Consider the following 72,089-nt stretch of genomic DNA (forward strand, 5'->3'; position numbering starts at 1 on the left):
CAGAAAGAATGAGAGAGCATCTTCCACTTGGTATATGCAATGTTTAGATATTATTCTCATTGTAGTCAGAAGCACAAGACTATAGCAGATCATTTCTAATACCTCAGGTGGATATCTTCTCTGGGGACATGGACATGTTCTTTGGGGAGAGTTTCAGAAATACTCCAGCCAGTTGTTGCAGTCAAATACCACCCAAAAGCAAAATAATTGTTCTTGTGAAGTAGTTGCACAGGAGGGAATTAGCACCACCCAGAGAGTTCATTCAGCCCTACTAGCAATTTATTTATACATAGTGGAGTCACCTCCTGTCCTCAAGCTGGACAGATACTCTACTTGTACAAGATAGATGATGACAACACTGTAAAATTTTAATGTTAGGATAAAGTGTTTTATTTACTCTGGTCAATATTTAGGCTAGTTGCTTTATTTCACCTTCTTGAATGAAAAAATTATGATCTCTTAATATTAAGCCTAAATCCTCTGCATGTGAGGATATTGTAGACAAGGTAGGATGTTCTGGCTATAGGAAGGAGTTAAGACCAGTAATGTACTATCAGTGATTTACCAAAAAGTAAGTTAAAACCTGTTGAGATTTCAAGGAGAATTTGGAAGATTTCTTGCATGCTGCACATAGCCAGTATCCAGTCATTACTGAAGCATTTGAAATAGTGTTAAAAACCATGCATGACAACACAAATATTCTTAAAATTAGATGTTGAGCAGTAGAAGAATTCATTAACTAGAGCAGAAGCATATTAACCAAAGATGTCAGATTAAAAAAATGGCACCAAGATGGCATTTTCAGCACTTCAGAGCTCTAAATCGTGTGAAAATCAAATCTGTAAACTACCAGAAAAAAATGCACATTTTCAACTTGACTGTAAGCTGACTGCTAATACACGACTGCAAGTTGAGTGTTACAAAACATTCAAAAAAGAACTAAATGCCTTGAAAAACAAATGCTTACAAAAGATTGTATGCCATGAATGGAAATATTTTTTTCACTAACACAGGGACCTTGAGAAATCTCCAGTCAGTAGCTTGTCTTCACCAGAACCAGCAGTGCTGGACATATTTTGGTCATATCCTCCAAATAATAACAGAATGTCTCCTGTGTGAGTTATTGGATGGAATAATGATCACAAGCAGCAGCCAGTGAAAGACAGGTGGAAGAAAGTAACTCCAGGCAACTCTACCAATGTAGGATTTGGAAATACGTCATGTAGCATTTAAAACTGCTAGAAGCATATAAACATTTGTTTGCAGGATAGTCCCTGGAAATAATCCAGTGACCTACAATATATCACAAGCCACAACAAGAGGAGAACCTACTTCTATCCCGTATAGAGTCCTCCTGGAAAATGTTTTGTGGCTCAACTCGGCTTATCAACCTCCTTGGCATCTGAGTTCAAGCATGTACTTGTCAGACGCGCCTTAGTCAAAGGGTTAAAATGCTTTCCCCAGTTAAATTTTACTGAGTCTATGGGCTCCATCAGTGGTAATCTACATGTGCTGGCTGGTCTCTCCAGTTTTGCAAATAACCAAAAATTACTTCTGATGAGCCCTGCCGTTCCCGAGAGCTCAGCCCAGGCCACTCCATACAGATCTGGCCCCCTGAGTCACTTCTGACGTGGCTTGTACCTTGCCTGTTATGTTTTCTTTGCTTCTGACACACTGTCCTTGCTCAGCTGCCTTGGCTTTCTCCATCCCTGTTTGGTAAACTCTGATACTGGAGCTGCAGTTCTGTTCCCTGACCTGAGGCTGCTTTGCCCCCAGCTGCAGTTTCTGTCATTTATCCCATGAAATGGGGCTGGGGACCTCGCTAATACCCTGATACCATTCTCACTGCTGTGGGTCCTGGCCCAGTCTCAGAGCTTTATACTGCACTTCCCACCTCTCCTGGAAAATCATTTCCCTCCTCAGTGCAGGGACAGGAGACAGAAAAACAGCAAAGGCAACAGGGTAAGTCCAGAGCAATTCTGTCTTCAACTCTGGAGATGAAAAATTCAGTTTGCCTGCCTTCCAGGGAAGCTCTGAAGCTCTTAGGACCTCTCCGACCCTCTTGAACAGCCAAATACCCCACCCCTTACTCTGACACTCTTGAGCTAATTTCCCCAGCAGTTCTCTTCAAGCAGTTCATTCACCACTGCGTGGGTTAATTGTGGGTTTGATTTTCTACCCCTGTACACAGGTACAACTCATGAAATGTCTCACTATATGTCATTAAGGTCCCTTCCAACCCAAAACATTCTATGATTTTACGATTTTCCTCGGCTAGGCTTTACTTTATTTTTTTTTTAATTTGTTTACACCAAGCCAAAGAAACCACCTCCACTATTGTTTCCTTTCGCAGCTTGTTTTTTTCACAATTGTGGTCATGTTTGCACAGCAGTATTGCTACAGAAAGCTGATCTCAAATGCCAGTTTGCTCATCTTGAACCTTCATACATTGTCTCTCTGGGAGTATTGTCCTTTTCTACTAAACCTGCACCTTTTATCAAAAATGAAAATGTGATAAAAAGTGATTGACTATGGGCACTTTAGTTCCTAGATTGGTATCTAATTTGTTAGATCATCTTCGCCGGCTCTACATCTGCCTCCAAGCTGGGCTTGTCCAGGGACAAAGACAGAAATGGTCTAAATGCTGCGGGGGACGTTCAGACTTGGTCTGCTTGGTCTTGCTGCTGTCCCTGCGCTCAGCAAAGGGGCAGCGCTGCCTTGCCCGGGCAGGGATGTGCGTGGCTGTAGCTTCACGCCGGGGCCTGCCGCAGCAGGAGGGGACACTGTGGTGACAACATGGCAGCGGGCTGCCCCTGTCGGCCCCTCCTGCAGTGGGTCAGCGCAGCCCCAGCTCTTCAGGCACCGTGCAGGCTCTGGTGGGAGGGCCTCCCTGTTTCATCCTGTGAGGAAAGCTGTTCCTCCCCAAACAGCAGCCCTGGGATGGCCCTGACAGTCCTTTGGGAGCGGCTTTGGGGCATGCAGGAGAGGGTGCTGAGGTGCGCCTCTCTTAATAAGGGGCTGCAAAGCCTTCATCGTCCCTCAGGGTCTGCTCTGGTCCAGTCCCTTCTGAGTCAGGGCCTTCCACCTGACCCCAACACAGACAGCATTGTCCTCCCCCCACCAGGGATCTCCTGGGGGGAAGCCCTGCACAGCGAAGGCAGCAGAGGGGCCGGCAGTGCTCCCAGGGCACCCAGCCTGTGGCCTGCCCACGCCATGGGTGCCACAGGGCCTCCTGTTACCACGGCAACGGGGCCTGCCGCAAGTGGCGAGGGGATGTAGGCCATGCTCGCCCAGGGTGTGGAGAGAGGGGATGTGGGACCCCGGTGAGGGGACATGGGACCCTGCTGGGGCTGTGTTCGTGGAGATGTTAAACAGGGTCAACTGTGGTGAGGCACCATCTCCTGCTCCAGATTTAGCAAACCCCATGGCCCTCAGTCGTCCTGACTGGGTGCAAGGTGCCGTTCAAAGGATGGGCCAAGCTTCCACAGTGCCATCTGTTTCTTACCCGTCTCCATTTGACATTTTTAGCTCTTCAGGAATTTTATCTTAGCCGCTATGAAAGGATTGCATGACTATACATCGTCTGAAGTGTTCTTTGGTATTTTCTTCAGTGATTAGTTTTAAAAAGAAAAACACCCCACATGTAGATTATGTACATAAAGTGGAAAATAGTTATTATGTTGTCTACTGAGGTGCTGTTAGGAGCAAGTTATACTGCATTTTGCAAGAAGCCTTTGAATCACTCTGTTAAAAAAAAAAAAACACTAAAAGAAACAGTCCATTCAATAACTAGCATTTATTTGCAAGATATATGAAATAGTCTTTAATACATGTATAAAGATATCGAGCAACTGTACAAAGTCCCAGTCACAAACATAATTTTATTCAGGTACAACTATGTGAAGATTGCGCGTCCGCAATCAACAGACACGTCTTTGCTCGCAACGTAAACCCATCCCTCCACCAGCCACCCAAGTGAGCCGATTTTTCCCTCGGGTCTTGTGCACAGCATTTCACGAGTGACATTTGGAGGGAAATGGGCTCTCCCGAGTGGCAGGCTTGGCTCTGCAAGCTGAGATCTCAGCAGAGCTCACCTCCAGAGAGGGAGGATCCCCCGTGCCTGGCTCTCCTCCAGCTACGTGCTCTCATCAACAGCAAACAGGCCCTAATCCCTCAAAAAACTAAACAAATACATCAGTAAAGAACAATTCTAGTCTCAGCCTGTCCCCCAAAAACACAAGATAACCCTGTCAATCCTGCTTCGTAACAGGGCAATTTGATATTCCTCTGGGCATGCAAGATTGTTGACTTTCCACAGCGGACCTGGCTCTGCAAAACCAAAACACCCCTGGAGGAAGCTGTAGCCCTTCCTTAGCTAGAGGAGAGCTAAGCTCATCGTCGCAACCTGTTCTAATCCATTACTAAACCAAATTTAGTTTCTATTTGACTGATGTGAGGTTTTGATAAATTCCCTTGTTAAGAGTGATTTTGGATCAGACTCACCCGTGCCCAGACTGGAACGCAGGCATTGCCTTTATCCCACATTAGTTCACCTTGTACTGTACAGTGTAAAGTCAATGACCTGGAGAAATGCATTCTACTGTGTAGTCCAAAGACATCTGGAGTTTGAGACAACACCAGCACATCACAAACATTTCTGCTGTCCCAAAAAGTCATCGTGGCTCAAGTCTAGTTATTTTGTATGTCAAGCACGTCAAGACCCACACCAATCATGCCAGTATCTCTGACAAAGGCAGTAATTTAAAATCTAGACTTGATTGCATTTTTGTGGGACCGTTATCATCTTTGAATAGGTAAGCCCACACATATCCAGCACTTCACTTGTAATGCACTCTGCCACAACGTTTCTGAAGTCTCTTCAGAATAGGTTTCTTTGCTGTAACTCTTGAGTAGTTTTAGCTACCTGAGCTCTTGGGCAGCCCCATGAGGATTCATAAGAGAACTGTAATCCATGCATTTGTGGATCCATTGCATATTATTAAATAGGCCTGTTACAGTCTTCCTGAGCACTTACCAAAGCTCAAAACCAGACCTCTCCATCTATCCCACCTTCCCTGAAAGGGCTATTTATCAAGCAAAAAAATGAGCCCATATGTTGCATCTAGTCAAATGTGTATTCCAAAAATACTGCTTTCATACTAAACTGCAAACACATGTGCAGGGTACCTGCATTTCTCTACATAAAAAAAAAAAAAATAAAATTTTACAAGTGATCAAAAAAGCAGAAACAGCTTTGGAAATGAGGCAGGTTTTTCTTTCCACTGAAGAAAGCAGGTGATAGCATTTTCAGTTCAGCTGCTGCATCAGGTTGCTAAGGCAGCTCTCAGAGACACCTGTAAAGAAATGGTTGATCAATGCACGGTGCCAGCTGGCAGAAGCTTAATTGCCAATGGAGTAAGTGTTGGTTCTGATCAAGGTGTTATGTCTAGAACTGAAAGACATATCTTCATATACTGCGTTTGGTTTTCTTTTCTGGAAATATTTCTTCATCTGCAAAACAAAGCAAAGAGTCATTCAGAACAGAGCTTGAAAAGACCCCGACCAAGGAATCAATTTACATCTTAGGAGTCCATCTGTTTGAAGTGGAAGTGTACTTTTAAAATTCCTCTCATAACCCAATGAGGTCTTGGAGGATTAGGTGGAAATTGTCAACCTATTTATTTAACTTTCTATTGTCAGTCTGATGTAATTTCACTAAAAGTTCCTTCAAGAGTTGGATATAACTGTGGCCCCAACATAAATAAGGCTTATCCTTAGTTTGTTACTGATAACACGAGAGACCACTTCCTACAGGGCCGCTTGGCTTTGCCAGAACGATCTTATACTACCGTTCTTTGGCAGTACTGAAGCCATATGTGGAGGGACGAGATAGGAGCCTGGCCTGTGAATCATATTCTGTTAATTTTGAGTAATATTTATGGAGCAGAAGCATCTATCAGAGACAAATAATTTCTGGGCACTTTCTGCAGAATATGAATGTAAACAATCCCAGTTAAAGGAAAAATTTCTTGGTTGCCTTTTTTTCTAGGACAGGGCAAAATTGTTCTCCCACAGCTACTTTCAGACATTAGGCTATTTTATGACTTTTTGTTGTCCTTCTGTCCCCCTCCAAACATTGTCTTACATCTATTACAAGATTGATATATACAGCTCCATTCCCAACTGACAAAAAAAAAAAAGAAAGAAAAGAAGCAAAACAGAATAGTGAGGTGCTCTGTTCAGGGAAATACATACAACACATGGCTCTGTTGTTGACTGTGAGGCTTACTTGAGGTTTGTTATCAAAAGGCAAACAATATCTCATTTACTAAGAGTTACAGAAACATAAGGAAGACACAGTCTTTACTGCCAAGAGTTTACAGCTGGGAGACATTAAACAAGGGCAAAGAGGAGACAATAGAAAGCCATGATTCCTTAGGTTTATCAAATGTTTGCTTGACTCAGTCACTGTTTACAAATAATATCAAAGGCACCTATTCACTCAACCCAGATTCAGTTTTGCTTTGGCATGGTAACAGCATACTTACATTGACACGGTACAAGGTGCAGCATATCAGCGCAGAAAACAGTAGCACTACCACAATGGTAAGACCATAGATGCCCCAGGAACTATTACTGCAGTCTGTCTGCTCCACTTCTGCATTTAAAATTATATTATTATTATTATAACTATGAAGAGGTATGTCATGGTTTAACCTCAGCCAGCAACTAAGCACCACGCAGCTGCTTCCCCCTCCCCCCTCCCAGGGGGGTGGGGAGAAGGAAAACAAAGTAAAACTTATGGGTTGAGATAAGAACAGTTTAAAAACTAAAGTAAAATAAAATACACTACTAACTAATAATAATAATAACATTATAATAATAATAATTGTAATGAAAAGGAATATAACAAAAAAAAAAACACCCAAGAAAAGACAAGTGATGCACAATGCAATTGCTCACCACCCACTGACTGATGCCAGAGCAGCGATCCACCCTCCCGGCCAACTCCCCCCGTTTCTATACTGGGCATGACGTTCCATGGTATGGAATACCCCTTTGGCTAGTTCAGGTCAGCTGCCCCGGCCATGCTCCCTCCCAGCTTCTTGCACACCTGCTTGCTGGCAGAGCATGGAAACTGAAAAATCCTTGACTTAGGATAAGCGCTACTTAGCAACAACTCAAACATCAGCATGTTATTCAACAGTATTCTCACACTAAATCCAAAACACATCACTATACCAGCTACTAAGAAGAAAATTAACTCTATCCCAGCCGAAACCAGGACAAGGTAGAATCCTATTTTTATTATGAAAAAAATTATTTACTGGTCAGCAAGAAATGACCTAGCAACAGCATGCTACGCAGCCACATTGTCATCCTATTAGTATTCTCACTGGCATTCCCTGTGCTCTTCTAGAGGCTGGTGATGACTGCAGGTGGCATGTGAAGGGTCAGTGAGGCGCACTCTACGAAGGCAATAGCTTCCAAACCACTGATCAGAAGTAGGACCACACGCTCATAATGGAAACAGAAAATGTTTTACTGCAGTATTACAGCAACACTGAGGGCTCGGCAAGGAGTATATAGGAATTATATAACAGCTAAGTTTGCAAGCAGCACAGACAGGCGTATGAGGCTACTGTGATCTGAAGTATATACACTGAGCAGAATAGTGCTATTGGAAAGGGTTACATTTCTCTAAACCCTCAATTAATCCATATCTGAATAACATAATATCTGGTAATCACCCCGCTTCTTTGATGTGCAGCTGTCATTTTCCCCAACTCACATTACTGAGTTGTTGCACCAGTTATGATTAGTGGCATAGAATGAGACCACAGTCTTTTTTGCAGACTGCAGATAGATCCTTTGCAACTCTTAGGGCCTATGTAAACCTTTTAATTACCCAAAGATCTCATCAAAGCCCAATGCACAGAGTTAAATTACACCAGTAAGATCAGAATCAAGCACTATATTGCTGGTTTTGTCATCATCTGAGCAAGTGGTTACAACATCATCCTGCAGAAAAAGAAAAAACCTTGTCTTTGGAGCATATGCTCACGGTGTGCTCCGTGTATAATAAGGGTGTGTGAGATCATCTCTGCTATGATGCCTGAGGACTTGTTCTGTACTGCCTAGTGTGACCTATTTTTAAACACAAGAACTTGCCATAAGGAATGGTTTCTAAAAGACTTTTATGTCACATTAAGGTCAAAGAACTGATACTAAAAATACTGATTCATTTCCTAAAACTGACAGATTATGCACAGACACACTGAAGTGTTTGTTGTCTGATTTTGACCTTTTTGGTTTTTAAGATGCGGGATTATAGCAAGTTTTCTCTTTTGTAATTCCCCTCTGGTTGTACAAGGCAGGTGGAAACATAGTGCCTGTTTCTGTCGTAGCACAACAGGGCGTGGAGGAGTCCGAGCACACTCTCCAAACTTTTCCAGGTACTGGAAGAAGTCTAGCTATGGATTAGTGCTTTACCTGTCCTGACTAAAGTTCTGCAAGCTTTTAGTTCACCTTTTATATTACAACATGCCTATAGTTATTTATGATTAAACAAGCAAAAGGATAGTACCTTTAATTAGCATGATGGTGCCACTTCTGTTCACTGAGAAGAAAGAGGAATTTTTCAACACCCCAGCACATACATATATATCACTGTCGCTTTTCCGTAGGTTGTGTAGAGTTATCACTATTTTCTTTTCTCCCTTTGAATACTCCAAGCGATTAGCAAAAGCAGGAAAAATGGTTGAAGCATTCTCACTTGAAACATACAGCACTCTTTCAGGTTGCACGTGAGTCCTGAGCAAGTAGATCCCTTCATCTTCAAGTGAGCTTTCCAATGCACAGGTAATGTTGATAGACTGGCCTTGCTGAGCATTGACATAGAGTGGTGACTGTTCAACAACTCCACTGCTTTTAGCTAAAAACAAGAGAGATTAATGGCTACCACATACTTAACACAGTGCATTTTAACTAGGGAGCAAATACAGAGGTCAAAGACAGAAAGAACAGACCACAAACATTTAGATAAAATTATTTTTTTAAAAGGCTACCTTTACACGTGCCTTGAGAAGAAAGATATATTTCAGCACACCCTGGCATGTTTTCCTGCCCCAGGATCTGAAAGTATCTGAAAGGACTGACTGAACAGGTTTACCTGGTTGTAAGGGGTCTCCACCTACCTAAAAAATACATATACTGAATTCTTTTAAGGAAACACAGCTTCATCAGCTTGCCCTTGAGACATGGATCATTGCCTGCTTTCTCAAGTGAGATTAAGCCATAGAAAGATCTGGGGACTATTGGTCTGGATGAAATCATACAATGTGAGTGCCATCAATGTTGAAAATGGACTTCAAAAAGCAGTTATTAATGGCTTGCTGTCCAGTTGGGAAGACATTTCACCAAGTTCCTCTGAGGACAGGCCCTGTTCCTTTTGACATTATCATTAAAGAGGATGAGGGAATGAAGACAGAATTTATCACATTTGTACAAAAGATAATTCTGGGAAGGTTGCCAGCATTTTAGAGAAGAGGATCAGAATAAAAAAGACATATAAGTTAATTTAATAAAGTAATTTGGAGAAACAGTACATAATCAACAAGACGGAATTCACTTGAGAAAGCACAGTCAAGAAGTTTGAAAAGAGAAGCCTAAGGAAGGACATGATAAGTCTTCATAGATATAAAATGACTATTACTGACCCAGCAATCAATTAGGTTTTGCATGCCTTGGGGACAGGAAAGGAAGAAAATTTTTGGTAAAGATGTTTCAGGTTAGATGGTCTCATCTGAAGGGTAGGTATGTAGAGGAATAAGCTGCCACAGAATATTGTGGACTCAATCGTCTTCTAATGAAAGAAGAAAAAAAAAAAAAAGAAAGAAAAAAAAAAGACAGAAAAATGCTTCCCCTAACCAGAAATGACTGCCAAAAGGAGCACTTGTGGCCATTCATCAACTGTTTGTTAAGAAGAGGAAAAACCCACATCTCTTTATCCACTGATGCCCAACTTGCAAACCCTGCCTAGCACCAGCTTCCCAATTATTATCAATTTGTCATTTAAGATGAAATAGTAAAAACAAAAGAGATTTGCAAAAACCACTACAAAAAAAGGCTCATTGCTTTGCTAGCTATTCATAAAGATTTGCCCGATTGTTTTGGAAAGAGCTATGGGTCCTCACTGTTTCCAAACTGCTGCAGCAACCTATGACTCATGTGAAAACCTATAGCTAGGACTAAATTAGTCATGAATTGATGTTCTAGGGGTTTTCTTGGTACTGTTCTATCTAATGTGTTTTCTTCATCTTTTCAGGGAACAGACCCACACTTTCCTTCAAATCAGTACATTACCTGAGCAGACATGGGTAAAGTTCTGTCAGACTCTCCCTCCCATTATGCTTTCTTCCAATCTTTGATTTAAAATATATATCTGTATTTATTAAGACATGACATAAAAGGTGGAATTGCAATACCTTTCACCACTAGTATGGTTGTCTTCCCATCCAGCTTTTTGTGATGGCCTTTGTTTTTAATAAACCTAGTGCATTGGTAGATATTAGAATCAGATTCCTGTACATTGTGCAGAGTTATCCTGAGATTCCTTCCTTCCTTTGAATACTTGATGCGATTAGCCAAAGCAGGAAGGATATATGAAGTATTCTGCTTGGAAACATATATCACATTGACCGGCAGTATGCTAGTTTTCAAGTATGTTCCCACTTCATTTTCTGAACCTTTCATTGAGCAAGTTATGCTGATGGAGTCTCCTTCCCAAACACTGATAATGTCTGTTGACTGTTCATTTTCTTCACCTAAAAATAAGAAATGCAATTGAAATTATAGTATCAGAGTTCTTCTTGATCTATTAATATCGAAGTTGTTTTCAAAAACAATTACTCCGTCAACAGAACCACTCTGTAAGACTGGACCTTAGTCTTGCTCTCCTGTATATATCATCTCTTGGCTGTCCTGAAACCTATAGTGCCTTTCATGCCCATTGACCTGTGCAACTCAACATCTCCCCAAAGCTTAAAAGATCTTGGCAAAAAAGTAGCTTCTGTCACTCATGCAAAAAATTTAGTCTGCTCTGTAGATTCCCAGTATGATCCTATTAGTTCTCAAAATACAAGCTTCATTGAACGCAGCCCAGTAATTGGAGCTGGTTGAGAATCTAAATCTGGAATTCAAAGGTACCAAAACATGGCAGAGAATGGAAGAAAATTACACCTTTTTGGGGGGTTGTTTGGTTTTTTTTAGAAAGAAGGCTTTAGCAACATCAGGAAACTGGATAATGTAGCCTCTTAGGAAGAGAACTGCAAAAGGTATAACTCCAGCCTATACTAAGAAACAAAGGTATAAAAATATATAATGAGACCCTTTGAGTTCTCTAATGACCTCAATATCAAAAGAAACTGAACAGTAAGTACTTATGCAATGAATAACGAGGAACAGAGGGATCAAATGGGAAACACCTAAAAGAAATTACATTAAAAGTAAGGGAAGAAAAATTAGAGTATTGCATATTTAGGACAAACATAGTATAGAAAGGGTAAAATTATTCAGTGTTGACAAGCAAATTAAGGATCCCTACATACTTAAAATGATTTATTTTAATAAGGGAACAAACACAGAAATCAAACACAGAAAGACCAGATCATGGGAATTTAGATACAATAGGTCAATCCAACCTGATCAGACACAAGGACATTCCTCTTACAACACTTAGAGATGGAATTAAGGCAACCCAGGAGTTGTTAGCAATTACCTTCCAAAGCAGTAGAGAAATGGGGTGATGGAGAAAGCTGGAGAAGCGCAGAGCACTCAGCCTTTACAAGCGGGGAAGGAAAGCCCAGGAAATTCATCTCCATCAGCCTAAAATCAGTCCTTCTAAGCTGACCCACGCTTACATGATCTAAGAACCCACGCAGCTAATGACAAGCAGCCGCAGCCCATCAATCGTTTTCTCCGAAAGATCAGGGTAGAAGTTCAAGAGTTAAATTACATTTGCAGAAATCAGTATTGACTCCTCAACAACCACTAACTAAAGAAGGGCAAGGACATTAAAAATAAATATTCACCAGTTTCACTGCATCTTCCTTTCAGACACGCTGATTTATGGATAATCTTTTTTTCTCAAGTCACCATCCTTTCCAGTTATTGTCAATGGTCATGGGGGAAAAAAGGGCTGACTGTTTGGAGACATCTTTTTTCTCTGCCTGTTCTCCTCAGAGATTCACACTGTTTTTCCCAAGTGTGCCTCGAGCCTGTACTCTCAATAGCTACAACAATATTCAGCAATGGGTATTGCTAGTAAGGTTTTATTACACCTTCAATAATTATGTCCCTAGTAAATACCAATATTCATTTCTATCCCCAGTAGCACGCTGCCCCTGTCAACCTTAACAATACAGATACAGTTCATGCTGAATTACTGGGAAAACAACTTCCACTCTTTCTACAGAGAGTAATTTCTGCGTAGAAAAGTTCTGATCACAATAATTTTTCATTTTCTTCTAAAAAACTCATTCTATAATTTCAGAGAATGTTTTTCAAAGTTCCACCTGGTTTTGCTGATGGTGAATTTGCCAGGAACCTTAAGGGGGGTGGGGGGGGTGGGGGGGGTGGTTGGAAAAGGAAAGAAAATATTGAAACTTGTGAAATGTAAGAGTGTCTATGTTGTACGTACCGTTCTGGCCAGGGAAGCACGGGAGAAGCAGAAGAAAGAGAGACGCAGTTGGGAGACATGATATCCACAGCATTTTCAAAGGTCTTTTAGTTGTTCTCTGTTATCTGACTGATGAGTTAAAGACCTGAAGAAAGGGTTGTATGCCACAAGTTGGCCTGTTTTCTTCCAGCTGCATCAGCTGTCTACTAAAAGAAGTTAGCAACGTGCTTGTTTTGCTTTAGTATCACAATGAACGTGACAGAGAGGGGGAAGAGAGATTGCTCTGGAGAGGTGCACCTTGGTTAGTCAAAACCTTTAAGTCACACTTAAAACGCCCACGGTTTCCTACTATTGAACACCCCCCAACCCTGAGGGCAGGATTAGAAAGAGTCTTTATGGTGAGCATCTACCTTCCCTTTACAGTCAACTGAGAGAAGGTAGGCTCAAAGTTGCTCTTCACAGTGCCAAAGTCAGGCAATTATCTCCCTGTTGTGGCCTTACTGGAAATGTAGGCATCTGGTACAATCAATTCAGTCTGTCAGTGTTCCCATGGGCTTAGCAGGCTGCCTCGTTGGTGGCTGCAGATGCAAAAGTCTTGGCTTTGTAAGGAGCAAGTAGATGAGAGATGCTCCATTACTTCAGGTAAACCTTAAATTATTACACAAACCCTGCTCACAAAGCTACAGGTTTGATCTGCATCTTGGCAATGACAATGTGCATAATTTCCAAGCAACAGCATGGTACGTACCTCCCGCATGCCTCCTGGCTTCACATTTAATAACACATTCTGTAGTGTCTGCAGTACAAAAAGGCTGCTAATCACCAGCAAAAGGGAATCTCAGCTACAGTCCACTTGTAGCTCCTGCTCCCTCCCTGATAGGATGAAAAGCTCTTCTTGCAGGCACTGTTCTCTGTGTGAATACATAGGGGAAGGGGGTGTTCCCAAAGAGTTTCTTGAATGCTTGAAAGCTTAGAAATTTCCTCAATTACTGTAAAGAAAACAGAGTTCAGGCAGGTTATGAAATGAGCTTTCAATTAGCCCTACAAAGGCTCACTACTGGATACAAAACCAGATGCCAGGAGACATCTCTTACTCCCTGTCTTTGCTTTTGCAATATTTAAGTAGTGAATCATGACAATAATACTGGATTATGAGTTTGGGAATCATGTGATGGTGATGCTTTGTAAAGGAGATTAACATACCAAATAACAATACGGTCCACACAGGGTTACCAACGAATAGTCAGTTTTTAAGCTGACGTTTTATTGTCGTGAGTATAACAACACAAAACAACAACAACAAAAAAATCATTAAAATGAAATTACAACTATTAAATGATGGCATTTGGTGAGTTAGACCGCTTAGTATCTTTAGTCATTTTTTTATTTCATAAACAAATATTTGCCTATATTTGTATATTGCAAAACAACACAATGCAGTTGCTTAGAACAAACACTGTGGATCTTTAAAGTTATTTATAACAGTTTTTCCTCAGATGTGGGATGACTGGCGTCTACCAGCACAACACAACTCAGGAGGGGCAAAGTGAAATAGTTGGTAGTGATGCCTCTGAATATCACAATCTGCATAATCATCAGTAGGAAGATGTAAAGGAAAGTGTGCTTGAGTGAGCCATAAAGATCAGTGTGTGACTTGCGTCTTGTCACTAATTTAGCTAAGCAACTGTCACTGGGCAGAGGTGTCCATACAACCTTTCTTCTCAAAACATGTCCAGCTCTCTGGCCCCAGCTGGTGTTAAAGAGTAGAAATTAAACCTGCACGTCATTAAACCTGAATCCCTCAAGTTAATACAATGTGAGTTCTCAAATATCACTTTGTCCCTTTTCCAAAGAACTCAAAATCTGAGTTTATACCAAAACCACCCAGTGTCAGCCATCGATTTGAACACCATATACACACACACACAGATTTTTCCACACTTATACATAGACACATTTGTTTTTCTCATTAAAAGACCATACAAAAGAACTGCCATGGCTTTCGATTTTAAGACAGCATTTTTCTAGGCATAGGAAAATAACGTGTACATCACTGCAAATCTCCAGAAGCACAGTATACAGCTTGATTGCATAAGCTGGAGCACTTGGCACTTCCTCAAAGGCACCCACAGCAATGACTTACAGCAGAGAGAAACAGAACCAAAAGCAACACTCATGATAGCTGCAGTGGGGTCAAAAAGTGAAAGGCCTTATACCCGATTTCAGGGCTCCTTTCCCAGGCTATAGCAGCAGATATGTTATTTCCTCAGAAAAAGATGGCTTTTATCCCAAACAAACCTCTTCCTCACTCCTTTTAGACACAGCTCTACTCTGTTGAAAGCTTACAGCAGTCCTGTTCTGGAAATAAACAGGAACTGCAATTGTGCTAAGGCGTTGTATAAAGAGGAGAAGTCTTTTTCCTTCTATCTCTAAATCCTTGCACAGTCTGGACTCTTTACAGGTACCCTTAGCTTTGGCTTATTGAATAAACATATTATAACATTCATCATGATATAACAGAATTCACAACTGGATCGGTCAAAATAACATACTCAGTAAATACCTAAAAGCCTTTGAACAGCTGGGGATGGCCATCTCTTCATGAAGTTTTGACTGCATTCCACCACATTAAAATTGAAAAGACAAAATCCAACAAATAAGCTGAGAATTGAGTTGAAAGGGTATCTTAGATCAGCATGAGCGTAAAGCCCCCACTGGGGAGGGGAAAAAAACCCAACCCATAGCAGGACTAGCCTCCTGTGCCAAACAAGAGCCAAATTTAAGCACAGAGGCTTTTCTGTATTTCTAAAATTAATTAGTAACATATTTTTTGATGTCTTTCATTATGAACTTTTCTCTTTGGATTTGATTGTAGCAAATTTCAAGATTCACATGATATCCTACATCCTTTGAGATTTCCTGCTGGAAGTTTCAGCTACAAGTTTATGGATAATTAAACCATGTAAAAATGATTCAGCAAGTATTCATACTGTTTCATGGATCTGCTTTTCCAATTGTGCTGCTGATGATTTTTGCTCAAAAGCCTGATACTAGATTAGGTCTAATGCAAACTTTCGAGGATTTATTCAAATCAAGTGTGAATGATAAATCACTTGAAGATGACGTACTGCCTGTGAACTACCAAATGGGGATCCCTGAAGTGCAGCATTCATCACATACTGTCTGCATGCAGGATACCCAAATCTGTCTTCAGATGCAGAAATATTGTAGTCTTTTCTGATAAGGAAACAGAGCGGGTATGTCAATATGCTTTCCTATCCACTGGAGTTACTGTTGAAAGTGTCCTACACTAAAATTGCCAGTATTATGACCTAATTTGTCAGGGCGATTGGTATCATACTTCTGTTCAGCCTGGGAGGCTGCTACGGCCTCCATGACCCAATGCCGTTTCTGAGGGAGCTGGATATAGCCCTCCGTCCACCCTTGCACAGGAACAAGCACGCAGAGGAGATGTCCTCAACCTGCAGGTGGTTGCAAAATCAAACATCTGTTCAAAAGGCCAAACCCCTCTAACTCAACAAACCAGTCACCTGTACAAAATGCTTTTTTGGATCTAGACACCACCTGGGAATTAAAAAAATAAAGACCTATGGGCATGCTATTGTGTTATGAAATGGAAGATGTGCAGAGAGCATCTGCCTCAGGGTTCAACACATCCTTCCTGAGCACAGATACAATTCTCTGAAGAACTCCAGATGAACGGATAGTTTCAATCATGAAAACCATTGAGAGAATTCAGCTGGTTTAAACCCGTGCTGCTGAGCCAGCCACATATCTTGTGATGACTGCTATCCTCAGCAAAGCACCAGGAGAGGATGGGAGATCCAGGGAGCTTCTCATGTTGCTCGTGAAGGCCTGGAGCTGGATGACTGTGGCAATCACAGTCCTCAGTGAACACATGGATTTGACGACGGTACATTTGTGAAAACTACCATGAGGTCTCATATAAAATGAGCTCTCGTTCTTCAGCTGAACGCTGTACATCATTACTGAGGAGCAGGCTGCTGGCATAGAGGCCTGGTTTTCTCATTTGTAGATGTTTTTCAAACAGGTGTGAGGTTTTCCGCGTCAGGAGCCCATTTGGTTTTTCTAACAGCTGCAGAATTGAAGGAGAAATACCTGTGAGGCCACCAAAGGCACAGGCTGATGTCAGTGAGAATTATAATCCAATTGCCTGTATTTAGGCTTGGAAATCTGGAGTGTGAAGTCCTCAGGGCAGCTATCCTGTCACATCTGCTACTGGACCACCTCTTGCTCTGAAAGGTGAAAGGATTGCAGCTTCATTGCCCAGCGAGTTCATGGCGTCTCTGCTGAAACCCTGCCCTGGCTGCTGTGGCCCACCAGCCTTTGCCTTAGAGGGGCTCTAGGACAGGCCTGAAACATCACTGAGTGTTACACCACAGGCCAGGACCTCAGGGGAGCCACCAGCAGTAAATTTTTTACCTATCACACCAATATATCTATTAAGAGGTCTTAATATAACAGCTGCAGTGAGACTATCATTGTGTTATCTTTACTGGGTTTTGCAAGCACTTGTGCAACTCATATTTTTCACAGACAGCCTTGTGTTTTATCTAACTGTAGATGTTCAAACATCTCAGCTTGTTCCCATTGGCTTCCTTTGGAGTTACCAGAGAGAAATAGACACCTTCACAAGGTAATTCATCTGTTTCATCTTAAAACCATTTTAAGGTGAGATGAATCATCGTCTCACGACAGCTATTTCTCTCCATTCACTAGAAAGGGAGCACAAGATAAAAATCTTAGGCTTTAACTAACTTCTAACCAACAAGTTAACCTTAAACAAATTCAGACTTAGAAATTTAATTCTTAGACTCTTCGAAAGAAACAACCAACGTTTGTTTCTAAAGGATGGAGTAGTTCAGTAACTGAGAGGAGATGTGTCAGCTTCTGGCATTACACAAGGTCCCATAAACCCTGGAGCCAAGTTGGCTACAGGATATAGGGGGGAAGTTGTATGTCAGGGTCAAGGGGTGTCTGTAGAAGTGTGTAAATGATCAACACACGGGTACTGGAACCACTGCAAAGTCACGTAGGGGCTAAAATCTGTTGCTTCAGACTTGATGCTGGGAGGAAATGGGCATCCACTGAACATGGTCCTAGTAAACACATCTAGTCCTTCACTGAACACCCTCCTGCCATTGTAGTAATGTAATTTCATCATTTACCATAATTAAACCCCCAAAAACCAAATCTTACCGTTAAAAATCTGATGGAGCACTATGACAGGTCCCAGGAAAACAATAGCAAAAAAGTACCAGCATTAGCAAGGATTTACTTAGAAGAATTAAAACTAACAGACTTGCAGTTGTTTTTTCCCAATTTATATTTATCTGAAATTCCTGAGCAACTCACTGGTATCCATCTCAAACAGATCCACAGGCCTTCTGTTTTCTCCACAAATCCCCACCACGTATGGCAGGTGCGATACTTTGCCATATGACAGCACAGTTGCATCCCAAGTTCTATACCGTGTTATAGCACAACTATTTCTGAAGTAAGAGGTGGTTTAATATTATCTCACTTTAAGAATACTGCAGTCTCTGTGTTGTGAGGGAGGAGGGAAGAGCAGAGGGCGATATAGAGGAAGGCAGCTATTTCCAGAAGATTTTATTCACATGCCTCCCGATTTACTCCATGGACCCTATCCCAGCCCTTTCCATGCATATTAGTTTGCAAAACAACCTCCCCCCTTGGACGTATTTAGGAAAATATTCTTTCTTAAATTAAAATTGGCTCTTTAGTGGGCAGAGCTGTGAGTGGGAACCATTCACCCAAAGGACCTGTCAGCCCACATCTGGATGTTCAGCAGTCTCCTGGGCTGGGATATGTCTCTGCAGGGGAAGCTGCACGGCAATGTTGCAGTCTGAGACTGCTCCAGGGAACCGGATCCTGCTGAGTAAGGCTGAGCAGTGCAATCGCTTGGCTGTATTACTGTAGCAGTGAGGAAATTTATTCTGTGCTTATTTTTCATAATAAAACCAGCTGACTGGGGACTATGCCATAGCACCAAATGCAGAGGTGGAGTTCATACCAGCTGTTAGCCCAGCCTCCCCTTCACAGTGAATATCATTTAGCAACCTCATAAACAATGTTATGGAAATGAGATCCAGAAAGAAAACCCTGTATGCTTTTTCCACTACCAGCGCAGCCTGTAAGGCATGTTACCCATAGGAAACATAACGTTTTGTCAGACTGTACCTTGACCATTTCGGTTCTGTCGAAAACAATACACTGCCAGTGCTGCTGCACAAACGCCAAGAATCAGTACTGGGGTGACGATGCCAATGGTGCTCTTTTCGCTGATTGAAAATTGAGGATTACCTGCAGAGTAGAAGAAAATAAAGAGTCCAAGTGAATCAAACAGATGTGCCAAGAAATGAGCCTGCCTCATAAGCACCAGGCAGGAAGAATTGGGCCTGGTGCTTCTGCAATGTACCCCACAGAAGCTGAGAGAAGGACCTGATGAACGAGAGAACAAATAGCCTCTGGCTTAGGGTATCTTAATGAAGATACCTGTAACCAAAAAATGACTCTATCAACATTTGAAGCTAATCCTTGACTCCCCACCACAACAGATACCTTTGAATATCTGTCTCATCTGAAATAACCAAAAACAAGAGGTGCGAGACCTTGTATCCTGAAAATGGAAGGTCAATAGCTCTGTGAAGTCTTTTAGTGATCTTACGATTTTTAGCCAGTTTTTCTGCTAAAACAAGACATGCAATAAGTAGAAAATAAAAGTTTGAAGAACGTTTTTCAGGGCAGCATCATTCTGGATGGTGCCTGGATAGCGTGCATTTCAGAAACAAGGATCTGGTAAGGACAAGACGTTCAGCTAGGTAATACATCCTTAATGATGGGTTCAAAGGCCACTGAGGAAATCCATTTTGACCATTTTTTGAAGACCTCAATGCACAGGAATTTAAACACAGTTATCTAGAAAGGTTATTTTAATACTCGTCTAATTTGGAAGAGAAATAATAGAATCATCCAGCACACATTCAAAAATTACCAAAGAAAAACCCCAAAACAAAAAACCCCCAAACAACACAGCAAAAAGCGAAGAGCCATACCCCTACCAAGGACTCTCCCCAGAAAAGGACAAATAGTCTTTACTTGTCTCAAGCAAAGACGCCCTGTTTGTCCATAACCTAAGGAGGATGACAGGGATTTCTACAGTGAAAAAAATTTGGATATAAAAATAACTGTGTGTGACAAACGTCCTCTTAGTCTGGAGGTAAAGTCTCCTTTATCATTTACTGGTAAGTGGAATTCTTGGAAACTTGTGGCATGCCCATCACATACCGCCTTCCCTCGGCGTCCCTGTATCTATAGCTATATAGCTACGGTTACAGAAACCTATACCTACGGATATATATTTCCAGGACTGGGCACCTACACAGGCTAGGGGAAAGTCTCTGAGCTTGGATGGCTACAGCATGTGTGGGTCCGAGGTATGAATGTACAGTACATCCACCCCCCTCCACGTAAAACTCTGTTCGCATCAAGCTGTCTGGGCAAAACTCTCTCAAAGCAAAGGGCAAACAAACACGTGAAGAGATTAACCTAGATTTCCCTTACCAGTGAGTTCAGCTGTTGATTCTCTGATTTTCTCATCTAACGTTTCAGTGTAGCACTTCAAGGGAGGGTTCGTCGCTGAGGGGTCTGTCTCTACTTCACAGCAAATTTTAATGATGTTACCTCTCACATCTTCTGAGGAAGCTGAAAGATAAAAGAAGTTTCAATTATAAATATGGATCATTTATAAGATCTTCAACCAAGGGTTAGAAAGGTTAAAGAGGTTAATAGGTTAAAAAAGTGGATCCTTCATGTATCACAAAAAATTGGAGATTGCTACAATCATATTTAATTCACCAGCTGTTCAAATCAACCAGTCGTCATTTAGATTTTCTTCTCACTAAAGCTGATGAACTGTTCTGTGAACCAATAATGGAAATCTTCAAATTTGAAGAAGGCAAAAAAGTTTTCACATGTAATTAAGAACACCAAAACATTTGTAAAAAGCTTAGCATTACCTTTTTGCATTTAAATTCTATTCAAATAATAATTATGACAAAATTATGCACCTTCCATTTACCCACAGGAACTGAAGAAGAGGAACAAGCAAGACCAGCAGTTGTATAAATCTCAGATACCCCAGCGTGCATCTCCCACCTAGCCTGCATGCCACTGTGCCATTATATAACTTATTCCTCTTCTAAGAGGTGGGAAATGTAAAGGCCATCCTCTCGAAAACTCCTTTCTACCCCACATATCCCGCCATATCAGCACATCCACCTGTTACCCTCTCAAGGGATATAGGCATTTAGGTCTACAGCAATTTCCAGTTTTCAGTATGGATGTTTTAGTGTCATCCGAGCTTTACACAGTGGTAACAGCATGTAGGTATTTTGCAGTGGTAAGCATAAATCCAGGAGATAAATGGTTTACAGTGGTCAGAAATTAAATACATGAGGAATTGTTAGGCTGAACAAAAGCATATGTAGGTTGAGAATTTTTTCTTGTTTTCTTCTCTCAGTAATAAGATTAGAAAGGATGCTCTAAGTCTAACGAGAGGTGATGAAAGCCACTTTCAGAGAATCACCTACAGCCAGGAGAGCAGAGCCAAAAATATATTCTAGCTGGTGTTAACAGGTGAAACGTCATTGACTTGGACGGAGTTCAACTAAATTACACCTGTGCAACCTGATCCACTATGAAGTTTTGCCCTCTTGGAGTCACTTGCTACATGTATTGACAGGCATTTTTATCTCTGAATTTGACAGTTTTATGAGAAAGCTAGAAGGATACTTCCTGGTTATTTACTGAATTGTACAGAAGAGCAACACAGACGGCTCTTTAGGCTAGACCTGGATTTCAGTGTGTACTGACTGAAGTATATGAGATTCATACATTGCAAACTGGCACAGATTTTGACCATGAGGATTGCTGTTGCCAAAAAAAAAAAAAAGTATCTTTATAAATCAGGGTAACATGAATTTGTCTGAATCTCTACTAGTGTAGTTTTAAGCAGTGTTTGACCCAAGAAAATTTAATTTATTTTTGTGAATGACTTAGTGACTTTTTTCACAAAAGAAACTCATTTTGACAAGTTAGTTTACTCATTAACCTCACCGTCTGCCCAAATATATAACAGTTCAGTTTCATAACCAGAAATACGTTTTCCATATGTTGATAGCCAGGCTCCCAGTAGAGCGTACCTCCAGAATTCAGGTTGCCACATGAGTCTCCTACTCCCATGGCTTTCTCCCAGACGATGGCATAAATTCCTTCAGGAAAAGTATTTTCTTGCTGAAAGCACATAATGATGTGTGTTTCACTGGTCACCAGCTGAATTATTTCATTTGAAAATGTCTCACTTTGTGTTTCACCAATTTTCACAAAGTCTTCGTAATTGGATGATTTGCATACATTGCTCTCACAGTCTTTACAATGGTAGACTGTCACACTTGTTTTGCCAAAGGAAGAGTCTTGTGTCCCCTCAGCAGCAGCATCACTGGGCACGGCAATATCTAAATGAGAAAACAAAGAAAAATTATTTTCTACCAGTTTTCTCCCCAGACTTTTAGTGTTAGAGAATGGGACGAGTTTTGGTAGACAAACCCAGTCATGGCTTAGGAGACATTGCCTGCCAATGGGCAATTTTTATACGGTACTGGGCCCAGTCCCCAAAATAATTTTTGGGGTACAAATATGACGTAATTCCCCCACTGCTGCCACTGGGGTTTTAACTAGGAAGCTGGCAGCTTGAGAAGTGGGTTGAAAGACATTTCTCTTGCTGAGCTAAGAGGTCCTCTGCCCAGACAGGCTCAGATGAATCATCCATTCTTATTTTCTTTCCTTCCAAAACTCCTTGGCACAATCCTATCGGGCATATCTCCAGCAGACACCCAGATCCCAGGACAAATGAAGTTCACAGACTACATACAGATGGATGCAGTGTCCCAGGTCACTGCCACTGATTCAGTTCAGTATTCCTGCAGGCAACAGTTTTACAGCCAAGTCAAAATGCACCAGCAGCCTGGCTGAAGCGCTGGAGCATGCTGGGGCTGGGTGCTGAGAGCTGACGAAGGGGTTTTACTCATTCAGACTGCCCTGGTAAAGAGCCAGTCCTTTGAGAGAGGACTCACCTCATCTGACTTCAGACAGATCCAACAGGTTACCCTTCCCAAGTTAGGTGATTGCGACAGGTCAAATGAATCAACCTTCACCTTCTTAATTTCTTTTCTCACCTTAGTGGTTTTGTGGTCTTAGTTTTAACTGGACACAACTGAGCTTACAGTTTAAAAGTTTTTAGCTACTCACGTGCAGTGAAAAGCAATGAGATCAAACAAGGAGACTCACTTGGACAGGGAGCTGCAATGGTCAGAAGCAGGAACAATAACCACGTGAAGTGGGGAGAGTCCATCAGGCTGCCCTGGGTGCTCGGCTCCAGAAGTGCTGGATGCTCTCCTAGATCCTCCACGATCCCAGGGCAGGCTCACCAGGCTCCTCCCTCAGTCATCTCCCTGTTTGGGTATTAAATATAGTGTTTAGCATCCATTATCTTTCTTATTATCTTTCTCCAGTCAAAAAGAAAACAAATTCCATTCCAAGTGTGTAAAGCTTCTTCTAGCTGAGAGAGCTGGAATACAGGCAAAGAAACGCTCATGCTGCTCAGCTGCTACTGCACTCTGAGATGGCTTTTGCAAATGCCAGACTTGCACCCCTTTCCGTCTCTGGGTCAATCATGGCAGAAGACAACTGTCCTGGTTTCGGCTGGGATAGAGTTAATTTTCTTCTTAGTAGCTGGTATAGTGATGTGTTTTGGATTTAGTGTGAGGGTAACGTTGATAACACGCTGATGTTTGTGTTGCTGCTAAGCAGTGCTTATCCTAAGCCAAGGATTTTTCAGTTTCCCATGCTCTGCCAGCAAGCAGCTGACCCAAACTAGCCAAAGGGATATTCCATACCATAGAACGTCATGCTCAGTATAGCAACTGGGGGGAGTTGGCCAGGAGGGGCGGATCGCTGCTCGGGCATCGGTCAGCAGGTGGTGAGCAATTGCATTGTGCATCACTTGTCTTTCGGGTTTTTCTTTTTTTTTTGTTATATTCCTTTTCATTACTATTATTATATTTTATTATTATTATTATTTAGTATCATATTTTATTTTACTTTAGTTATTAAACTGCTCTTATCTCAACCCACAAGTTTTACTTTTTTTTTCCTGATCCTCCTCCCCATCCCACTGGGAGGGTGGAGTGGCTGCGTGGTGCTTAATAGCTGGCTGGGGTGACACCACGACAAAGACACATGGTCTTTCTGCGGGAAAGGGAAATTCCTCCTGAGCCTGCTGGGCAGGAGGCTCCATGTCCAAGTCCTCCAGGCTCCCAAGGCAGTGGCCCTGCACACATCACTCAGTAGTACGTGCAACAAATAATGTCTTGACTTGCTATCGCTTCCAAAACACACAAAAAAATTAGACAAAGGAGATGTTTTGTGCTGAATGAGTGTTTTGCTTGACCTAAGATGAAATATTTATTGTCAAATCGAATTTTATTTTTAATTTAGAAGACCTCATGGGAAATATCTGTTCGAAATTAAATGAACAAACAAAAACTTAGTATTTCTTTTCAAAAAATATCTTGGATTTAGTCAGAAATTCATCTTCAATTATTTCAATGAAACTGTCATGAATTTGTGAAATGTGTTTTACGAAAACACAAGTTTCACTTTCCACAGGAGAAAAAAAAAAAAAAATCCAGAAAATTCACCTAACTTTCCTCACTAGCCTAGCTCTGGAAAAACACAAACTGCTTTTCCCCTAGGAACTTTGCAGTAGAAGCTTTCATTAAAACAACTTTTTTTGCTACGTCACTACCTGAAAAGTACCTTGAGGAAGTTTACAAAATAATTCTGCATTAATTCCTAATTATGCATTAATTCTTCAGCGGAAGTTAATGATTGCTTACCCTCGCGATCTGTGCTAGTCTAGAGCTGCTGAGAGTCCCATCCCGATTCCCAGAACCAGATGAGACAGCAGGAATACAACCCGCAAAACGAGCCCTTTCCAGCTGCCGCCAGGCACGGGAGGCAATCTTGGACACCGTCGGCACAGTTTCCTCTGCAATAAAATCTGGGGCCCCTCTGCGGTGTGCCCCAAGCTCTCGACACCCCCACGCAGGGCCCAAGCCCCGGAGACAGCGGCCCGAGCCGAGGTCCTGGCGCTGCTCCACGCGCCCCACAAAGGTGCCATCCGTCCACTTCCACCGCACACCACACGAGGGACCAATTCTTTCATTTTATGCACGGTGCTCCTTCTCACCTACACAATCTTGCAAGAATTTCTTCTTGCCCCACCGAGTATTAAAAACACTCGGAGCATCAAATGAGCGCAGCATCTTTTCTCATCCTCTTTCCATACATCTAAAAATAGTTCCTATCTTTTTTATTTTGTGTGCATTTATTTCCCCCCCCCCAAAAAAACAGATCAATCAGTACCGTTTCACACATTACTCGCTTTATCCTGTTTCCTGCTTTGCAAAGCACCAGTTAACAATGCCTGGCCCGTCCTCCCCTGTGAGCGAGCAGAGTGCCAAAGGGACTGTCACCGACCTTAGAATCATTGAATCATAGAATCATTTAGGTTGGAAAAGACCCTTAAGATCATCGAGTTAACCTAACACTGCCAAGTCCACCACTAAACCATGTCCCTAAGTGCCATGTCTGCACATCTTTTAAATACCTCCAGAGTATTATACCTCCTTGTCCGCCTCGGAGCATGTTCGCCAGCCTGATGCAGTCCTCACAGACCAGCTGCAGCACATCTGGCAGAATTATTTGCCCAGAGGTTAAGGACAATAAGCGTTTTTTTTTCCACAGTGGTTTTCAGCCTGGGGTCTGTATCTTCTGTGCCAGTTCATTCTGTCTTCTCTTTTATAGTCTTCATGCCTCATCCTTGCCCCTCCTCTCAGTCTGCTCAAAGGACATCTCCCCTCCTCTTCCCTCTGGTGACATTCCTTCCCACTCCCCCTCTTCACTTGCAAAAGCCAGAACATTGTCAACCAAACCTCTGCCCCCTCCCACTGGTCTGTCTTATAATCCTCTTTTCTGGTAGGTTTCTGAGAGTCTTCAGCTGTCTTGGCCACCTTCTGCCATCAGTTTTAAACTTACTTTAACAATAAAACACTCAAATCTAAAATGAAACACACTCTTTGGATAGACAATATTTTTCATCAAGTTTTTTGCCTGCTTGCCTTTCTTTTCAAGGAAATACAAACCTTCACTTTTCAGAGCTGCTGAAGTTGTCTACACAGCTGTAACAAAGCAATGCCAGACTCGAAAAGTGGATCAGCTGCAAGCAGTAGATGAGTAAAGTAACAACCACGAGGATCTGGAGCTCCTTCACCAAACACCAATCATTCACACCCAGCTGACGAGCTTTTGAGCCTCGACGATCTCCTGAGATCACTGGCAGGAGGAAGTGGATTTAATCAGAAATGGAAAGTTGTAGAGCCCTAACAATGTCTTTTGGTTTTGTTTTTGAAAGGATCTATTTGAGTAAAAGTCACTACCTGAAACTCTCTTGCTTTCCTTCTCCCGTAACTTCATAGCAAATACAACACAATAAACAACTCCAATGTTTACCAAGACAAGAAAGTCAATCGTTAACACAATCATTGCCACAGAGGAAAGGTCCTCTCTCAAAGTTAAAAGCCAATGACCTGGAATATTCTAATTAGACACCTGCATTTTCCTACTCCAGCACAAGTTAAACTAGCCCACTGCCCTTCCAGTGAGCGTCTGCCTCCGGCACAGCTCAGCTGAGGCTGCCACTTCAGCGGGGACCCCCATGGTGACAAGCACAGAGCTGCAGCGGGGGGTCACCCAAAGTTCCAGCCACAAGAGATGGCAGAGCAGGGCTGCTCCCCGGGGTTTCGATGTGCTTCCCTCTCCAACCGACCATGAAGTGCTGCCATGGACCCACGAGATCCAGTGCTGTTCTCCAACTGTAAACACTGCATTGCCCTGCCCCTTCTCTCTCTTCCAGCCACACACCCTGGGGGTCTATAGCTTTATGAGCATTTTAGTACATGGCTTATATGATCAGGCAGAACCATCTTGGTGGAATAATGCAATACGTTTTCAGAAAAGATTTCTCTGGTATCCTAAGTATCCCATGGAGAGGACTTAAGTTTCAAACAGTTTGAAGAAAATAATACTATTGAAGGAAGTAAGGAAGCAACAAAATAAAAACCAAAGAACTTCAAAAGATCCTACAGATTTTATTTTCCACTCTAAGTTCTTTCCTGGAAAAGGAGTAGGATTTACATAAGAGCTAATTTTTGTATTACTTTCAGTACCAGTTTCACCTTGTTGATCTGCTGACTACCACTTTCAACAAGCTTTTGCAATTAAAAAAAAAAAAAAATCACAGGAAGGGATAAAACAGCTATTTCCAGAGCGAGCCTATAAGCACAGTTTGTTTCCACAGTTCCAACAAGCCAGTGCAGAAAGCAATCAGCAGGGCACTGTGCATGAGCTGAGAAATCTCTGCAAAAACCCTGAGAGTAAAGTACACAGCTTCCCAGAAACTGCTCTTAAAACAATTTTCCACAGTAACCATTAGAAAACACTACTAACATTTTATTTTCTGCTTGCAGCACATTAAGGCAAGTAGAATGAACTGTTTCACTGGTTTAATTTCTTTTATTTTAAAACAAATATCCGTACTGACTCATGCTTTCTGGTTTCGTTCTCTGTTTTGTTTTGTTCTGAATCCAGAGTCCCCAGGGTCCCCAGAGGTCACCTTTGGGAGAGGAGCAATAGCCACAGAGAAAACAATGCACCATCAGCTCTGCCCTGGGTGACAGCTTCTCACTGAAAAGGAGGAGAGTTGCAAAGATTTCTACTGCAACCCTCCTGGCAAATTATCCTTTATTTGCAAGTATAACAGGATGGGAATTTTGGAAAAGGAGATATTAGCAAAACATGCTAAGGAGCTATGAGAAAAAAAATAAAGATTAATTGAATGTAGGAAAAATTATTTGGGAATTACGTGAAGATGAAAATGCTCTAATAGATTTATTCTATTACTTCTGTGGTCACTCTCACTTATATGTAAGTGCACCACTTAATGAAGCTGTTGGGTTTTTGCATTCACACAAGCAATGTGAAAGCAGTGCAGAACTGCATGAAAGTTGGCAGTCAGGGCTGTAAAAAGCGGTGTTATTTATTGAGCAAAATCGTATGCACAAGTAATACACGTTCTTCCTTATGGAGAAAACGTGAAACATGCTAATCATTTCCCTTCTGCTGCAGACTTTTTCAGCGCCTGTTTCTAAATGCCTACTTAAAAAGAGGAAAGAGCAACAATTTGTAAGAGAAAAGATTGGCTGTAAGACAGGACCCCTTAAAGAAGAAGACAGTGTGAGTACCTCAAAAGTTGCTTGCACCCGTGGAAGCCTTCGTGCCTCTTCCCTCCTCCATGCACCCAAGTAGCCTTTCCAGCTCCCAGTTCATTCAGCTCCTCTTCCAGAGCCCTGCACAGGAGATGCAGAAGCCACTTCGATCCCAGAGAAAAAGGCACACCACTGGCTTCTCCCTTCTTTAAAAACCAACTGGATTTTCACTTTCACTTCTTCTGGAGCGCAGGGCAGCAGTGTCACTGAGTAATGCAAACAACGTAAATCCACACCGCTGCATGGGACTCAGCAGCTGGAAAGCATGGAAAATAATCACCCCCCCCCGAAAACCTCCCAGGAATCGGCTTACGGGTGGCTACCTGGGTAATAAATCTCTCTATGTATTGCAACAGTGATGAGAATGGACTGGAGTTGAGATCTGCTCCTGGGTCTGCTACTAACTTGCCATGCAAGGGGTCCCAGCGCAGGAGAGCCTGCCGTGCTGAGCTCAGGTCAGCTTATTCCCAGGCAGGGATCAGTGTTGAAAGATACCCTGCCAAAACATGCACGTTTCAGCAGCACTTCTGCTGTTTGAATTTGTGCCCATCACATCATCTGGCAGGAGCAGCTGGGACCAGAGGGAGGGCAGAGGGTCTGCACAGCCCTTGGTAAATCAAAGAAACCTCTCTAATTCCCAGACTCTTTGCAACTCAGGTAAAATAATGCTCATTGGCCTTGGCAAAGCACTTTGAGATTAATGCTACAGGTATTCATTTTTCAATGGGCCACTTTTACATTTGCTCTTTAATAGAGAAAATGTTATTTATTAGCTCTGACCATGGAATGAAGGTTTCAAGGACCTGTTCTGCAGTATTTCACACACTCTGTGGTCTGCTGTACTTCAGCTTACCTTCTCTGCAGGGACCAACAGGGCTGGTGGGAGGCTTCTTTAAACAGTGCCTTCCTTATTTCCCTTATCTTGTACCCTTCCTTCAGGTAGGGCCCGCACTGGCCTGGAAGGATCACCTCCAGCATGTGTACAAGGCTTCTAGGTCTCTGGAGGCAAAGTTAAATATTGACATTAGCAAGTCAAGAGGTGTATACAACAGTTTCCAGGAATGAAACACAAGGTGATGCAGCCACTCTCTCAGTAGGTCCCGGGACTGCAATTTTTTCATTACAGTCTGCCACTCTGGCTCTCAGCATAGTCTGTTTAACAGTGACTTCACAGCAAGGTTCATTAAAAACAAATGTTTATGCCATTCACAAATAGTCCAGACTACCAAATTCACACATATTAGAAGAAAACAGGATTAAAAAGAACACTGTCTGAAGCTAGCCACAGCCATTTGTTGCCTGTCTTCCCATTTATGGTTGTTTGTTTGTTTTTTTTCCAATGCTGGAAAACATCTGTATGCTCAGCAGGGAGTACCCTATTCCTAATGAAGATGAAGAGAGGGAACATTCTGTACCCCCACACTGTCTGCTGGGAGGCTGCAGCTGGGACCACATCCTCCAGTAATCAGGCTCAGAGAAAAGCAAAGCAAGGTCCCAGTTGAGTGGGGCTCAGCACAGATACTGCACAAGAGCATCCTCAAAGCTGCATTACCACGGCAGCTGCAAGATTTTCTTTCCATGTTCCCTTTCACCTACCTGCTTCCAAATTTCAGGACAAGTACCTTGCCGAGACTTTCTCTCATCCGATTCATTTTCATCGTTTTCCTTCATCAGGCATGCATCTACCTGACCTCTCACATTTTGTGTCTGCACAGGCTCGATTCAGTTTTTCCATAAAGCCTTTTCTGACATGACAAGCGTTTACATCGAGCCCGTTCACGATACTTTACACTGTGTGCCAAGACACTTGGCAAAACATGTTCTTTTTTCTCAGACATTTTAAAGATGGGAGAAAAGTGTGAGTTCATAGGTAGGGTTTTTTTGAGGGGAAAAAAGGAGGATTTCAGTATTCAAATTGCTCAGAGGTGGATGGCTAAATACATCATTGAATATGCAATAGACATGCAAAAGCTGTGAACAGACCAGTAAATAAGATCTGCTGTGTATTGGAAAAGTGGAAGAACACTGACTCCAGTATAATCCCTATGCCTCTGCTGCCAAAGTCTTTCCAAAGAGACCTAAGGAGAAACATGACAATGTCCTCCACAGTTAACTCCAGGAAGGGAAACTGTTGTTCTACCCTTGTAGGCTTCAAGCAATTTTCTATTCAGGTTTACTTTCAGTCTTCTGAGGAACTGTATCATAGACAGGAGAAAAGGAGGGAAGAGGATGATACACTTGTGCATGAAGACTGACCATCCAGCATCTTTAAATCGTGCAATCCTGATCAGCAAAACAAAGTACTCCAATGCAGTATAAAGACCCAAGAAGCTTTGTCCATAACAACATTGAAACAAGCATTTTGAGAACTAACTGTAAACCAAGAGATTTTTTGATGTAACTGTGAGAATAAATCAACAAAGTAACCAATACTCCACAAATTAGAGATGAGAAGCAAATGTGAAGGACAGCAGGGGATGAGAGGTGCTGTACCTTCCGTCAGCTTTGTTGGGAGGCCTAAGTTTGTGCATCCTTCTGCACCAGTAGCTTTCTGACAGGTTCAAACAAATACAGAATAAGAGAGAGCCAGAAAAAACATAATTAACCATTCTGAAAGAGTTTATTTTCCGGGCAGTACTTAAGGTCTTGCAGTGGGATGAAAAATCCTATTGGGCATAACTGCCTACTCAGAAAGAAAGCTTTCTTGGTTCAATATTTGGTTTCCACGCCCATAAGTGTGTTGAAGTAGTCGGAAAACACCACTAGGAAAAAGAACAAAGACTTCTGCTCCTTCTGAGGAGCTCATACCATGTTCAGCAGACAAAAAAGGCCATAGGTTAAGCCAGCAGCTCCCTAGAAACAATAAGTGATAATGAGCTATCAGGGACTTGTTCCAAAAACCGATATTGTTATAATAAGCCAGTCCCAGCCCAGCTGCATAGCTTCTATTGGAGATCTTTCTTCTTCCATTTCCTCAAGGGTAAGGCCCTCCATGTTCCTCCTAAAACACGTTGCGCTCTGAGAAAAGCATGCAACACCGGTTGTGCAACATGGTTCCCACATTAAAAGATTTCCTTATCTAGCAGTCTGAGTCTCTGGCTCCTGGGTAGCAGTGCTACTCATCCATAGGCAGCTCAAAATAAGCTGCTGTGACAGTCTTTAGGAGGGATGCCATCCACCCTGCCCTGCATGGCAGAGCTAGATGGGGCTACTAGAAATGAAAGTGGGGGGCAGAGATCTGCAGGGCTATAAAAGTATTGAACTGATGAAATTATATACCATAGGATGCACAGCCAGTACTGAAGAAGAGCTTTTATTGCACACAAAATATCCACCTGCTGTCATATAGCTTGTCCTGGAAGCTGGGATTTTGCCTGTGGCAAATAAGGTTTTGTCTCAAAAACCCAGGGAAAGTTAAAGAAGTGGTGTGACATTCAGGGTACGCGGCAGAATTGACAGCGCAGGAGGAGAACCCCATAAAGCTGGTTTGGGAATTGATAGCCAAAACCTACAGCTGGGTCAGTGTAGGTGGCCGAGATGGAAGAGCTGCACAGTACTGAAGGGTTGTGGTGGGTTGACCCCGGCTGGAGGCCAGGTGCCCACCAAAGCCACTCTATCGCTCCGCTCCTCAGCTGGACAAGGGAGAGAGAATATAACGAAAGGCTCGTGGGTCGAGATAAGGACAGGGAGAGATCACTCACCAATTACTGCCACAGGCAAAACAGACTCAACTTGGGGAAATTAGTTTAATTTATTACCAGTCAAATCAGAGCAAGATAATGAGAAATAAAAACTAAATCTACACCTTCCCCCCATGCCTCCCTTCTTCCTGGGCTCAACTTTACTCCCAAATTCTCTACCTCCTCGCCTCCAGCGGCGCAGGGGGATGGGAATGGGGGTTGCGGTCAGTTCATCACACGTTGTTTCTGCTGCTCCTTCCTCCTCAGGGGGAGGACTCCTCACACTCTTTCCCTGCTCCAGCATGGGGTCCCTCCCACGGGAGACAGTCCTCCACGAACTTCTCCAACGTGAGTCCTTCCCACGGGCTGCAGTTCTTCACGAACTGCTCCAGCGTGGGTCCCTTCCACGGGGTGCAGTCCTTCAGGAACAGACTGCTCCAGCGTGGGTCCCCCGCGGGGTCACAAGCCCTGCCAGCAAACCTGCTCCAGTGCGGGCTCCTCTCTCCACGGGGTCACGGGTCCGCTGGTCCTGCCAGGAGCCTGCTCCAGCACGGGCTTCCCACGGGGTCACAGCCTCCTTCGGGCATCCCCCTGCTCTGGCGTGGGGTCCTCCACGGGCTGCAGGTGGATATCTGCTCCCCCGTGGACCTCCATGGGCTGCAGGGGGACAGCCTGCCTCACCATGGTCTTCCCCACGGGCTGCAGGGGAATCTCTGCTCCGGCGCCTGGAGCACCTCCTCCCCCTCCTTCTCCACTGACCTTGGTGTCTGCGGAGTTGTTTCTCTCACATCTTCTCACTCCTCTCTCCAGCTGCAATTGCTGCTGTGCAGGAACTTTTTCCCCTTCTTAAATAAGTTATCCCAGAGGCGCTGTCACTGTTGCTGATGGGCTCGGCCTTGGCCAGCGGCGGGTCCGTCTTGGAGCTGGCTGGCATGGGCTCTATCGGACACGGGGGAAGCTTCTGGCAGCTTCTCAGAGAACCCACCCCTGTAGCCCCCCGCTACCAAAACCTTGCCACACAAACCCAATGGAAGGGTAAACAGCACCTCTCGGTAGATAAAAAAAGCAGGGACCCTCATCTCAAAACCAGGAAACAGTGAGGAGACAGACCAAAATCCCACTCTGCAATCTACTACTAAGAAGTAGCTGTAGGGAGAGTCATTCTTATCTCTTTGTTTCTAACACCCATATAAACAGACCTGGACAAAAAGAGGAAATGTTTTTAAGTCCATTTTCATAATGAACAATTAAATAATCACTTCTTTGTTCTTTCGAAGTCTGGAATGCAGAAAGGGGCTTTCATTTCTCCACTTGCTCACAAATGCTTCCTGTCAAAATAATTTCTGAAAAAGCGCGACCCGTAGTCTGAAAGCGTCTGGAGCAAGGCTCATTGCAAGGCAACGGCAGGGACTACTCTGCTCTACCTCCTAGTGCTCCTGGCATGGCTGGGAGAGACAGCATAATCCCCTCCTTGCCCCTCCAAAACAGGGCTAAGCATCTTCTCTGCTCAATCCATGGTCAGAATACATCTGTACGGGAAAGACTCCAGAATTTACCATGGGTGGGATTACATGCGCATGTATTATGGGGTATGGTTAGAGCTCTCTTAAGACCCCTGGCAGCAGACGTCTCTAACACTCACTGGCTGCTGCTGGCAGGGTTGAGTTGCTCAGCTCACCCCCAGCTGACCCATCACACATTGCACCTTTTCCTGCCACATGAAATGACCTGGAATTCCTCATTGAAAAATAACTTGCCATTATAGAAGAAAAACAGGTCTGACAGGGCAGCCTTCAAGTCAATCAGTTAATACAGAAAGTAAAAGAAGCCCTGTGCATGATGTTTTCCTTGAGTGCATGGCACCAGATGGACTCTGACATGCAGATAAGAGAGAAAACACCTCGTACCTTGCTGACTCAACACCTCTACCTAGGAGTGGGCAGAACTGTGACAGTGACATGAGTTTGAGCTGCTGCTATTGCCACACGCAGCCTCAGTCCCACGTACCGCAGCACACAGCACCTCCATTAGGAGACAACAGCCCTTTGGCCCCCCATGAATCCATACCTACCCTCTTTCTCTGGTATATCATCTGTTGATTCTGTTTCCAGGTTACAAGTGGTCTCAAAGAACAGCCAGAAACAAGGGAAAGAGAAATGCACTGCAGCTTCCTACTTCTGAGCTGAATCCCCTTACATTTCAAGAACAAGTCTGCAGCCATGTGCACTATTGCACTCCACTGCCCATCTCAGATACAACCTTATGGAAACTGGAAGACGAGTGCACGTGCCAGTGCTGGGTGGAAAGCACTTCGGAGCCTTTTCAATCCTTTGGCTGCTCCGAGCAAGGGCAGTCCCTCAGCATCCCCTCAGCTGCGAGGCACTCAGGATGAATCCTTTTACTCACTAGACAAGAATCAAATTTTCCTTTCTTTTTCTTCTTTTTTTTTTAGGGAAACAGTAATGTTTATTTCCAAACTCCACATCTTTGCCAAATGGGCCACTGAGAAAAACAGTTGGCCAGCACTGTTTTAACGTGTTTTAATGTGTGAGGCAAATAGCACAAGGGAACAAGCTGTAGCTAAGGAACATAGCAGCAAAGATGCACATTCGGGTTTTTTGGACCTCTGGAGGATTGAATGGTTTGAGGAATTGCTAACAGGACTAAACTCTTCACTCAAATCCAGCCCGTCTAAATAGCAGCTGTGTTAAAGTTCTAGCGCAAGCTGTCAGCGCAAAAGTTATCAATATTCTGAGAATCCAACTCAAAATTTTAATTTTCCTTTTGCCTTGACTCATTTTTCACAGGAAAAGTTAGTTTCCAAGTACAAAAATTTGGTAACACCCAGCCACACAAGAGGTGCTCCAGATTAGCCTCTTCCTAAGGGCCACAGTATTGAGTTCCCCTCGCCCTGTTTTCATGCGGTCTTTCATTTTCATTTTCAGTGTTCCCTGTGAGTGACACTCAATTCCTCAAACAGCTGCTTTCTACAAGCATGGAACAGAAATCTGGGGGAAACATATGCTGCCTAACCTAAAATTTCCAGGAACAGGCAAAGAACTTCTATATCCACGAACTGTTTTGAGAAGTTTATTTTAGTTCATATAGATAGATCTTGTACTGCATCCTTTGACTATAAATTAAGTACCTGATAAATAGAAAAAAATATAATTAATTTATGTCTTCAGTGAGGAATTTCCCCTTCTCTTACTTACCCAGAAATATGCTTTAGGAATTTATTTTTCTTTGTGGGCTGCAGAACCTTCTTGTCTTGCATTACATGATAAGAGACCTTCTGGAAATAAGATCACAAACAATATGCCATGTATCTGCTAAACCATTTGTAAAAGCTCTTGGGTACTCGTAACAGCTGACCATCAACCTACTGCTACATATGCACCAATTTCTGTTTAAGGCAAAATTTTCAAGTTCCTCACACTATTTTGTCCTCAAAGCCCAACCAACTTACAGACAACTAACTTGATGGATGAAGGACAGACAGCTGTATTCTGTTTTACTGATGTCACTACCATCAGGGTCCTTATTAGACTGTATTTATACTGCAGTAGTCCTAGAAACTCTACTCCTGAATGAGGCTTCATTTTGACTTCCAAGAGAGATAACCTCCAACATGAACTTTCTCCTATGGCCAAGGAAGCTTCTACTTTGATCCACCCTGACACCACAAAACCACTTTCCTTTAATCCGGAAATACCAGCCCAGAATATTAACATTAACTTTACCCAGGACTTTACCCAGAAACTCAACATGAGAAATGAACCGGAGGACATGAGATGAAAATCAAATACTATGAACACAGAAGAACCTAGAGTTTTTCTAAGGCATATGCATGACTACAAGTAGTGTTTTGGGCTTCTATTCCTTTTTGCTTCAGAGAACTATTACCTTTTTTTTAATATACCTTATTTCGTGTTCCGGGAAATTGAGAGTAATAATAAGGCCCAGGGATCTATGCCAAGTCTCAGTGTTAATAATCATTGTCCCATTATATCATTGGTCTCAGCGTGTTTTGTCACTGGTTTTGGTTTCCAAATCTCACTTACCTACAAAACCTCCACTTTCATGTTTGTGAGGGACTGTTAACGTCAAGAAAATAGCACATGAAGGAATTTATGGCTGAAGCATAAGAACGAGAACCATAATTGTTTATGACAGTCAATGTAGTGTCACAAAAGCGATCTTTATTGCTAAGTAATTCACCAGTCAGGCATCATATACAGCTGTAAACAGAAGGAAAGGTAAAGCTTTTTCCGGCAAAGTTGCCTTACAAAACTGAGTGTACACAGTAAGCTTTGTTCAGAAGAATGGTAAGAGATGCTACTATGAAAAAACAGCAGTCTTGTATCTCTTGGCACTGGTGACTTACAGCAACAGAAACCAATGAAACTGTCCATAATATTGCTAGCAGAAAGAGCTTTTGTAGGTTAGTCTAAGAAGTACATTGCGAACTTCAGACAGCTATTAATTTTAGTTAATATACTGAGTCTTTAAAACCTTTATTAAAAGGCCAGAATTCATTCCTGATGTGAGTCCACTGCTTTGAAAATAAATATAGTGCTTGATTCTTCACCAAGTGGACAGATAAGCAAAGATTCACCAGATGCATTTCCCTGAGGTTTCCGTATCACCATATCAGCAATTTCCACCCCTCCAATTCTGTATCCCAGAGATGCTGCATCGTTCAGCGCTTACGCAACATCCGTACTTGGACACCCCCTTGTGCTAAGCCCCCTGCAGACACCTCGTGAGCCAGTCCCTACCTCAAAGGCGCTGCCCTTGAAGCAGAAGATAGACCAAGGGCAAGAATGAAGAGAGGTTATCTTCTTAACCCTACAGACAGATGGATTGTAGCCATAATTTTGATCCTTCTTTGACTTCAAGGCCACAATCAGTAACAGAGACGCATGCTGCAACCGTAGGCGTGAACCTCCTCTACTAGAGGAGCTACTCTTCACTGCTGCGTGGGGTAGCACAGCACAGGGATCCCCTCATGCCAGTTATGGCTCTGGATGCTGTATAAATTCTCAGTCTCCTTAGTTCCCAGGCTAGCCAGGGCTGACGGGCCACACAGGGAAGCTGCATATCAGCTGAGCAGGACCCCGCTGCCAGGATGCAAGCATTTCACCAGCTTCGCGACTTTTGATGCAAGATGCTGTGAACAAGCACGGGAATGATGTGATATCTCCCACTCTAGAAGACCACAGGGTGCTGGATGAGTCAGCGGGGCTTCATCTTGATACTATCAAACTTCTTTCAACAAAATTACCGAACATCAGAAAGCTGCTGGAAGGTGCAAATTAAAGTGATCTTGAACATCACAAGGCAGCAAGGACCAAGTCAGGATTTGCTTGCCAGGCCTGTGGCATGCTGAGCATCCACTGCTGCCAGGAGCTTGCGCCATGCCCAGCGTGTGTGCAGCCACACAGAGATCCTGCCAAATCACCCTCGCCTGTCTGCGCAAGGTCTCTTCCACCAAGAGTCTTAGAGAAACTGCAGGGACTAGTGGCAGCCTGGAAAATGTTCACATTCTTCACATATTTTTACAGATCTGAATTATACTCTTACTAGCATTCAAATTCACTGCAGAATGATGCAATTGCCTTTTTGGCCTTCCCTAGTATCAGGCAGCTTCTGTTATGATTTTTTTTGTTTGTTTAAGAAAAGTGATGGGAGAGTTATTTTGAAGTCTGCATAAAAGCTGCTCTCCCTAAATGCCAAGCTCAGGTGCTACTTGTGCTTCTGCTTTGTTTCACTGTCAGCCTGTTTAGAGCTGCAGATGTTGGCTGAATCAGGTTAAAACAGTAGTCTTGCCATATCTGGGGAGACAGCAAGACTGAATAAAGCAGCTCTCTTCCATAGCTGAGTCTTGATTGTACTGGCCAATATCAGCATTTGGAAAATTCCTGGATGGGGTGCAAACAAGATCTTCTCTTGCAAGAAATAAATGTTAGCAACTCCAGTGTTCGCGGCAATGCCCAAAAGCCTCTGCAACACCCGCAGCCAAGCTTCCTCTAAAAGGCAGATCATTTCCTAGAACAGCACTAAGCCCGTCAAGGGTGCCAAACAGGAACCATATCTGCAGTTGTGAACCTTTAACCTAGACGTATTTTGTTGGCTTTTCAGGAGAAACACCACCCTTTTCCAAGCATCCGAGCACGCTGAGTGTCGAAGGGATCTGGTTTTGACTGGGGAGACAGCTATAGCACAATTAACACCCACCAGCATCTCAGAGATCAGAATAAAAGGGAGCAGAGATCCAAAACGTTTCTGGCTTTGCAGACACGTTCACAGCCAACAACTCTGTAGACAAAGCTGTTTGGCCACAGCCAATTAATAAACTAAAACAGGATCGAAAGCCTTCTGTGAAAGGAAGCCAAAATAACTTAGCAGAATTATTATTGCTTAATACCAATTAAATTAGCTATTACAATTTCCCCTTTAATAGTAGAGACCAAGGACTATAAAAAAGAAACTGCAATTAAAATCCAGGATTTGGTCCCTGTTTACTTTGATTTCTCCCTAAAAAACCACCATGGTGACCCTACTTATTCCTTTTTCTTCACTGCTAAAAAGGACATAGGGAAATCTCTTCTTTCCTGAAAAATCAGATGTCTGAGACCATGAGCCAAAGCACACAAGTTAATTTCCTTCAGATTTTTAGATACACCAAAAAGCACAGCTTTTCACAGACTAAAAAGAAGAGAAAATAGATGGAAGGAACATCAGCGTTCCTGAAGCAGGAGTTGACACGCATCTCCAGTCTCATCTCCCTGGTTATAAGACTAAGGATAATATTTGGTGATTACTGAAGTTCAGGCTTGCCCTTTTGGAGCACAGATCTGTAATTATGGTGAAATCAGAATTGAAAAGATAAAGGCAACATTTGAAAAAAGATTTTTTAATATTAAGCCTCGCTGATAAAACTCCAGCGACAAGCCCTTCCCACGGGGCAAAGCTCCCCATGGCAGTTACAAGCACCAACTGTTACTTTCAGAAAAGAGATTCCAAGGTTTTTGAAGGCAGCGCTGAGCAGTGTGGGCACACCATGGTCCCCACCCTGCAAAGAGAGAAACAGCCTGAAGAGGAAGACTGTGTCTAAGTTAATAAATAAGGTACCGTCCCCTGACCATCCGTGGTCCATGCATCAGTTTGCTTTTGGATTCTGACACAAACCAGCTCATTCCCTCCAATACAAAAAGGTGTTAACAGATGGGCTCCCACCTCGTGTCTCCCTTCCTTTAACTATAGAGTGAACTCTGAGTTTCAGGTTCCCACCACAGGACCCATATGACCTTCTTGTTAGCAATCATATCAACCTCTTCATGGTTTCTGGGGGCCACGTCAGCCCGCTTTCCTCATCTACCATTTTGAGTCCTGGCACGAACACAGGAGAAGATCTCAGCTTTCCCCCCAGGCAGCCGATGCTGCTCTAACACACCTGTGTTCGGCGAGCCTCACGCGTAACCAGGAAAGGTGCCTGGGTCCACCAACGTGCATAGAAGAGGGAGCTTAAACATCTACAGTCACATCCTACCTCCTAGCCTTTCCTTAATGACTCCAGGGATTTAGGAAACGCATCTTCCACCCTCCTACATTGTTTTCAAAGGAGCTGCTCTTTTTGCTTTCATGGAGATCCTCTAACTGCCAGGAAGCAGATGAAAGCAAAATCCCTGCCCTGCTCCATTTTTTACCAGCTTCGAAGGCACCACTTCCCATATTTCAAAGACTCACAGTGCTGAGACCAGCTCAGCAATTCAGCTGCTACTGCTTGGATCCCTCCCTGGGAAGAGCAAGTTCTGAGGGCTAGCATATGTGCCAAAGCATCCTCAACACTCCAACGCAGCGCCTTTCCTCCTCAGTTGCTGCATCTCGCTGCAGCCGGTCATTTCTTTCCTTACCAGCCTTTCCCCTTCCCTGGGAGCCGGGGAAAAACCCATTGCTGAGGACAGTTTTGAGATCTGCCTGTTCTCAGATGGGAAAAGGCTCCAGTTTCACTAGCAGATTCAGGTGATTGTGGGGTTTTTTTGGCTTTGTGGTGTTTTTTTGGTCTGGGGTTTTGTTTGTTTGTTTTTTAAAATCTTTATTACTTCTTGCATAATGGTGGCAAGTTGCAGTTTGGTGTGCCAATAAAATGGGCAATTCTATGGTAGACTCTGCTGCCGCTGGCACCACAGGAACCGGGGAGGGAAAACCTCAGGGCCTATAAGCACGGGGTACAGATGAGGATAAAATCTGCTGCTTTCTTTCTGTTTTTTTGGGGGGTGGAAAGGAGGTAAATCAAACTATCCAAGTTCATTTTAACTATCAGTTAAATGAACTAACAGCAAGTGCAGTACAACGTTACAACAGGAAAGCGACCTGGAGAGTGGCTGACCCCACTGCTTTCCCTCTTCCCTATAAGCCTAGATAACTCCACAGAGCCATAAGCTCTTTTCCTTGACTTCACCATTCCTTTTGGCACATGCAATGACCTTTTCTGGTCCCTCACCATCGCCATGCAGTGCACAACCACCCTATGCACTGTGACCTGCAGCCAGTCACAAGCAGCAGTCCCAGCTCCACGCTGCTCCAAGCTTTGGCTACATCTCAGAAGAGCAATGCCTCCTCCCAGTCCTCAGTCCGCTCTTTCGCTCGAGCTGGTGTTCGTACTTTGTCCCTATTTTTATCACATGACCCACAGACCGAAAGGTCCAGACAAGTTGATTGTGTTTGCAAATTGTGCTTTGAGACCAAAGCAGTGTTCCCGGAAGGATTTATGTGCTCTGGCCTTCCCTGAGCACTGCACGCTGAGCCCTCGTAGTTGAAGAGGTGGACGATAAGCCTAGGGAGACACAATTTCAGGGTTTTGTTTAGCAGACATCATACATAAATGATCAGCCTTCAGTTTAATCAGAGTGCTCAAAACAACCGCGAAAAAAAAAACCCCAACCAATTCCCCTGTCTTTTTCTGGCAGGCACGCTGGCCCTGGTTGAGACCTCATGTAATAACCATGCGCACAAAGCTGAATTAACATGTCTCTTCAGTACATTCTTACATCTACTTCCCTCCCGCCCGCCTACTCTTAGCTTTAGTAAGGCTAAATGCTGCTGCCTTCTTTCCAAAATTCCTAGATGCTTTGTCTTGGGCTTTTCTACTTTTTCTTTTTTTTTTTTTCCCCCCTTCCCCCTTCAGGTGAAAAGATTGCTTCATTGAGACACCAGAAATAAGTGGAGCATGACCAGAAGGCAGGCAGAGGAAACTGCACTTTCTGCAAGTGGCTGCTGAAAAATTACAAATGTTTTAGGGCAGTCAGCAGCATCCCATCGATACATAAAGCACACAGCCTCCCCCAGCTCCCTCCAGCCGGGGATTCCTACTGCATGGCAGATGGAGTACCCAGGGTTTCTGACTGACAGACGAACGTCTAACCCTTACCTAAGGTTTCCTTCAAGGTAACATCTCGGTATATGATCCTCATATATGTACCTTACTGGTGACACAAATTTTAGGTTTTAATGGATTGTTTCCCTCCCTGCCCCCCTCCAAGAAAGCCTTGCTTTAACATCTTAAAAACCCCAGTGGCATATTGAGATACACAGTGGGCTGTAAAACACCTCCTCAGCTGAAAGACTGATTTTCTATTAAATGCTTTGACTGCCAGCACTCTGACTTCATTATTAACAACAAAATGATACACCTTGTCTTGCATTAGCTAATCGTCTTAAGCCTTTTAAAACTGCATCATCCAAGCAGCCTGTAAATGGAGACACACAACTTCCTTCAAAATAATTTTAAAAGAAATTTCGTATTTCCCTGACCATCTTGTCCTAAAACAGGGGTATATTTAGAGGGGGCTTAATGCCCTTTAAGACAAGCACCACCTGCTTGCAGATTTGCCCCATAGCCAGCAAGTCTGCCAGGATTTATGCACTGGAGTCCAAAGAAGCCATTCTGTTTCTTCACAGCGCACTCAGATGGACTCGCAGATAGACAGACAGCCTGCCCGCCCCGGCCAGCGACCACGGGCACATCAGCCAAACACGCACACGTCAGCCCCAGCACCTTGCCCTAGAGACAGAAATCACGATAACCGACATGGAACCGACAACGTGCCTTTCTCGCGGCCGCGCCGCCAGGCAGCAGGATCCCATCGGACTGCCGATAACAGAGAACCACACGCCGCAGCGGGCTTACGGCTCAACCCGCAGCAGCTCCGACTTGCTGGGACAAGGAGCGCTCCAGAAAAACCCGCTGAATTTTCTCTCCCTCTCCCCCCCGCCCAGGTCATTTTTCTTCTCAATGTTTGCTTTCTGTTGCAACACAAACACTTAGCTAACGCTCAGGTTTATTTTCAAGTTAATGGCTGCAGCGGAGATTGACAGGCTGGGTTGTTGCCACAGCGTCTGTGTGCAGGGAAGGTGAGCTCTCCCCTCGTGCCCAGGACCACCGTCAGGTATCTCCGCAGCAGCTGTAAGCGTCTCGGCCATCCAGACTCGCCCCTTCGCGAGCCCAGAGGCTGCACCCCCGCTCACTCAATTCAAGGAAGTTCTTGCCTTGGACCGCCCAGACGTGCCCACTCTTGTTCCTGCTCAGGAGCGCATGACTTCCACGAGCCCCCTCTTTCTTCACCTGCCAAGAGGGAAATTTAATCTCTCTGCTTTTTCTTGTAGCCTATGACAGCTCGACAGCCTTGTTGGAGCACTTCTTGGAAAAGTCACTACTGAAGAATATTTGCAACCAGCCCCATCCTCCTTCATCTATTTATTGTATTCTGAACTGCATAGACAAGGTTTAATTTCGTTCATGTGTTGTTCTCTTTGCTTTACCACTGCCCCACAACTGGATGTGATAAGTGCAGCCAAAATAAAGTTGAATCCCAGGTAAATAACATGAGGAGGGACCTAAATACAAGTGTATTGCTGCCACGAGCTACACTAGCCCATAAGAACTGCTGACATGGTGATGGCATACGAAAGCAGCTGAGAGATCATTTTTCATTCTCTGGGAAATTTGGACTTATGCATTTTGGACCATAACTGAAAGCACTTCCAGCATGAGTCACGAGCAGTCTGTGGAAGAAAGGGACTCTCATTAAGGAATCAGTACATGATTTCAGTTCTCCAAAACAGAGGCTTATACAGTGTGAGGCAGGATGAGGACAGGAGAAGGCAGCTCCTAACGACTGATACCCCAACTTCAGATTTTTTTTTTTAAGCCACATCATCTGGTATCCATAGGAGACTGGATCTCACCAATAGATTTACAGGTCTGAAAAAATAGCGGTGCAATGCTTTCAACCACAGCACAAGAGGATTCCTTCACCTGCCAGCTAAAATCACTGCTTGCCTGCACATCAGCCTGCCCTGCCACAGGCCAAGCAAATACAGTGCTGCCTGCAGCCGCGGGATGGGGTTTCCCTTTTGCGAGAGGAAATGCTCAAGTAGAGCAAAGTCAACTTTATGCTGTGAAGCTTTCCCCATCTGTTTTCCAGCAGACAAAGAGCATGTCTGGGAGAAAGAACTGCAGCAACAGCTCCAGGCTTGGCAACACCAGCCCTGGACGCATGTTTTGGTTTTGTTCTCTTCAGCCAGAACAGAGGGTGAAAATCAGCTATAAATTCCCTTGGGAACATTTATTAGACAGTGGGAGGTTGGTGGCCTGGAAAATTTGTAGGCTCAAAATACAAACATACTTCCATAAGCAAATGTACACTACGTGACAAGCCTGCAAGCTTAAAAGCCAAGACCAACAAACAGCATATCCCAGCTCCTAGTTGGTCACATAATATGATCTGGAGCAACCTACCCTTCCCGTATGCCGGTTTGCCCTCTGTAAAAGCACAAACACCTCTGGGCTTCAGAGGGGAGCCTGAGAAAGTTGCCCCCAAGAAAGTTACTGAGTGCCACAACTTGCTTCTAGGTCTGCATGCTTGACAAGTACTTCACAGCCTACTCAGCCACCTTCTTTCTAGAAATGAAGCAACTTGTTTGCACTTGTGTCTCCATCTATAGAATGCAGATTCCACAGCTTTGGACATTTCTGTCTCAAAACTAAAATGATGGACTTGCAAAGCAAGTCTACTTCTGCAAACACAAACAGTTGCGTTATTGCTCTAAAGTGAAGAACGCAACTGAATATTTAAAAGGCAATGACCTAGCTGACACATTCCTTGGCATCTCAGAGCAGCTCATGTGCCTTCTGCGAAGTTTAAATCCAGATATTGCCCAGAGAATAATAAAATCCAAAAGGCAACAAACATTGCAGGCAAAACCTTTCCCACATACATCTGGTACAAACTACACCAGGGAGCAGATTGCTTCCTAAGGGTAAGGAGCACTCCTCAAAGCCATGGAAACCATCCCAAGACCATGTACAGACTGTTGTCCCTGAGTTTCAGTCCTAGTCCCAGCACTACTGACCTCTCAGGCCAGCTTGGACAACAGCTCACAAGCCAAAGCCACAACCCCAGGAGCTCAGTATGAAAATAAGTTAAATGATTTCTCACAACACAATTCAACAGAAGAACTGAGAGTTTTTAGACACCTGCTTTCCTGTAAGTGTGCTACTGTGCGCTAGCAAAAAGCCAAGCGTGTTACTCAGTAGCACCAACCAAACCTGCCAGTGGGAATTAAAGTCTTCAAAATTAAGCAGGGGCAGTAGAAGGCAATCACCGGCATCACAGACAGCAAAGGAGAAGTTTGCAAGATCTCATAAGGCTGGAACAGACTGTTCACATGCTACCATCTACTCTCCTAGGCAAAACCAGAAAAGAGTACACACAGATAGGTCAGTGTAGAGGGAAGAGAAATTAAATTAATAATAGTGAAAAGTGCATGGCAAAACACATGAGGTGCCTAAGACAAAAGACCCTCCCATGAACAAGCCATGACTTCTGGATCCACCAACTCTGACCAGGGATTAAGACTTGCCCATTGCAGTACAGCCACTTTTTGGGGGGGAATGGGGTTTGAGAGGGGATGTTGTCTCCTGGTGTCTTGTTCTGCCCTGAGATATCTCTCCAGAGGTCCCTGGACAGAATACCTCTTCCTCCATCACCGCTAGCAAAAACCATCTGGAGACACGCTACATCCTCTGGAACTCTTCCTTGTGTGACTCGTACTTCACATCTGACACTGCTGCTCTTAATTTAGCCATTTATAAGAACAGGGTTTATTTGTAATGTGGATTTCACTCTCAGAGGAAATTACTTCAGCCCTGGCACGAAAGACCGGAGATTTTGTGCTACTTCCTTGACCTCCCATCTCACACTGGAGTCTAGCAATCCTTACTCCTTAATTCCTTACTCTTACGCTTCCCTTAGATATCATCAGTGCTTCCAGCAAGAAATCAAGAACAAGTTAATATTTCTCTTTTCATATCTGTATTCCAGAGAATAAATATACATAGAGTTTAATGATATAGACATCTAACTTTTTGATACCATTGGGCCTGTTTTCTGCTCCCCTACTATGCAGATTGCATTGGTACCAGGAATCTGGAGATTTTAAACCCTTTTACCTTCTCTTTAAAAGGGATGTTTAATCACAAGCCTGTGACTTTATTATGTTTACTCCACACTGAGGAGATAGAAGCTGTCAATTCCACTGCAGCCCAAGCCCCTTGATGGCTGTTGCAGATGGCGAGTCAGGTGGGGAACACCCCTGATGCCGCAAGGGACTTGCACATCTTCTCCAATACAGTTCCTCCACAGACACTGTCTGCAGCAAGGCTCGTTGGTCCACTACTTCAGGCAAGGCAGAAAAACTAAGAATAAATTCCCTTTGCAGCACTGTGTTTCCCTCTCTGGTGTGCTCTGGGCTGTGCTCACCCCCTGCTCTTCCACCTGGACCAAGCTGGTCTTGGGGTCTCCCTTCCAGCTATGGAGCAACCCAGCTCAGGGTGCAAAAGGATCTTGCAACGGCTCTGTAGATGCCAACACTGTTTCTGAAGCATCAGAGCAGATCTCAGTGCCATCAGCCTGAGAGATGGGAAGTTCAGCAAAAGATTGCCCATGTTTCAAAAGCGAGGCAGCTGTGCCAACAGGAGAAACTCTCTTACGGCTACATCCCAAGCAAAGAGCTGTCTCTGGAGCTGTTTTCCAGCTTAACCGCCTATCAGATCTCCAGGTCTCATAATTTCCTCCACACTTTTTAACTCTTCAGGGAAGAATTGCACTCCCCTTCTCTAGCGAGGTTGCACAAGGAAATCTTCCCATGGAGAGATGCAGTGGAGGAAGAGGCCCAACATGGTTCATATGATGTGGTTCATGAACCACAAATTCACCAACAAGAAATACCATTGCAAAAATAGCCACCATTCCAACACAGCTTCTGGCCACTGCAGGCCACACCAGGAAGGGAGGGAAGACAGTCTTCCATCTTCACAAATTAAGCATGACCCCAGATTTATTGGCTTCATGAGCTTCCTCCTTCCTAGATAACCTTCAGCCTTGAATGGTATCATCTTTTCTCATCTATAGAAAAAAACATGCCATTTATCTGATGTGGAAGACAGTTCCCCGAACAGCTATGTCTTGAGATATTATTTCTACAAAGCGTTAACAGACAGCCTGTGCTCAGCCACCACGCCCCTGCCACCAAGCCCCACAAGTGCAGCAAGGCCATGACTGACTTAGATGAAGACCTTCCTCGAACAGAGCTCACGAAACAGGGCACTGTGCGCCAGCTGAGGTCCCACTGCCTGGAGTAACCACCCAATTCATTGCAGTCATGTTCAGTTTAGGGTGTTTACAACACCCAATTCTTGCAGAGCTGCCACCAGCGAGTCATTCCCCAACCCAAAACGGCACAGTTGCTTATTCAAACCCTGCTGACAGACACAGGACTATACCCACAAATGCCAGGCAGACCGCAAGGTAACTATGTGCCCACCTCCGCCTCTTGGACCAGGCATACCGGAGAACATCCAAAGTGAGGTAGGTTCCCAGCTAACACATGCCGTGGGGTCCAAACATGCCGCTGCCCAGATGGACCTCAGGGAGCTTCCACAATGCCATCTTCCACCCAGCGAGGGGAAACCATTGCCTATTTAATCATAAACTTGTCAGTAAAATTATTGGAAACATCATCTAAATAGAAGTTTGTAAGATTTAAGGATTCTACTTCTCCCATGTTGTTTCAAGACAACAGGATGAGGATGCCTCACATCACCAGCTTTGTCGCATCACATTTAGTAATATTTTTTTTATGCTTCTTACACGGACAATCAATGTTTACATTTGAACAACATTCTTGCATAGATAACAGGAAAGTTACTCCGGTTTTGTTTTTTTATTGCAAAAAAGATAAGGACATTGTTCATAAGGGAGCAAGCAACGAGCGGAGCGTGTTTCCTGCTCAATAGCAGCTGGCTTATGCCAACAGAGACTTGACTCAGAGAGGCAGTAAAAATCCCCACAGAACATTTCCTTCTTGAAATACATCCTTCTGCCCTGATTAACTGTAGGGGAAAGGATCCTAAAGAAATGCATTTTCACTTTCTGTTTTTAGCTCAGGCTCCCAAGCGCTGGTGTGTACATGAGCCAGTCAATACCCATCTGCCGCGAAGGGGAATCACCTCTGAGTCCAACTTTCCCGTGCTAAAAGGTGTTGTGGAAGATGGCAAAGCTGAGCTACATGAGCATGCAGACCACAACCGAGCAAGACATAAACAGCTCATGACAATAAAGGGATAAGATTGTGAGGCTATAACAGCACAGGAATGTATATAAATTATAGAGGCTGTTAATACATTTTGGAGGGCTTTAAGGACTTTGTTTAGCTGCTTAAAAGTAGTCGTTCATGACAAAGCAGAACTCGTAGCTTGCTTAATGCTTTTGTTTAACATTGACCTATTCCCTGAGGAATAAGGAGATTCGGAAAGCCCCAGAGCCAGTTTGAGCCAGGAAAAGGAGACGTAGTAACAACCAGCCTAAAAAAACAGGAAAGAGACAGAAGCAGCCTAGAGATGAGAAAAAGGACCCAACGAGAGAGAAGATGACCCCAGACCCAAATATTACTATTGGACCAGGCTATGGTGTGAAGGGCAAGAATTTAGATTGTAAGGGTATAATTGCCCAGGGATTTTAGTGTTTGGGGTCCCTCTCCGGAGGCACCCAGATCGAGCTGTCTAAATTTGTGCACCACAGATACAATAAATTACACTTTTTATTTTGAAGGCTTTGATTAGAGGTTCGGCTTTGGGGAACCTAAGGTCAAGCCTGAGGGAAGAAGCAGCGCCCGAGGGCGAGTGTGTGTGGGTGAGGAGTCGAAAGGGGCACCCGTCGGCTCACTGGTGTCGCCCGCTGCGGAGGGACGCCAGTCCAAGCACGTGCTGTGTGTGCGGCTCCTTGATTGGTGTGTGAATGCTCGGGCAGCGGCTTCTCCCTTAACAAAGGAAACGATTAATCATCAGAAGAGTTTGATTTTTTTTATACAACATGGATAAAACCATTCTCTCCGCAATTAAAACTGAATGTATTCAATTCAGTAACATGAGATTTCATTCCCCATGACTTGTTTGGACTTGTTTGATTGTATTTTGGACCTGGGTGAAGCATCACAAGCAGGAGCTGCATAAAGGATGTGTTTTATTTAGAAAGATGATCAAATTCAGACAAAGGGATTGTTGAGTTTTTCTAAGCATTCAGAGGAAATATTTAAAAAAGATTTTCATTGACATAATCTGTCTGAGCATGAGACACTTGAGAGCACAAACTACTTGAGGCTGAGCTGAAATGTAAAACCTGCAGGAAGACATCTGTTTTACAGTAAGATGGTCTTTGTCCTACCCCAGAGTAAACACCAGGTAAATCACCTCATCCTTCATTTGGGGGCTAGCTACAGGCAAAACCTTGTACCCATCTTACAGTTTCCATTTTCCCAGCAAGGGACACTAAGCCATTGCTTGCTGTGGGATGTCTTTCTGGTATCCAAATAGGAGAGAAGGAGAATGCAGAATCCAGGCTGATGCTGGGCAGTGGGGCTCCCACAGGACCCCTTTACCCTGCAGGAGCCTGCTCTGCTCAGGGTGCCACTGTCCAGAGCCCGTCACCACAAGGCAAGAAGGATCATGGAGTAGAAGCAGCAGGACTGCACCCCAGGGGACCCACTGCCTGACGCTGAGGCCAAGACACACAAGAGTTCTGAGCTTTAGCTCTTCCCAAGTCCATGCCCTGGGTGGTGGGAAGCACAACGCAATGTCGTGGTGGTTTAGTGGTTTATGATAGACCTCTTGTGTAAAATCAACAGTGACATAACGCAGCATTTGTGAGTTTTTTGGTTTGCAACCAAAGGCTTCCTCATTTGAGCATAGCTTCTCTTTCCTGCCCAACACAAAGATGACTTTGACCTGTTTATCCAAACAAATTCTAGTTGTTCTCAATTGACCTTTCCATACTGAAGTCTGACTGTTGCCAAGCGCACAGATATTTTTTTCCCCCCCTCACTCCATTTGCCATAACTGGGGCTCTCTGACTACTCACACCAGTTCCTCCAACATTGACTTTCACCCTTCTGAACCTTTCCCTCTGTAGAAATGTTTTTCTTCCATGAGGTATAGTCAGATGCTGGCACGCTACAGGCCAGTCCCTCAGGACGCTTGCTTATTGACGCATTACGTGTTTTCCTCATTGCTGTCATTCTTGTTAATATTTTTTAGCTGAAGTCTTGTCAATTGCGCAACACAGAAGAGATCTGAGTTTCAGAGAGAAACACGACTTCAGGCAGTACAAGCCCGGCAACATACAGCTTCATTATTCCCCAAGACTGCTTACCTAGCAGGGACCATACAAATGAAATTGGAGAACAAATTGAAGCCTTTCAAATTTTCATTCTTGCTCTAGAAATAGACATAGATCTACACTCTACTGCTTTTTTCCCCTCTATTAATATGGCAATAGATCCATAATCCAGATGCACATGTGTGAAGGCACAAGCAGGAGAGGAGTTTTGCCTTAAGGGAACTGAGGTGAGGAAGCGTGGGCAATCAACTCCGTATCTGACCATCACAGCAGTGAGCTCCTGATCAACTATCAACCCTTCAAAAGAGAGACATAAGGATTATGGTACATATGCCAAAAGTGTAGCTCAGTGCTACCTGCAGTTATAAAGTGAAACAGATCAGGGATTATTAGGAAGGAAATACAGAACAAAATAATAAAACCCACAGTGTCTCCACATTTGTGTGTATTTGGAGCTCATGCTCCAAAAGGATAAAATAGAACTCTGAAGGACGCAAACACGGGCAACAGATGAAACATGGGCTGCAGGAGGAAGGGCCCAGAAAAGCAACAAAGATCTGCAAGAGATGTCCATGAAGCCGTGAATGACCCTGAGAAACAAAATAAGGAATGTCACCTCCCCTGTCCCTGCAGGGCAAGAAAGTGGGGTTCACAAAAACCGTCGTTGTGCTGCATGCTTAACACAATCAAGACAAGAGCCCTTTGCTACAGCACAAATTGCCAGCCCAGAAACTATTGGTACATTTGGGATTAGACAGATCTATGGAAGAAAAGCGCAGCAATGGAGGCTTTTAAACACCACGGCTTCGATGTGAACGAAGCTCAGGGAGTCTCTAACTGCTGCCTGCTAAGAAGATACATCCCAGAGGTACGCTGGCTGCCGAGGCACTTGCAGATAGATGGTTGCTCTTATAGACAGGATGTTGGGATCCAGCCCAAGGCAGCAGAGCTGCTCTGGTGTCACCAGGTGCCAAGTCAAGATGTTCTTTGTCTCTGAAGTAAACAGAGGTATAAGTGCGCTTGGAGTTTTAACTTGGTTCCTTTCACTGATCAGAAGAGCATGGGGGAAAAATGGATGAAATGGCTGAGGCAGCAGGCACCCAATCCAAACAGCCCCAAGGTTTTGAAGGCTTAGAGGTGGGAGGAAATGGGGTTAGCCAAAAGACATTGTATTTAGATTTTCCACACATAAACACACATACAAATAATTATACTATTTAGTACACAAACACACTTGCAAAACATCCAAACTACATGCAGAGTTCATTTCGTCCAACACCAAGTTGGTTCAAATCCAGAAGTCATTGAAATTCACACCACAAAACTGCAGCAAAACACTGGCAACAGACATTCAATCAGGAGCTACACGAGGACCCCAAAACCCACATTTCCTTTAGATTCATTCCAAGGGTATGCACTTTTATGTAAGACCATGCTCAGTTCCCCCAAGGGCTTCTTTGGACCATCCCTTCTGCTTGCATAACTCAGATTTGCTGCAGATGTTACCCAGATAAGATCTGTTCTTCCATGGAAGCTTCCAAACAAGGAAAGATCCAGGATATAATTTCATAACAAAACGTCATCGTTCTCTATGCTTAATACTCCCATACTCCATCCGGGAATAAATACCGCTTTTTCTCAGCAGTCTGTGACCTACTGTCCCTTGCAAAGGTAAATGAACTCACAAAGACCTAGAGGGATGTATAGTGGCACCAAGCACTGCCTTCAGGTGATCATGAAATAATCCCTTTACAGTTGCTGAGGACAAATCTAGAGATGAGGTCCACAAACTGGTGCACTTTCAGTTGCAAAGAATTAAAGCCCCTGGGTTGGAAGGGACACAGTCTCAGCCACCAGTTTGGCTCCCAAGCCACCGCTTCTCAAATGGGTTACATGTGAATACGGCTATCCGCACCCCTCTTTTGCAACACTCAGTTAGGGATCTTCCTTCCCGTGGTCCTGCTGGCAGCAATTCTCTGAGGCCAACCCTTGCAGGAGCTGGCAAACTCATAATATTTAGGGCACAACAAAGTCTAGACCTACCACAGGCATAAAAGACAATAAATGTCTGTAGGGCCTTGCCATTGCAACAAATAAATATCATTGTATTCTTTTTCTGAAAGATTTCCATCATTACTGTAGGGCTGGGAGAGAAAAACAAAAAATAAAAATACAGACCCAAAATACTCCAACTACAAAAGGATCAAGCGATGCCAGTTTCCAGGCAAGTAAATTCATCCCGGAGAGCTCCCTCCCCTCCAGAGGAAGCTGATTGAGTTGTGGTTCTATCAATGAAACAGAAATCCCACAATAAAGCAAACAGCTGTGTTGGAGATATGCAAGAAATAAAACAAAGGATGCTACTTAGTTAATGAGGCACAACCGTGAGAAGAGGAACAAGATGACACCGTAAGTCAGCCGGGTAAGGAAATACCAAGATAAGCACAAGGGCAACCAAAAAGCTTCTTGAACTTTGAGTGAACTATCCTAATTAACATAACAGAAAACCTGCCCTCGGGTGGGGAGAGCCCCAACCAACAGAAACCCCTTCCTCACAGAACACGCGCAGTAAAAAAGGAGGACGCTGCGACTTTAAGTGGAAATGAGGCTTGACAGAACCAACAGGAACGAGGGTAACTCAGCAAAACCGTGAAAGTACTGATAACTATTGCTCAAAATGTGTAAAACGTTTATCAAGCGGGTGTGCTAGCTTCGTGGAGTTACCACCTAGCACCCATCTCTGCGCAGACATGAAATAAACAAATATGTCGACTCTGTGTGTTAATCGGCTTTTTGCACACCGGGTAAAAGAACCCTCATTTTTGGGACAACATTTTGGTGACCCAGATAGGACTGCCATAAGGCCTTGACCAGATCATCTTGCCATGCCCAACAGCAGACGGGACCAGACAGAGCTCCAGCGGGCACCGACCTATTGATCGGGGACTCCTCTGGATTCTCTCCAAAGTCAGGACGACAAGCAACTCAAAGGTGCAACGCCGACCAGAGATATTTGTATCAGGGTGAAAAGGGAATGAATCCTTGGATTGGTGAGTATAAAATTTAATTACAACTTCAATTGCTCCTATGGAAATTTAAGGGTTAAGTCGCACGTAGACATTTGGCAAGGGTTGCCTTAATTGACCAGTGGGGTCAGAATCGAGTGTGCATAAGGGTAATTACTGACCAAGGGAGTCAAAGCCCGCAAATAGGTAATTCGGTTAAAATGGGATCAAGCCAATCCACGATTCCTCCGTGTAGCCCTTTGGGGTGTATTTTGAAAAACTGGAATAAGTTTGGGGGAGATCTGATGACTACAGATAAAAATGAAAAGATACCATAATCAATGGTGGATGAATTATAAATTGGGTGACGATGAGGTCTGGCCAGAAAAGGGATTGGTAAGCTATAATACTACATTACAATTGATGTTGTTTTGCCATCGGATGGGGAAATGGGACGAAATACCTGATGTTGACACCTTTACGAATTTGTACAGAAAACCTGGTATTCGGAAAAAATGTAAGCTATCGACTGACCTTGTGATGTACACAGCTTCTGAGAAAGGAGAGCAGTTGTTGCGTAGGCTGTAATAGAAAGATTGCAGGGGGAGAAGAACAGGAGGATGTGCAACTGTTAGTCCCAACAGCCCCACTTCCACACAAAAATAGCGCCGGACAATTGCCAATCCATCCTGATTTACAATCGGGCAATGAGAGTTTTAGCCCCATTTCCAGTCGGACTAGAGGGCACGCTCAACCAGTTGTACAGGCTCCCCCGAGACAGGCAGTGGGAGCGGAAGGACTGCCGGTTTTTGTACATGTTCCGTTCACTACCTCTAACCTGTTAAATTGGAAACAATCTGTTGGATCCTGTAGAGGAAACCCTGAGTGAGTACATCAACTATCAGAAACTATAATGTTAACACATAATCCCAACTGGGGAGATATACAGGCTCTGCTAAATATGCTCTTTACAGCAGAGGAAAAGAGAATGGTGATCGAAAGGGCCAGGGAAGAAGGGGGAAGGAGAAACAGGCAAGGAGATTCTGAAGAGTTCCTACCTACTAAAAGGGACCCAGAATGGCATCCTAATGCGGGGGGAATGAGGGCTCAACTGAAGCAGTATCAGCAGCTCATACTATATGGGGCTTAGCACAGAGTGCCTAAACCAAAGAATGTGTCTAAGCTTTACAACGTAAAGGCAGGGTCTGGAAGAAAATTCATCACCCTTTTATGAAAGGCTATGTGAGGTAGCTAGAAAATGGACAGACTTGAATCCGGACAATGAGGCAAATCAGAGGATGTTCCATATGTTGTTTATTGGGTAGTTGACTCAGCACATAAGGAGACAGTTGCAGAAACTTGATGGAGCTGGGGGAATGTTGATCTCACAATAGATAGCATATAAAGTTTACAACAATCGAGATGAGAGATAAAAGAAAAGAAAAGCAGAACAGTTTGAAGTTGCAAGCGTCTTTGCTGGCAGCGGCAGTAAATGGAAATGATGTCGGAGGGAAGGGTAGAGGAAAATGTAAAGGAAGAGGAGGATGCGGTAGAATAATGCAGGGAAGAGGTCGGCAAAACCAAACCCCTTTAGGGCTAAATCAGTGTGCGGTCTGTAAACAGGAAGGACACTGGAAGAATGAGTGCCTGAAGCAAAAGGGGCCAAAGGAATGGGATCATGCAGAAAATGCTAATCTTATTATGTTAGAAGACTCAGACAATGAATGAAGGGGACCGGAGGAGAACATTAAAGTCTCCCCAGCTGATCCCCTGGTTCCAGTTAAGCTAGGGAATGAGACCACTGATTCTTTTAATTGACAGTGGGGCTACTCATTCAGTAGTCACCAGTTGTAAAGGACCTCTAAGTAAAGTAACTATACCTATTGTTGGGGCAACAGGAAAAAGAACATTAAGGCCATTTTTACAACCAATGGAATGCACAGTTGGGGGAGCTAAATTAATTCATGAGTTTCTATACATGCCGGAATGCCCCCTACCTTTGTTGGGATGAGATTTACTATGCAAACTAAATGCACAAGTAACCTTTTCTGAGAATGCTGTACAGCTCCATAACCCTCCTGAAACCGCCTGGAGAGCTCAGATCTGCTTGCTGACGGACAAAACGTCAGAAGAATCCAAACAGAATATTCTGGACGCTGTATTAAATGCGGTAATTCCCCTGGTATGGGCTTCTGAAACCCAGGTAAAGCAAAAAAACACAAGTCCGATTAAAGTGGAACTAAAAGAGGGGGCAAAACCGGTAAGGGTGCATCAATATCCTTTTAGGCTGGAAGCTGGCAAGGGCCTCGAACCCCTGATAATACCTTTATACCATATGGACTGCTCAGAGAAAGTCAATCTGAACACAATACACTGATTTTACTGGTGAGAAAGCCTCACTCCCAGGATTACCAATTGGTGCAGGACTGGAGGCCTATAAATTGGATAACCAAAGACAACATCCTATGGTGTCTAACCTTTATACTTTGTTAGCATCTGTACCCGAAAACAATGCCTATTTTACAGTGTTGGACTGAAAAGATGGCTTTTTCTGCATTCCAGTGGATGAACAGAGTCAAACACCCTTCGCTTTTGGATGGGAGAATTCAACTACTGGAAGGAAAGGACAACTGGGTTGGACTGTTCTTTCCCAGGGATTTAAAAATTGTCCCACTTTGTTCGGTGAAGTACTGGCCAAAGAATTAGAACAATGGAGAACTAATAATGATAATGTTACTCTCTTACAGTATGTGGATGATATCTTAATTGGAGCAGATACAGAACAGACTTGTACAGAAGCCACAGTAAGCCTGCTAAACTTCCTGGGAATGGCCGGATTCTGCTGGATATGGATCCCTAATTTTGGACTTATAGTCAAACCCTCATATGCAGCCACAAAGGCCCTTGTGGGGAGTTGTTAGAATGGACTCCAGAGCGCCAGAGTAGTTTTGATGAAATTAAAAGAAAATGATGGAAGCTCTCCTCAAGAAACTACATGAAGAAACTCACATAGGAGCCAATGCTATGATAAGCAGTGTTAAGAGGTACGCTGTAGGGCCAAAAATGCAGACAAATGCAGATATAATAGTAAAGAGATGTCAAACTTGTTGTGTAAATAATCCCAAAATAGAAAGAAAGCCACCAGCAGGTGATGTAGAAAGAGGAATAACCCCTGGGGAATACCGGCAAATAGACTTCTCTGAATTACCAAAAGGCGGACAGTATAACTGTCTACTTGTTTTAGTGAATACATTGTCCGGATGGCCTGAGGCTTTCCTTTGTTGCAACAATAGGGCTAGGGAAGTAATTAGGATATTACTAAAAGAAATAGTCCCGAGATTTGGAGTTCCTGAGGGTGTATCCTCAGACAAAGGACCTCACTTCATTTCGGAAATAATCCAGGGGGTATCTAAATTCCTCAGGATGAAGTGAGATCTGCATACCCCTTGGAGTCCACAGTCCAGTGGGAAGGTAGAAAGGATGAATCAGACCCTTAAAAGACAAATCTCTAAATCATGTCAAGAAACCCAACTCAAATGGGTAGATATTCTACCAATTGCCTTGATGAGAATTAGGATTACTCCTCGAGTGAGGGAAGGGATAAGCCCCTTTGAAATATTATATGGTAAACCGTATCCCATCACTGAGGTGGGCAGCCAGAGTAATCAGATACACATTAAAGGAGAAGGAATTTTGAAATATTATTTGCTCTCTCTCTCACGGGTATTATCCTCTTTACACAGGTATCTCAACCAGTGGGCTCCACTTCCTTTGGACTCTCCAGTACATAAGTTCGAGCCCGAGACCTGGTTTACATCTGGACCTGGAAAGATGAACCACTAAAAGAAAAGTGGAAAGGACTTTACCTCATGCTCTTGACCACATACACCGCAGTAAAAGTAGAAGGAATCAGCTCCTGGATCTGCTGTATGAGTGAAGGGAGCTCCCCCAGAGGAACAGTGGACATCTGTATCAACGGGAGCACTAAAGCTAAGACTTTCTAAAAACTCTACAGGCTAATGAACTATCTATAGTTATAATATTGATGTGAACTTATTATCACTAACATGTTTATGTTTCCTGCTTATAATCATATTGTACTTTAAGGTTTGGCTCATGATGAATCAAATTGCTCTAATACAATCACCCAGGGTATGCACACTCACGACAGAGGGAGATAAATTCCTCGAATGTGAAAGCTTCCCTGTAAAGGATAGGAAAAATTCCAACAGGACATACGGCAATGGGAAGGAACCCATGAGCAGTTTTGGAAAATTCTGAAGCCTCCCAGAGATGGAAATTTTAGAATGAAAAGATCTAAGTGAGATTTTAACTACGAACTATTTATACAAGTCTCAAAGGGGGGGATTTGTTGGAGATATGCGAGAAACAAAAACAAAGGATGCTACTTAGTTAATGGGGTGCAACCATGAGAAGAGGAAAGAGATGACACCATAAGTCAGCCAGGTAAGGAAATACCAAGATGAACACTTGGTACTTTCCACAAGAGCCTAGGGTGTCTGTACAGTGCCTGGCATTCACAGAGAGAGCCTGTAAATTGATTGTTTCGGAGAAAGGAAATGCAAAGCTTGTGTTTTCCGTGTTTTCCTTCCCAGTGAGCAAATGCCCTTCACAACACTTTTATCATGACAGAATTATTTTTTTTTTTAACTAAATAGAAGCAGCAACACTTCAAAAGCTGGGAAACCAGTTAGCTGAAGGACTGCTGAAAGGGGAGATAACACATCTCCCCTCTAAGTCAGAGCTGCTGATGAAGCCCCTCCAGACGGGACCATTTCTAGTCTTTGTAAAGACAGCCCAAGGCCCAGGGTATTTCTGCTAAGAATCACAGCACGCACCTGTACCAGGTCCAAACACCTAATTCGGGCAGAGCAGGAGCAAAGCTGTGGCTTTGGACTTAGCCATTGCTAGCAACTCACTTCCAAACCCTCTCACCCCATTTTTCCCACACCCCAAGGCATCAGTGCTGCTCCAGCCCATACCAACCACATCCAGCTCCTTCCCAAAGTCAGGCAGCATCTCCCAAGCCACAAACCATTTATTCCAGCAGCACTGGTATTGCTGCCAGGGAACTTCAGATCATCTTGCTGAAAAACTCAAGGGGTTATGCCAGGCTGGTTCTCCAATGTCCAGATAACGGACTTACGCTTTCAGTGTTAAATATTTAAGATACACACTGCACTGGAAAACATACATAGCAGCCACATCAACTTGCCACATCCAAACCAGCTACTCAAAAGCTTATTCCCAGGTAGAGCTGCCCTTACCTCTTCCTCAGCTCTCCATGAGCTCTTTCCACCTCCTGCTCCCAGACAAGGGCAGAAGATCGCTCTCACTCTTCCTATGCTTTCATTTACACCAATCCAGGCACTCCTGTAGCTACTGACTTTTTCTGCAGTTTCTACTGTAGAAAGGCTTTGAAGCAGGGCTGGGTAAGGTGTAAGACCATTTATAGATGAAAACACTTGGAACACAAGATGCTTTTTATTCCTTTTCCACAAATATGCTTGCAAGAGATTAATTTCTTTATCCTTTTTTCAAAAGGGTCCAAAATGTGAAAAAGGATTTTGGTGAAATGGTGCTTGCATACAGGCATCTGGGAGAAAGCTCCTACCTAGTCTTCGTGTTGCAGTAGCAGTCCCAGTCCTGGCACAGGATCACATTATATTCAGACCTGTGCAAATTAGAAATACCTTTGCCCAGTCTTTTGTTTATATATTTAGTGAGCCCGAAATCACTACAACTTATTTAAAACAAAACAAAGGCAGTAGGAAGGAACAACATCCTCTGAAGCTCAAATGAGGAACCAATCCTAACAGAGCCAGAAATGGTAGTCCCTCGGCAATCCACACATTTCCACAGATAGATAGGCCAAATATTCAGCTGACAATATAGTTAAAGTGTCAATACAAAAGAAATTGCAAAAGTTGTCTGTTAAGGGTTCTTCTACCCTGAATCATGCATGGCCCAACACAACCTTATCCTTGCACTTCTGCAACTTGGATGCTGTGCTGCATTTCCAGTAAATGAAAAAATAGAAGCATGCATTTATTTGAAGTATTTATTGGACTAATATCAAGCGTCTCTTCAGTGACAGGTATCTGATACAAAACCACCTGAAGGCTCTCCCCATTGCTCATCTTCCACCTCACAGCCTCGCCACTGTCCCTGCGATGCATCTGTGCCTGCTTTAGTGCTCAGCATCTGGTAACGGCTGTACTGTGCACAGAGCAGAAACATCACTCAACTTGGACTCTTACTCCTTAGCAGGGAGGGCATGGAGAGCAATAATGTGTTCCCCAGTTTGTGGTACAAGTGGATTTTCTTCCTCCAAGTGCTGGTTTGCAGCATCTCCCCCCCAGCCTTGCATTCCCATGAAGCGTTCACTGACCTGTTTCACAGAGCCCAGCGGGCTACGTACTCCTGCTCCGAGCTGGGTGCAGCACAGCAGCCCACAGGAGAATGAGCTGCAGCATTCCTGGGTCCATGCAATCCCAACTCCAGCCAGCAACTTGCTCAGCAACTTTGTGCCTTCCATCCCTTCAGCCCGTGGCGTAAAAAGAGCCTTCCTCTGAAGGAGATGCAGCTTGGCTTGAGGATGAAAACAAGCCTTGTAGGTGCTCTGTTGTTACTGTCATGTGTAAACAGTGTACACAAAGCATATTCGTTCCCTGAGGCAGCGAGCTGTCAGTCTGCTCCGTGTAGCAACCCAACCACCAACCATCTGCTCCAAATCCGCTGGCAGCCACGCTTATGGGCTGCTGCTGGAGGCATGATTGCCTTAGGAAGGGCCCTAAGCTCTTCCTGAAGCTTCATTCCTGTTCTGCTTATGGCTGGCTTGAAAAGACAGTAAGGGGAGGGGGGGGGGAAAAAAAAAAAAAAAAAAAAAAAGTATTACATGCACTAATTGTTCTAGTGAAAATATTGAGGAGAATAAACCTGTTCAGCATAAGAACTTTACACAAGTCATTCACCTCTTGTTGCAGAGGATGGTGTGCAAGGCTTAACTTTATCAAAAATTTCATGAAAATTAAAACCCCTTTTCCAGGCAAACACAGGAGATCCATAAAATTCACTGATCAGGTCGCTGCTGTGACCCACAGGTAAACGTGGCATGACCTCAGCCTGCAGTGGCTTTAGCAGTGCCCACATCAGCCAGCCTCCTTTCCAGAGCAGGGATCCCACGGACGGGCACACGTTGTATCATCCTCCGGCCTCCTCCTGGTTGTCATTGGGCCGTGGATGCACTTCTGCTTGCTGAGGCTGGCCCCAAACAGGTCACCAATCCACAGATCCGAATATAGGGACACAGGACAGGGCGTTCAAAGGAGCTAATGGGAATCAAGCAAAGATAAAAAAAAAAGTATTTTTTTTTTATATATATGCAGATATTAATCAATTATTTGAGCTGATGAAAGTTCATACCAGCTCAACTCCAGCAAAACTGATCTACCAGACCAGGCAATAGCTGCTCAGGGATTGTGCTCCCTGAGCTTTACACCCAGAAGCACCCTTGCTTTACATCCAGAAGCAGCAGCTTTCCTGGGCAAGCACAGGAGAGAAAAACTAGACTAACGCTCAGCTATTAATTTGAGTTTGACCCAGTGATTAGAATAGAAATAGTCCTTAGCCAGCCTGACACTTCTCTCATTGTAGAACAGGACTGGGATTTTGCATCCTTTCCTGGAGCAGCTTGGGATAAAAAAAAGCTCCTGTGCCAGTCCCAGCATCAGCCACTCGATGGCCATCCTGCTTCGCAGAAGAGCTGCACCAAGGCACCAGGGACAGAGCGAGGCCCCAGGGCTGGGGGCCTGCCAGGGACCCCCGAGCTAGCAAGCAGGGAGCAAAGGGGCCCCCCCAAACCCCCCCCAAGCAGGGCTCAGCAACTGCTCCGCTGTGCTCACCCTCAGCCGGGGCTCCTCAGGGAGCACCGTGCAGCACGGCCCCCCCCAGCTCCCCTTCGTGCCGATCACACACCCCTCACTCTTCAAGGTCTGCTATGGCACTGGAGGCAGAAGTGAGTGTAGAAAAAGAGGAACGACTCCAGGCAGAGCACCAGGTGAGCTGCCGCTCCAGCCCCAGCTCGCTGCCCCAGGTCCTGCCATTAAGGCTTACACACATTAAAGCTTACATGTGCTGCTGAAATCCCACGCGAAGAAGTAACCTCACAGCTCTTGTCCCCGTTACTGGGAACGTGCAGGTTTGTTCTGGAGACAACATCAGAAATGGAGGAGTAACAGGTCTGCAAAGGCCAGTCATCAGGTCAAAATTCTGCTTTTCCCTCACCCAAAGACCACCATAGCAGGGAACACTTCCATGGTCCCCTCACACTGCCGCAGTCACCCCGAGGTATTTTTAAACTCCGTGTGTGTACAAGAACCACCCAAACTCCAGGTCCCTGCTCTGATCAAGTAGGTAACACAGCCAGGAGGCTCAGGGGAGGAACTTCTTAAACCAGCAATTAAACTTCCTGATATTTCCCATTTTACCTGGGAATGCTTCTCTCTGGGTCCATTCCTGTGGATACAGTTCTGAGCAGGTGAGTACACTGAGGACAGTATGCTCTAAGGCTATAATATGGGGGCACTAGAAACGCAGGAGCACTAAATACCAACCAGTCTCTGGATGCTCTGGTTCAGGCCAATTTGATCTCTAGAACAGAGAGACCTGTGGTGCTCCTGCCTCTGTGCTTGGAGAGGAGCCCAACAGTCATATGCATCTGTACGATGCTGAACCAACCCCCAAATCACTTTTTATTTCCACAGACATAACCCTGACAAGTCGCTTGATTGCATCAAAGCAACTCCTTACACAGGGCTTGTCGGGGTGCATCGGCATCAGCGGCTTGTGCGCAGCTTCCTGCTGGCACCAAGGAGGGCAGGGACCAGCAGCAAAATGTGGGAGTGACATGGCCAGCAGGTACCAAACCCAGAGCGGGACACACCACTGCCAAGGTCCTCCAGCACTGTTTGGGGATGCCCATCAATTCTGGATACAGCCAATGCTCTGGTCAGTCCCCAGTGCATACTGGGAGTAGATGCAGAGGAACCGGCGTTGCAGTGCCCATGTAGGTTCCTCTCAGGCAGGCAGGAAAAAACCAAACCAAAACAAAAACCAAGCAAATAAAATGAAAGAGACCAAGTGCATTTTTAAAAGCCATCTCTTCTGAACTTCCTGGCTTACAAAAACCATAGCAGCAAAGCTCTGCCTTCATGGTTTGTTTTGCTTTAATTTCCCCACAGGATCAAGACTTTGGAAAGAGTCTCCTCAGTCACGATCGTTCCACCACCTCTCTTCTGGTATCAGAACAAAATTACTATTAACAAAAGTCACGAGGTTAAAAGTTGTTCTAAGAAGCCCAGGGGAAGGGAAACAAACAGCTTTTTCCTTGCCCAGCTGATTCCCCATCTTTGTGATTCCAAACTGAATAAGCTCCCCAAGTGACCTACCTCGAAAGCAAAGCTCAGATTTTTCTAAACAAGGTGCCGAAAAAGTAGGTGTGCCTACACTGAGTTAAAGTAACACTTTTTGGAAGTGCTGAGTTCATTCCAGTTGATCACAACAAGGTTAGTGAGGCACCCACAGTGCTCACATAGAAAGATAACAGCCAAGCTCCACTGTCAGGCGCTTTTCTGAAAATCTTACTACAGGCAGGAAACAAGAACTTTTTTAGGAAGACAATCAGATTTAATGAGTTTGGATACTTATTAGTAATGACCTCAACTGCATGATCAACTGCTGCTTCATTGCACAAAGCCAGATCGGGCTGTACGGCTGATTTACTTCGGGGGAGGTTGGGCAGTGTAACTCGTGGTACCCCTGCATAAGAACATTAGAAGCACATGCAATAATTCAGGGGTCAGAAAAGCCATGGCGCACACACTTCAGGGCCTCGACCCAGAGATGGGGGAGCACTTGCAGGAGAAAATATGATTACTGCTACTACTAATAGCAGCAGCTTTACTAAACCCATACAAAGCAATTACTGTTTGAGTTGAAAAATAATGAAGTAGATAATTCATTTACAGGGTGCCTGTAAAATAAGAGGAGGGGAAGTACCTGTTTAAAATCCTGTCAACTGTGACTGCTCTTTCAACCCAGCTGCAAGAGTTCAGATAACTCAGCACTTAGTTTTTGGAACATCCATTCAACCCAGGTGAGATGAGCCATTTCACATGACACCAGGTGCCACTTCCCATCCAAGCACTGGTGGATGTTCCTGAACAAGGCTCTGCTGAGACCCCAAACCCTTGTTTTCCCTGTGCTTGCAGTCATGTGAACTGGAGCAGTGAAGCTTTCTTCTTACGAACCATCTCCCGGGGAGAACAGTGACAAAAGATGAGTGTGCCAAGGTGACTGCAAAAATCGGCAGATCATCCTTTCCACACTGCTTGTCCCCCACTAGCCCAAGAGCTCATCTTTAAATGAAACTTTAATATGACCAAACGTAATGCAAATGCATTCAACAACTGAAACCAGTGAAACTACTAAACCATCCGTAAGACCTGACACCCGTAGCAATTTGCCTTTCTGCATCATCCAAGTGAGGAGCGTGGTGCAAAAACCTGAAGGCTTCTCCTCCCCTTGGTGGGAGCTGCCCAGGCCAGGGCAAATCCTCAGCCTGCAGGGACTGAAAAGGCTTTGTACTGAAGCAACCCCTGGAGCCTGCAGCAGCCTTCAGTCAGATGCACATTATTTAATTGGTTTGATGGGATTTTCTGGACTGCTAATCACCATGAGGTAATTAAAAACCTGTACAGCATGTTGAGTGCTACAGCACATTAGAGATGTTAAACTCCTGAGAGCTCCTTTAATAGCAATGGTTGTTCCCCTTGCTTTGAGTGTGCAACACCCAGAGAGGAGATGTCTGCAGGTGGGTGAACCAGAGGGCACGCAGGGTGAGTGCCCACCAACAGCATGCTGAGGAGTCAAGGTGAAATATTCATACATGTTATGAAAAACATCCACAGTTCATGAAAATAAAGATTTTTAAAAGCCATGAATTTTGGAAGGGACAGAAGTTCTCATTCTTGCAAGCATAGGCTGTGTCACTAAAAAGAAAAAAAAAAACCAAAAAAGGAAAAATGGGGTTTTGCTTCACAGTTTGAGTTAATAAACTACTCACTAAATGGTTCATGGTTTCCAAGATTCTCATGGTTTCATGAATCTTTTTCATGTTTCTCAGGAACAAGCTACAGTGTTTAATAAAGCCAAACCATGCTTTCACCCCTGTGCATACAGTGGGGTGAGACAACTTCATCTAAAAAAAAAAAAAAAAAAAAAAAGCTAGTAACTCATCCTGACATTCTTTTTGATAAGTTTTCCAAAGGACCAGTTTTTGCTCCAGAAGCACACCAGATGACAGTGCATGCAGAGAGATGCCATTTCACAAATGTCTTTAAATCAGATACCATCATACTTATGCCATCTTCCAGGAGTTTGGCATTACATCTACCTGGTTTGATTTTTTTCCGCAGAAGCCTTTCCCAAGTGATTCACTCTCTCAAAACACTCTGCTCAAGAAATCTCCATCACAGCAAGTCCCACGAGGCCTCAAATGAAGGATTATCTCTCATTTCATCTCGCTGCAGGGCCTTCTTGGTGGGATCCTGATCGCAGCCAGGGACCCTACATGGTACTGTAATACATGTATCACCAAGCCATGAACCACAACAAGCCTTACATGGATGACTTGAGCCAGGCAAAATTACCATTTAATTCCAAAGCAGATGCTCAGCCCAGAGATTACATCCATTCCAGCCCCAGCTGGGCATGCCAAAGTCCTAGCTACGCAATGCATTGCGGCATCCCCCCAGAACTATGCTGCTTTGGAGATAGAAAGGTGCTAAGAGACTTGCTGTGTACCTGTTGGATCAGTGTTAATAGGCAGGATTTTGGTGACCAGCATGAAGAGGGGATAAGGGTTGCAAGCTCTGCTGGATACTGGAGAACATCTCTCCCCTGGAAAGGCACCGTCAAAGCAGCTTCATCTGCTTAAAGACTTTCTGCAACATGATCCTAAATCACAGTACTTCTTCTCACGGCTTTCTGCTGCACAACCCAATTTCCACAAAGCTCCACCTAACCGGGCTGCAAACAAGCTATTCAGGAATTCCAGATACATCCCTTTTTTTGTTGTTGTTTAGCTTTCATTTTCATCCCAGTGTCAATACAGCAAAACCTCAGCAGCACAGATTTGTCAGGCTTCTCGCAGTACCACTGATATTCGTTTAAAGAACCTCATCTAGCAGATGTATCTAGCATCAGTATAAGGAGCTAACAGCGGTCACAGAGCACACAGTCAGCTAAAGCTGCTCTTGCTCCACTTTGCTCATTGTACAGTGAGTACGAGAAGGCCGGGGGGGAACCAGATCATTTTATCACTCTACTGGCTACAGCAGAGGTTCACAGTAATACAATCACTCCTTTGGCAGCTCAGGAGGCAGGAGGAATATTTCCAAAGGAAACAGCAATTTTAAAATAGTAGCATACTTCCAAATCAACGGGCTTCAGGAGGGAGCCAGGAAGGAGCTTCCACCTCTGCCAAACACCACCACCACCCCGCTTCCCCAAGGGCTCTGCTCTCCAACAAGGGCAACGGGGGCGTCTGGCTCACGGGCATCACCTCCATCTCCGACATCCTCCTTCCTGCAAAGGACAGGTCAAAGAAGCCTACCAGCTCCTTCAGGTACGGAGTTTGCCTCGTGCTTCTTATTCTCCTTGTCCCCATCCAGTGACCTGCAGAGGTGCCAGTAGGACAGACCAGGTGGGTGAGAGAGACTGCAACTTTGACCATACAGAAAACCCCAGAACCGCTTCCAAATACCATAATCCTAAAACGCAGAGAGCCTGCCTGGTATGACAGTTCTGAGGGGTTATCTTTAAACAAGCAGGCTTTTGGCTCGGTAGAGCACCACTCGTCGTGGTTCAGAAGGAATACATCCATGAGCCCACACTCGATGAGGAGCACGCCAACATTTGTGAAACCGCAGCCCATGACAGTTTGGGTCTCGGTCCACATCACCCCAGTGCTCAAATACTCTGGGTCTCCCTCCAGCTCCACAGCTCACTCCTGATCCAAGATTTCTTCCCAATGCACAAGTCCACCACTCAATGGCAGAGTAAAAAATGCTGCCGAAGCACATCCAGCCCCACATGCTTCGGTCACCAACTGCGATGGTGAAGCCTCTCCCACCGAGCAACAGCGCCGCTTGCGCATTTAAACACCATAGAAAACCGAAATTAAAAATGGTTTGGCAGCCCCCAAACCTATTATATCCAAAAGAAACAAGACTCTACTTGCTTTCCAGGGAAAACAGGAGGTGAAATTAGAAGCGGCTGCTAGAGGAAACACGAGTAACACTGTTCTAACCAGCTTTGGTTTTATCTGCACCTCCCCAGCCTGAGGAGTCACACTTTGAACTGGAGAGTTCCCTTTTTGGTGGTTAGATTATCGCTGGGGAGAAAACAGTTCTTGTTTGTGCATTTGTTTTGTTGCCTTGTTGTGCTTTCTAAAGGTTTTCCCACTGGCTTTAAGGGTAAACGCTTCCCGAGCCAGGCTGAATGGGATTCTGTATTTACTGCTTTGGTTTTTAAAACTTGAGCCATTTTCCTTGCTCCCCTATTCATCTCAGACTGACGTTTTGGCAGTCACAGGTAGAAAATCCACAGTCTGAGAGCAAGGGTGTAACATAAAACTAATGCTAGTCTCAATAAAACAGCTGTCTGGCTTAGCCAGGGAAGATGCCACTCATTTCTGCGGTAGCACTGCTGGCCGTTGGGACCACAGAGCCTTTCCAGCAAAGCTCGCGGTGAGCATCTCCAGCTAAAAACGGAGCCAGGCTTGACTGCAAGGATCCTGGCTAGGGGCTTCAGAGAGATTTCTTGACCTTGGCAGTCTCCCCCAGCGTTTGTTGCAGCCTCTACTCCCTTTCATCAGCAAAATACGGAACAATTGTCAACAAACACATTATAACTCCCAGCCTCCTGTGTTAAACAGGTTAAATGAGGTCCCCGAAAACTACGCTCAAGACCATAGTACACTACGTGGCTTCTGGAGAAGCCATACAACTTCAGTGCACTAAAAACATCTCAGTATCATTTGTCAGCTCAGCACAAAGGCCACCAGCCTCACGAGCCTTCTCCTCCCTCCCCTCCCCGTGGGGCAGCCCAAGGGAACTTCTCACCCAGCCCAAGCTCCCACTGGCTGCACAGAGGCTGCCATCAGACGAGTTTAAATAATTTTTTTTGCCCTAGGTCACTAGAGGAAGTTGTGGCAGAATCAGATTTAAAATTCTCACCTGTTAACAAAGAAATTTAAAAACTTTGTTATAGAAGCCTGGAGACCTTTAAGAGAAGGCCACCACAGAAGCAGAGATGATCAGTGGTTATACGAGTACTCCTGATGTTGGACTTCTTTTGCTGAGGGTTTTGGGGAAAACATAGCCTCAGGCTGGTTGCCCCAAAATACTACAATTCTTTTGTTGAAACTTTTCCAACTTCAGGTATTTTTGAGCATAATATCATTATCAAATCATGCAGTCTGACCTCAAACAACTGCAAGGGAATATTCCTGATCTACGGAGGTAAATTAAAGGGGAGAAAAGACGACAAGCAAAGGAGAGACTGTTCCACATGAGATAAAGTGCTGCTACTTTCCCTGTTTCAAGAGGCCTTTGACAACCACCCAGGCAGATAAAAAAGAGAAATAGGCTGTGTCACCATCTCTGAACAATGCCTAAGCGTGGGTGGGCACGGGGCAGGGAGATGTTCCCTGCTACAAGCATTGATTTTTCAAAGCATATGGAAAAAGGAAACCATTGCCAACAATACTGTCCCTATTCAATATGCCAGAAGGAAAACTCATCCCATGGGACACTGGAGTTTGGCAGATTGACTTTGCCGTCCTCTAAATCCCCCTAGGCAGGCTAACCTAAAGACCTTCCAAGCAGTATTTGCAAGCAAAGAAGTTTTACGGTAACTGTCACCGCAGAAGACCATGGCCCCTGTATGGAGGCACCAGCCGTGACTGCTTTGAGCAGAAAGGAACGGAGAAATCCATGCTGCCGATTCCCAAATACAGCGCTTCAAAGTCACTGTGAATTCCTGATGAGTTGACCAAGGCAGCAGCCTTCATGCCTGCAAATAGTTGCTCTGCTGGGCGCAGCACATAGAAACGCTGGTGAAAGAACACACTGTTCTACACCAAGGCAGGACAAGGTCAATACTACGAGGAGGGACCTGCCAAGACCCATCAGGGGAGACCAGAGCAATCCTGCTCTGAGACCCGAAGCCATTAACGACATTTGGCTAACAGACAAGCTCAGTGGCAAGCAGACCCGCAGTGCCTGGTGCAGAAGGGCAAGCCTGACCCCAGCTTGTTCCTCAGCCACCCCATTACAGCCCCAACCTCTTCCACAGCAACAAGATAAAAGCAAGATGCACAACTGCACATGTTGTAAACAGTGCAGAAAAGGAGGAAGAGTCGTACAGGCTTCACCAGCAGACCGAGGAAGCCAGGAGGAGAAATCAGCCTAGAAACTGGCACTGCAGTTACGCTCAATTTGATTTAGAAATTTCATTATAGGTTTTTTCTCATACAGGTTATATGTCCTTCAGCAAAGAGGCTTCATTCAGAACATCATTTGCCTTGCTGTACTGTCCCTCCTCCCACCGCTGAACAAAATTAACTTCCTTCATTTCCTTGCTCTGGAAGCGCTGAAAGCTGCTCCCCACATCACCCCAGGAACCAGAGGTCTGACTACCGTTCAATCCCAATGCCACAAAAAATAGTAACACAATGGCCAGGGAGCAAAGCTGGTGATGCTGGAAGAAGCACAGACAGAAGATGCAACATTAACCTCACCATCACCCTGAGATGCAGGGGAGGCATGTGTGTTTGCAATTCTTTGTAGTGTAGCATCACCATATCTGTACCGAATCATGCAAAAGGAAAAAAAAAAAAGAGAATTCAGCACATAAGTCACGAGATCAAAATCACTGCCTTGCATTATGACTTTGTAAACATTAATCTGCAAGTCTTCTGCAAGAAACAAGGTAATTACTACCTCAAAGAAAGATTTGAAAAACTACTCTTTATCAGATCACTTTCCAAAAAAAAAAAACAAAAAAAAAAACCACACCAACCAAAAACCAACAACCAAAAACCAAAACCAAAACAAATTCGCAACTGCAGTCCTCAGCAAGTAAACATAAGCAAGGAGTCATGACAACAGCAAATACAGGCAAGGCAGGCAGAACAACAATGCTCACTTCCCAGAACCTGTTCCCATTTTATGCTTGGTTTTAGTTCAACCATGTCCAACCACAGGGGGAAAGACTTCTTCCAGCAGAATTCCCCCGTTTTGGCCCTTACAGACAGCCATCATCTTTCTCTAGTCACATATCCTTTTTGTGCCATGTCCGAGCTCAAACCAGTCCCTAAGCTTTCTGTAACCATGAAGAGAGTTACGGGCCAGCTCAGTCAACACACCAGCAGGGACACGAACAACATGAAGGACCTAAATGCAGGTGACAGCTGTCCCAAAGTGACACAAATCAGAACCACAGCAGATGAAGAGGTGATTGCAACTGACAACTGCTCTGCCCATGTCTGGTTTGCGATAGGCAATTGTTTATCAGCAGCATGTTTCCTCTGGACCAAAGCTGAGGCTTGGGAAGAAACAGGTGAATCTGTGGAGACCAACTCCTTTTTTTAACCACAGAATGTTTGAAAGATTTGTTTCATCCAGAATTCAGAGGCTAGGGGGAAAAAAAAAAAAAAAAAAAAAGATGAAGAACTGGGTAGCATATTATCGAAAGCACAAATGGCACAATGCGACACCCCTATGAGGGGCAGGAATACAAAACAAATGCTTTAAGAGATACTATTACAAATAGGAAGGACATTCAAGAGATCAGGAAAAGTGGGATGACCTGCTCAGAGGACAGTCATGAATCCAAAAGTATAACACATCTCATGCTCTCAGGATTGAGTACTTTCTTGCTGATCACCCTACTTCATCTGGCCACCAGGATTTCTATAAGAGACAAGAATGTATTTGATCTCTCCTCAAAACTTAAGCAGCTGCCCAGGTTGATGACTCAAACACGGGCATGAAACCACCAAAGGATTTTACATACATACAAACACAGAACTGCACACACCTTCTTAGAAATACTTGTAATGGAGGAAGAATATTTCAAGCACCCTAAATCTTGAGTGAGCCTCAAAATTGTTTCAACAATTGCAGTTGGTGTATATTGAACATAAGCATCTTTATCTTCTCCAGCCAAGTATAGTGTTCTCCATGATAAATGCAATTTACTTTTACGTTAAAACTAATAAATTGCACTTGCTCTTACAATCATTATGATCATTAACCGACACAGATAAGGATTGCTGTACTTTACAGTAGAAGACCCAAAAGCCTTGCAAATATTTTTGTATTTTTTATTCCCCAGCAGACTTTTCCTTCAGGCATATAGAAATTCTTAAGTAGTTCCCAGAATTTGAAAGTGATGCTTACACCACTCTGCTAACGTGACCACTTGTTTTACAATATCGCTATTGAATGGCTTTCTCCCGGCTGCTGCACACACTCCTACTTACATGTTAATTCACCCTTGAATACTAACGCCGTGACTCAGTGGGATTTTGAGTCACCAGCGATGCAAGACCTGTCCCCACAGTCCAGCTCATCATTAACACAGCAGCAGGAGCGAACGCACTCGTCTGATAGCTGCTGCAGAAAGAGTGTGGCCAAATATACCTCCCTCAGGACATCCCTCTGAGATGAGTCATTGCACTCTTGCGATACCAGAAAAACCAAAGGGAAACAGGGCATTGGGTTTGAGGAACAGCCCCGTGCAGGGGAAGGATCTAGTTGCTCTGCAGAGAGCAAGGAGAGGAGAGATTTATTTGTAGCCTTATTAGTTTCTAGGAAGAGACACCCTACTTCCAGTTCCCATCACCTTTACTTTCTCCACATTGCAGAGAGTGCCTTCTCCTGCTTTCTGTTCTTGGCCCTGACCATCTCAGGTCCACACGGCAGATATGGTTGTTAAGAGTCCCAAGGCTCCTGCTGGCAGAGGACTCCAGGTGTATCCATCTCACAGAGGAGTCATCCAAGAGCGGAGTGCAGCCCAGAGGGGATGCCATCACGGCTGAGACAGCGAGATGACTCAAACCCTGCCAGAGATCCAGTTCCTTTCTCCAGGAACCAGCAGACACAGGAAGAGCCTCAGATGGCCTCTTCATACAATCTGGACCTTTTTTTCCTTTTCTTTCGGCAGCTGCGGAGAGGACATCCCGGTCTGCTCCTCCTTCCCTCTTGGGATGAACAGTGCTGCTGTGGGGATTTGTCCTCAGCTGGGGGAAGACCAAGTCTTCTGTACCCAACAGGCTCCTGCCATACCCCCAGTCAACAGCCAAGGACTTGTGCCAGGGAGGAGAAGGAGGAGGAATCTAAGCAGCCTTCACCTTTCCTCGGAAAGGGAAATGCAAACCTGTAAAGGTGACTCTGCTCCAGCTTAGCTGTCAGACAAGGCAGCCATCCCTCAAGCAACGTCCCCCACATAGAAATCATCAACCATATGGGTCAGAGTTGGGGACAGAGCTTTTTGGGGGCTGTAGATATGGGAACAGCTATGTCAGGGTTGAGGCATGAATCACCACCCTAGAGCCAGGGCAATCCTCTTCCCAAGGAGATGCAAGTCCCATCATTGCCCATGGTACGCTCGGCTGCCTCCAAGCCACGTATGGCTGACTTGAGGTTTTTTAAAACATATTGCCTGTTGGTTCCCCAGTTAGGTGTTTAAGCTTTCCTCTAGCTCCAGATCAGCTCACAGATGAAGCCTGAAGGACTGGCTCCAACTAGACCTGTAGCTTTTGCATAGGTAATTTAAAGGAGCTGAATCCCTTCCAGTATGGCTTGTGCAGGGCCATGCACAAAAGGATTAACAGAGCTGAACACAGACCTCCCGAGTCTCAACTCAGTGCCTCATCCACAACATCAGCCTCTCGCTCTCTCTGTGGACACAGTAAGAAAAGTCTTCATAAAAATAAAGTAGTAATAATAGTAATAAAAAGAGTGCACACACCCTGAATGTGGAACTAATCCCTGAGGATTTGATTATGGATTACTTCCTTGCCATTGTCAGCTCACTCTCCAACAACAGTTATGAAATTTTCATCAGTCGAGTCAAACCTATTTTAGCAGATAGAAACATTGGCAATGTTGCATGGGAAACATTGAACTTGAGGCTTTATTTCACCACTGCACAGGGCCACACAAATTGCCCTCCATTGCAAGAGAGAAAAAACAGACCGTCGTGAACAAGTGTTTCCTATATAAAAAAAAAAAAGATTCAATTTTAAAACTTTTTGCCCCCTCCCTGATGCTGGATTATTTAATAGAAGAGACTGCAAGAGAGGTAGGGTTAAAGTAACAGAG

At 44.2% G+C, this 72,089-nt stretch overlaps 1 protein-coding gene and 1 long non-coding RNA gene across 2 annotated transcripts; both read right to left on the bottom strand.

The window, feature by feature from the left end:
* Window positions 1-5,400: 5,400 nt before the first annotated feature.
* On the bottom strand, window positions 5,401-12,773 carry CD7 (CD7 molecule). Its single transcript, XM_050908662.1, has 5 exons — window positions 12,701-12,773; window positions 10,488-10,826; window positions 8,588-8,935; window positions 6,549-6,658; window positions 5,401-5,511 (listed from the first exon to the last, which is right to left on the bottom strand). The coding sequence occupies exons 1-5, from the start codon at window positions 12,771-12,773 to the stop codon at window positions 5,401-5,403; spliced, it is 981 nt and encodes a 326-aa protein (XP_050764619.1).
* A 3,422-nt stretch (window positions 12,774-16,195) lies between these two features.
* On the bottom strand, window positions 16,196-20,406 carry LOC127024175 (uncharacterized). The gene is made up of 3 exons (XR_007767531.1): window positions 20,306-20,406; window positions 18,923-19,045; window positions 16,196-16,796 (listed from the first exon to the last, which is right to left on the bottom strand). It is a non-coding gene; the product is annotated as an uncharacterized LOC127024175 (long non-coding RNA).
* Between the last annotated feature and the right edge of the window lie 51,683 nt (window positions 20,407-72,089).

This window comes from Gymnogyps californianus, chromosome 19 (genome assembly GCF_018139145.2).
Source record: "Gymnogyps californianus isolate 813 chromosome 19, ASM1813914v2, whole genome shotgun sequence".
NCBI classification, from domain to species: domain Eukaryota; kingdom Metazoa; phylum Chordata; class Aves; order Accipitriformes; family Cathartidae; genus Gymnogyps; species Gymnogyps californianus.

Coding starts and splice junctions, on each gene's coding strand:
- CD7 (XM_050908662.1), bottom strand. CDS start 12,773: ATGCTGTGGATATCATGTCTCCCAACTGCGTCTCTCTTTCTTCTGCTT. Junction 8,936..10,487: donor AACCATACTAGTGGTGAAAG/GTATTGCAATTC, acceptor TCTTGTTTTTAG/CTAAAAGCAGTGGAGTTGTT. Junction 6,659..8,587: donor CACCATCATGCTAATTAAAG/GTACTATCCTTT, acceptor TTTTAAATGCAG/AAGTGGAGCAGACAGACTGC.